This window comes from Chaetodon trifascialis, chromosome 3, assembly GCF_039877785.1.
Source record: "Chaetodon trifascialis isolate fChaTrf1 chromosome 3, fChaTrf1.hap1, whole genome shotgun sequence".
In the NCBI taxonomy this organism is placed as follows: Eukaryota; Metazoa; Chordata; class Actinopteri; order Chaetodontiformes; family Chaetodontidae; genus Chaetodon; species Chaetodon trifascialis.
Window position 1 is genome coordinate 23,134,282 of NC_092058.1, and position 72,089 is coordinate 23,206,370.

Below are 72,089 nucleotides of genomic sequence, written 5' to 3' on the forward strand. Positions count from 1 at the left end.
CACTCATCAGATGTCATTATCCAGATAATGTGTACAGATACAGGTCCCATGTTCAGATCAGGTGTAAATGGAGCCTGAATGTGGCATTCATGAAAACCAGAGCCCACCTGAGAGCTAATCTGAGATTGCAGACAGTAGAAAAACAAGGACACAATGTCCACAAGATCATCTACAGCTTCCCTAAGAGATGTCGCCGACATTTGGATTTCATGCTCATCACTTGTGTGGAACCAGAAAATCAAAATGTGGGCAATCACATTTGAGTGTACAAGGCAGAGAAAGCTGTCAATCTAGGAAACGGCCTCAAATGTAATAAATCTTGATCAATCAAAATCAGTAATACTAACTCAAACAAAAAACAACAACAAAAAAAAAAGCCACAGATTAGTTAATTATTGTCAAAAATGTATTTTAGCAGCTTATGTGAAACTTGTACAGTGCTAGAATTCAAAAGTTGATCCCTCAGGTATCAAGCCTCTATTTAGTTTCTTTTTTATCTTTTTAAAGATTCATCATCAGAGGATAAAACCAGGAAGGAAAAGGGGGTGAGAGTTGTACCCAATGTTCGTGCTAAGATAACAGGCATTTGAGGCCACGATTGTCTCCATGGAAGGAACTGGCTGACCTGTGTCTGCACTCCTGCTCCGGTTTTTGCTGCTGGGTCACACAGTGTCTGGTCTGCATCCTTAAATACTCTCCCGACATCTCTCTGCAGCTCCGGAAAACTTAGCCCCCTCTGACAATGGACATGCTGTTCTTGTGTTAGTGCGTGCCTCAGAGACTCTATTAGGGGTTAGTGAGTTAGTGAGGTTTCTTAAAACTGAAAACGTGTGTCTTCACTGGAGTCAAAGCTGACTAGCCTGATGTTAGGTCGTTTCTGTCAAAAGTCCGACTGGAGAAAAGCCTTGAAGCTTCTTGGAAAAAGATGTGGGACATGGAAAACCATTTCTATGAGGCTTATACAGTATAATGAAGAAAAACATGTTTGGAGTTTCAAGGTTGCAGTGGCCCTGCGTTGTTGTAACGTTCCTTATGTGTCTTCCCAAGCAGAGTTACAGCATGTGGAAACCATACAATGCCATATCTACTGTATATGCTCACTAGTAACAGAATGCGGTCATGGAACCCCTGGGCACAATTAGTCTTCATTAGAAATGTATGGGTCAGCTTTGACATCATCCACATCTTCCATATAAAGCTCAGCCACCCATATGTGCTCAACATAATTAAGTTCAGAAACCTGCATGTGCATAATGAAAACTGATTAATAATGCACCAGAAACGGTAAGGGTATGATATTAACTTCATTAATACAGTGTTGCAGCTGTGCATAGACAGTAGTATATAATGACCACCTCATAAATATGAGTTGCTCAGATCATGCCAGTGTTAAGTGATATAATAACTGTTAGTAGTATGTGATTGATAAGCAAAGCCAATTCATTAAGAGAACATGGTATCTATACATATTTCTTTTATATTTGCTCATTAAATAAATATTTATTGTCCTTCCTCCAACCTATGACTTGTTTTTGGTAGAGGTTGAGATCAGCGGAGGCCCTCCACGCCTTCATGTAAAGATTAGCTTTTTCCTTTATCTTCATGTATCTGTTCCTTAACTGACTTCACAAGCATTACGTGTACTCCTTCAGCATCTCTTCAGAAATACATAAGGGTGCTGAATAAACATTACTTAATCATAATTAACCCTTTATTAATGTTCTTTGTAGCCCCTGTTGGAAAGTTGAAAACATGCATTCCTTAAGTAACACTTCATAAATGCATAAGAATGGTGAATAAACATTACCTAAAGGTCCCATGTGCAGCATTTAGGGGCATCTATTGGTAGAAATGGAATACTGTATAACATTTAGAACTGTGTTTTCGTTAGTATATAATTAGCTGAAAATGAGAATCGTTGTGTTTTGTTATGTTACAAAGAGCTCTTTATATCTACAGAAGAAACCCAGATGCATGGTTAATGATGACTAAGTAATGCTAATTCAACATCCTTATGTCCATCCATCCATTTTCTATGCCGCTTATCCCTTTCGGGGTCGCAGGGCATCCTTATGTCTTTTTGAAGAATTACTTTAGGAATACATAGTTTCAGCTCCACAATAAGGTTCACAAGGAGAATTCAACAGAGGACAAATATGGTTAAGTAATGCTTGTACAGCATGACATGTCATGACAGTTATGTCGACATGAAAATAAAGGAAGAAGCAAACCTCGACATGAAGATCATGGAGCGTGTCCACGGATCTAAACCTTTACCAAAAATGAGTCGTAAATAGGATGATTGACAAGAAAGTGGACAAACATTTATGAACACTAACAGTTTTTTTTCCTTGATGAAATGGCTCAGCGGTGAACTTCATGATATACAAGTTATATGAGGGTAAATACAGTATAATTATTCAGAAATCAAATACAATTATGTGTGTAACTCGCATTTTATTTTCATGTTTGAAAAAGGGATTGAAGCTGCTAATGACTGTATCCCACACCTCCTCCTTCGGAAGCCCTGTTCGCAGTGTCTGCTAGAGAGACAGCTTGCTTGCTAGCAGATTAGTTTGCTAGTATTAGAGCTGGCTTGTCTAACCTCAATGGTCACTTGATCCTCACAATGCACACTGTGCAGTCCATCAAGAGTCTCAAGAGGTTATCTTTTTAACATAACACATGCTCTCTGGCCTTCCACGTCTTCTCATTCCTGTTCTGAGGAAGGCCAGAGCATGAATCAGCAATATGACGCTCTGTAGACAATGATTGCTTTTCTGGTGTGCCACCTTTTTCTGCTTTTAACCTGATTTATATTTTTCTTTATTCAATCCTTTACCAATTTGAATCTTTAAAATTATTTTATGCTTGTGTGGCACCCCTTTACTGAACTGTGTGTAATGCAGCATTTGTCATTTACACAAACAGCCCAGGGACATTAAAATGTGTGGTTACATAGTCACCCCCTTTATCAATCCTCCCACATGTAGCAGCTCTGTAGGATCCTTTACAAATCAGGTCATGACCCAGCCATGTTTTCACCAACTGTAATGATAGTAGGGTTTATGAATCCTGGAACGTAGTCAGGACCGATCTGCCATGACAGTTCACTTGCTCAGGCCCTCAAATGACCTCACCCATGTGATGACGTGTCAGGCCCTGGAGCTGTCCAAGCTTCCCATGCCATTCTGCATCAGCATCATGCTGCAGCGCAAAGAAACACAACATGTATCCACCGGTCTCGGTAGCATCCTGTGTGTGTGCCATGTCCATGCTGGGTTTACTGATACAAAGGACTTGACCCCACTCACTTGCTCTGTGTGAGCGGGTGAGTGGTAGGATACAGCTGGTTCTCCATCCTCTTGAACATGCACAGGAAGTCATAGATTGATGCCAAAGTGAAACAACAAAAACAAGAATGTGAAAGTTGGAAGTTTTTTGAAGTTGTGTCTGTTAAAACTACAGCTTTTTTGAGCTTGGCCCTTTGGTCCCATCGCACAACATATAATGAGAGGATTGGCACCAAAATCACCTCTGTGTCTCCACTGGCTGGCAAGACTTTAAAACCCAGCATGTCAAGTAGCGGTTGTGAGATAATGAGTATCTGCTGCATGTATCTGTACCTTTAACAGGCTGTCTTCTTTAACTTAATGAGACATCTAAAGCTGCCAGCCAGGCTTGTTTACTTGTTTATATCACTAATGATGTCTTCATCGTTAGTGAGCAACATTATGTACAATCTCCTGGCTATAGAATAAAATCCAACACAAGCACAAAGTGTTTACATACAACAGATTTCTTACAAATTTACTTAGATGACCAAACTCCCTAAAGTTGGTCATAGTTCCTTAACAGTAAATAGCTACATCAAACTAGCACAAAGGTGGGTTTCATTTTGCATTTTCTGTCTTTTGCTAAAGGGCCAAATCAACTGACTCGCCCTGACATCTACAAACCTCACTGGAATGTGGCAGCGCCATCCACTCCACATTCCCTCTGCAAAAAAGAAAAACCTTAATCAGACGGACAGAGGATAATTGCAGACCCTACTCACATTGAATGTTGAACAGCAGATGCTTTATGCACAAGGAATAACTGCAAGTCCTTCTCTGTACTCTCTACAGCATCGCTCCTCTCTATTATATGTAGACACTAAAACATGTCAATAAACAAGGTAGATGAATGAGAATAGATTTAAATTTAACATGTCTGCCAATTCAAATGTGTACATTGTCTCTATTGATTTATGGCCATATCATACACAAGCCTTATACACAAGGAAATCAAAGGACCAGTGTATAGGATTTAGTGCTATCTCATGGTGAGGTTCAACCAACTGAATGCACCTCAAGTCACCCTTCCCTACCAAGCATGTAGAGGATCCTACAGTGGCCTATAAATATGTGAAATATGAGATAGGTCCTGTCTAAAGCCAGTGTTTTGTTTCGGTTCTGGTTTACTTTAGGAACATGGTGGTGAATCATAGCGGACTCCATGGAAGAGGAACTGCTCTCTCAGTAGATAAGGTAATTAGAATGTAATATTTCTTATTTCCAACTGATTATACACTAATGAAAACATAATTATGAATATTATGTTCAATTTCAGCCAATAGATCCTCTTAAATCCTAAATACTGGACCTTGAAGATTCAATATCCTTAAAATATCATACATATGGCACTATATTACATCATATTTATATACAGATTACATCCACAGCACACATAACACGTCACTGTACAACATGTATGATACATCACACATACACACACATTTACCATGGTGACGGAAGTGCAGATGCAGTGACCAGTGGCACCCTCAAAATTTGTTATATTTTTGTTTTAAATAATTTTTTCTCTTTTATTACTGAAACAGACTTTACATGTGACACTCATCAACATCGGGATTGGATTAGGTCTAGCAGACCTTGAGACGATCACTGCCCACCACATCTTCCAACCACCCAGCCAGACCAGCTGTACCAAATGCCACCGCAAGTGGAGCGATGACCCCGAGCAGAGAGGGAGGAGAGCTGCGATAAGCTTGGACCTAAGGCTGTTCCACCACCAGCCCACTCCTGACAATTGTCCAGTCACAGGAAAATAAAACAAGTGAAATAAGACTCAACAATGAGAAATGAAACATCTTCACAGAGACCTTGCTCCACCACAACATCCCGTATCAAGCTACTGGGATTTTCATTTCCCAGATGTTGATTTTTTAATGTCGACCATGCTCAGAGAATTCTCCAGTGTTGTCGTTGCTGCTGTTTATCTTCCCACAAATGCAAATTCAAAAAATGCACCAAAGGAACTATATGAGGTCATCAGCAGTCACATGACAAAACATCTGGATGGTATATTTATTGCAGCTGGTGATTTTCATCAAACAGAACCATTTTATCTAAATTCCACCGGCATGTTCATCATCCCCACCGAGAGAAACAATTACCTGAAGCATGTTGACACCGACATTCAGCCACAAAGCTCTCCGACCCCATTCTGGTCCCTGCGTCTCCTGCCTGCTTACTTCAAGCTGATCAAAGGGTCAAACCATCAGAAAAAAACTCTTTAAGTGGCTGCAACAAGTGAACCACATCGATCTTGAAGAACATCATTCTCCATTTAGAAAGCCTGGATGAATGTAGAGGTGAGGGCTCTATGCAGAGCCAAAGAAAGCTGACTTTCAGTCAAATGACAAGGAAGCATACAACAACACCAGAGTGGGGACATCAGGAGAAACTGGAGAGAGACCTCAAAACCAACAACGCCAAAGATACGTGCAGGCAATCCAGACCATCACAGACTACAAAAGCAGGAGCTCCTCCATCATGTGTGAGGTCACATTGCCAGATGAGCTTAACACTGTTTATGCTCACTTTGATCTCCTCAACAAAGAGTCAGCCGTCAAGTCTACTCTGCCTCCAGAGGACCTGCCACCATCAGTATCCACAGTGGATGTGAGAAGAATATGAAGATGAAGAATAAAGATGCTGGGAGTGATGACCTACCTGACTGTGTACCAAGAACTTCAGCTAATCATAACATCACTGTCAGCTAGTTGGTGGTACTTCTGACATTTTAATCATATCACTGTCTGGAGAGCATTCCCACGTGCTCGTATGTAGTCTAAACGACTACACCCAGTGGCACTCACCCCCATTCTGATGAAGTGCTTTGAGAAACTGGTCCTCCAGCACTCATCAAAAACAAGATTTCAGCCAGTCTGAACCTTCAGTTTGCATCCAGAACTAACAGATCCACAGAGGATGCTGTCTCCACTGCCCTCCACTCAGTCTTCACACACCTGGAACAGTAACACAATAACCTCACAATATACAGAAGTCTTTGCAATGATAGCAAAGAATCATTTTCTTGTCAAGGTATGATGGAATTTGTAGATGATGCAAAAGTGTGGGCTGACATAAAGAATGAAAATTACTTTTAGACTGTCACAGAGGAATGAGGCAGCAGTAGATGATGGCCATGAGAGGAAGCCTTTGTGCAAGGAAGGCACGAAAGCAAAGCAAGGACAACCCCAAGAATGGATCAGCTATGACCTTGTAGGGTGATGGCAGATGGCATGACTTTTTTTTCAAAAATGATGGAAGCAAATGACAACAAGTGTTGTATTTATATGCTTTTCTTATTCTTCTTATTATCATGTAATACTTGGACTGTATTTACTTATTTATTCCTTTTTATGGATGGCATGAATACACCTCAAGACTGAAATTGTGCAGAAATGCTTTCTCTATAATGTGGTGACGCTCCTCTACGTGTGACAATGACCCTTATGCAAAATAACTGAAAATAACCGGAGCGGACTGGAGACAAACACTTGAACAGCGAATGCGAAAAATTTCTTACAACATGAGTGAGTAGATCAAAATTATTTTCCCAGATCCATTATCTGTAGCTGTTTTTGTGTCCTTTGGTTTTAGCACATCCAGTCCTCAGCTGTTATTTCAACAGCCAAGGACAAAATTCATGCTCTGCCAGGATGCGACTGTATGAAAGACTAATAACAGTGAAGCAAAGCGAGGTTAGCGGCCTCTGAGCTGCTTGTTGTTAATTTTCTACATAGTCAAACGACATGATGGTGGTACTTCTCAAAGAAAGGAAATTTCTAATGATTGTGGCTTACATTTGAAGCCTTTGGGGTGTGTCTTTCTTTCCTTTTTTTTTGCATCACATCCTTCATAACAGTAAGGTTTTATGTACTAAAAAAAAAGAGGCTTGGACAACATGCTCGCCCATACTCCCTAATCTCTTCTCTGGGATTGTTCCAGCAGATGGGGGCCCAGCACTCCCAGACCCAGCCAACGTGAAACCTTGTACAAGAGGGTCATGTAATACAGAGAGGGAAAAAAACACCAGCAGATTATGCTGTGTGTGGGGGATGCTGGCATGTCCTGTGGCACAAAGTAAGGAAGGGGGCCCACTGGGAGCATGACGTGGCAACAGCAGCGGCATTATGTCATCCATTGGTCTGTTGCTCTGTTGACATGCCCTGGCAGAAAGAATCTGATGGCCGCCACAGTACCATAATCTAGAGGCATGTGTCCTTCTCACATGTTTATGGATGTGGAGCAAACGAGACTGCAGAGAAGAATAGGATCAGTGGATGAGTGAATGACAGCCGCTCTGGCTCTGCTGTGGTGTGTGAAATCCAACATGTCTCTGTATTTCTAGTGGGACATGGCTCATCCTCCTGCACTCTGCTGGGTCAGCCGCCCAGGGAAATGGCTTTTGTCATGTTATGCCTCTCTTCCTTTGTCAGATCATAACCATTAGTGTAAAAACACACGCTGCCAAAACAGGGTTCCTGGGAGCCAGTGATGTCTGTTGACGCACTGGTGAGCCCAGGATGTCAAGCCTGTCTGTCAGGTTGCCTGACATCAACCACCTCCATCAACCCCACCCTCCCTAAAGATTACAAAACACCGCTAAGGGTTGTCAACCACTCCTCCTCTCTCAGTACTTATGCTGCAACTTGGCAATATCAATCTAGGAATGACTGAAGATCTGCAAAAGACAAGGCAGAATTACATACACTAAATTCTTTCAGGAGACTACATACAAGTGGCATCGTCCGATGATTCACAAACTTGATTTTACTGCTTCATGGGACGGATCTATTTTGTTCAAACAGTCTCTCTATTTTAAAGCCCTTAGCTCCTATTGTGTGTTTGCTCTGCTCTTTGATTTAAAGCTGCGGTACACACTTTGAACACACAATGCAAAACCCTCTGCTCTATCTCTGCTGCCTCGTATCATTCCGCTAAGCCCCTCCCAACAAACCAACAAGTTCAAACAGCAGCAAAAAGAGACGGTTGGCCTGGGAAACCTCATGCCTCGAACAGCCCGTTCTCCTTGCCGCTAGCCTCACCAAGACCCCGGTCCTCGTCGCTGCAGCCTGTCCTCTCAAAGACTCCTGTCCACGGGCACCAGTGAAGATCACCCCAGGGCTCATAGGCCGCTGCAGCAGCATGGAACAGCAGGATGAGAGAATAGTTCAGACATCAGTGTTGACTGCCTCAGCAACACTCTGCTTCGGTGGTGAGGGACAAGAAACGGCAGACCTGATTTGTCTGGAAAGGGGGCGCCATATTATTGGACTATTACACTAACGTCTAATAACAAGTAAAAGGACAATGGACATACAGACCACACACACACACACACACACACACACACACACACACACACACACACACACACATACCACTGTTGTACCCCTCAAAAGCTATTCCCCACTGTTGGTCATCATGCCTCTTTGTCATTAATCAATATGAGCACCACAGCATCGCACCTAATGAGCCCGACGCTCAGCGTGGAGCCGGGACGTGTTCACACAGAGGTTTTGTTCTAGGCGCTGTTGTAGGCAAGTATTGGACTTGTATCACAAGTTGCAGGATTTTCCTGATGGAACATGCATGCACATCTGCATTTGTAGAACAGCTAATAGGAATGTCCTCTCTCTGAAACGACCTGTGATTGGCCAAAGTCTCCTATCACGGGCTACCTTTTCTATACCTTACAAGGCAGGCATTGGCATTGGTCCTATGGGGAGCGACTGGCAGCTACAGGCATGGTTTAGATGTGACGAAAGCAAGAGAAGCACCAGTCATTTGAAAACAGCACTACTGATGCCTGAGGAGGTTAGCTGCTACTGTATAGCATCAGTTATATCAGAACTGAAAGAAGAGCAAAGAACTACACTGAAGGCCTTTCTCAAGGAAAAGATGTTTGGAATATTCTTTGCCGAGAGTCTTAATGTATCATGTAGTTCATTGATCTGATTAATTAAAGTTAGCCCGTGATAGACAGTAATAAGTCGACGGTTTATCCAATCACCTACCAAGTATTTTCTGGAAGTACCTGCCCTTTTCCAAACCTTTTCCAGGGACGACTTCCCATATGGTTCTGTGTAACGAACATCTGGCGCTCAGGTTAAGACTTTCTAAAGCCTAAAAACAAAGCGGGGGTGCAGAAGTCTAGCTTTCTCTCAGACCACTTGAATTGCAATATGCTGGAAGGTTATTTTAGATGTCTTTGCCCAATGGCGCAAAAAAACAAAACAACAACAACAACAACAAAAAAACAAAAAACTGCTTACTGCAGCTTTAACCATGTCCATGTTCTTCACCTGAACATGTAGAAGAAGTAAATGGTGACACTGACAGTCTGTCCTTACATAGCTAGAACCTTTTCATCAGCTGTTGATCACACTGGATTTTCTCATATGTTTGTTTCTTTTCAGTGTTCCTCTGTCCAGGGCCGGTCAAGGCAAGCTGTCCAGTTATTTAGTGTCCTGTCTATTCAGGGATGTAAAATGTGCCGTGATCAGCAATGCATAATAATGAGAGTTGCACCAGTTAGATTATGCATGCCAAGTCATTAAAGATTTTGGCACAGCGGCAGCAATGGTGGTGTACCAGATACAGCTCACTAAAATACTCATAATTGTTATATCACCTTAGTAATAAGTAATATAGTATGTATGTGCAGTTTTGCTTTTACTGCCAGCGCAGAGGCAGCAGAGATTTAAGGATATGCAGTTATTGTACTTGGATATTATTTATTTCGATCCTCACTGAAAACAACTCATGTCAGGTTTTCTTCTGTAGCCACTTATCATCTTTTATCATCTGACAGGAGAAAAACATACAAACATGCTTGTTTGAAATCTCTGCAATTCTACACATGATAGCTATTAAACTGCTGCTAAAGTCAGATACTGTTATGGAGGGCTGCAAAGAGTTTCAATTACAGTGACACGAAACGGTGAAAATAAGCAAATTATCACATTTGAGAAGTTTCCTAGTAAAATGAGCTTACTAAAACTGTTGATTTATAAGTTTCTGTCGGTCGATTAGTCTGCTTTAGGATCGGGACACTGGAAAGATCACCACACTCATCCTTAGACTTATACTTGGACAAGCATGCAGGCTCAGTATGAGTTGAAATGACGTGGAATAAACATTGTACTCTGCAACGGGCTGATATGGTTAATCTGTAATGAGGCTCATCTTCTCCATGCACAGTGTTGGACTACATTACTCTTGTAAATGACCATTGTTGTAACTCATATCGCTCACAAATCAGTTTGAGTCTTTGAATCAGTCGCCTGCACCACTTTCATGCTACTTATTTTCAGGAATACAGTAACCTTGATTCATCAGCTGTGAGTGGGGGAGTGGGATTGAAAAGATGTATTCAAAAGTACGGCCTTGGAGTCTGAAAAGATTGGGGGGGGGCGACGGCGCTGATATAACAGGATGCTTTAGCATATCTTAGTGTAAAATAACTTTGTTTTTGGTATGAAAGCATGAATTCATTTACATTGGAAAAGAGAACTGTCTGAATGATGAAAGGCAGGGGCATTGTCATGTTAAAGTTTACCTTGGTCTTTTTTTTTTTTTTTGTAGCCTCTGCGAGGTGATGCTGGTGTGAGTGAGTCAGAGTTTTTGAATGGCGGGCTGGGTTTATAAACCTCCGCCAGCCCTCAACACATGAATCTAGAGGCCACTTGTCTCTGCGGTCTGTCACAGATGCACATGCAGCAAGGACTGACAGCCTCAGCATCCTTACTTTTCACCCTGGAGGGCGCAGGAGCGCAAAGACAGCTCTTCATCATGAGGTCCATCTGCCTGCTGCTCTTCTCCCTGTTGTTGGTGTCCCATGGATCTTCAGCAGTCATCACAGGGGTATTTAATTTTCAAATTGCTAATTTCTTAAATGGAAATGTTGCCTAATGTGCATTGCTAGTATTCGCCTCCTCTTAATGGCTAAAATAAGCTAGCATTAGCTATACCATCAAGAATGCAGGTTTTTTTTGTTTTTGTTTTTTGGACCCTTGAATGGATGATATTTTGATATGAAATTGATCTCAAAAGAAAATTTCCTAACTATATTATAGTAAAGACAAATATATCAAATAAGTATATAAAGTGACACTGCAGCATAAAGACTTTCGTGTGTGTCATATTTGTACTGAGACCAAAGCGTCACTGTCACATTTGTGCTTTAGCTGTCATTTTTTCCCCCCTCATAGTTAAAATTTATGGCAAATGATGACACATAAAATGAACAAGATATTTGAATTTTAATGTACTTTAAAGGAAGAATGTAAAAACATGCTGGACTCAAAATTAGTCATTAGATAGATAGATAGATAGATAGATAGATAGATAGATAGATAGATAGATAGATAGATAGATAGATAGATAGATAGATAGATAGATAGATAGATAGATAGATAGATAGATAGATAGATAGAAATACTTCACTAGTGGGTTGAATCATTGAATCATTTCCCTATCCACAGTCAGGATTTACATAATTCCATGAGCATAAATCATGGCCATAACCTGCTAATAAAACACTCATCCCTGTCACAACCACGCTCCCACACTGTGCTGCTGATGTGAATTGAGAGAGGAGCATGCAGCCATAAAACAGAAAGTGATTTTCATCCACGTCTGTCACATGAAATCACTTCTGTTCCTCCTCATTGTGTTCCCTTCATCTTATCCAAAGTGAGAGCTGTCACTCAGCTTCTCATCCAGACACTCATAAAAATAAATCACCAGCAATCCTGAAGTGTTTTGTTGAGGTCTGATGTGACTAATGCTGTAATAACACTGAGCATCATATACATGCATAATAACAGCAGGCACAATATACTGTTAAAGTAGCAGCAGTCTGCAGTGTGTATTGCAATGCATTTCAACACATTGCAATTTTATAATAACAATAAACTTTAATCATATCAATAAGGAATTGATTACATGAACTAGAGTACAGCATTTGTTTACAAGAAATTGCTATTGCATTAAGATTTAAATGTTGTTACTACAGGTCCATAAAACTAATAAGTCTTTTATTGGTCTGTGTAAGTCATTAATATGCATGTGTGTGTGTGTGTGTGTGTGTGTGTGTGTGTGTGTGTGTGTGTGTGTGTGTGTGTGTGTGTGTGTGTGTGTGTGTGTGTGTGTGTAGGCCTGTGAGAAGGACTCTCAGTGTGGAGGGGGGATGTGCTGTGCGGTGAGTTTGTGGATCCGCAGCCTGCGTATGTGCACGCCTATGGGACAAGAAGGAGACGACTGTCACCCTATGAGCCACACGGTGAGGTCATCTCCAGAGGTGCTCTCACCTCTGCTGTGACATGTCACATGTCATTGATTTGTCTCCACACAGCAGCAGTGAACAAAGGTTATACTTGACCTGTGGCCTATTGCCACATTAAACTTTTGGTAGCCAATATTGTGCAATTACTTTCACAGCATTGAGCTCCTCCCTTTCAAAATTCACACAAGTGACCAGAAAAACAGCCTTCCACTGCCTGCATTATGCCTGAGGAAAATGAACTGAATCTCATACCAAAGACATCTCTCTTTCTGCCTCCAGGTTCCTTTCTTTGGGAAAAGACTGCACCACACTTGCCCCTGTCTGCCCAACCTGTCGTGCATCACCGTAGAGGAGGGGAGATCCAAATGTCTCTCACCGTACAAGTATCCAGACTACTACCTCTGAGGACACTGAACACTTGCAGTTACACTATTTGCTACCTGTACCGCAACTGTCTTTAAAAGCCTGTTTCCACTTTGTTTTTTTTATTATTATTTTGAATAAAGATATATATTTAATAATGCATCATCATTTTTGGTTCAGTTTTAATTAAACTCTATAATTAAAGGGAAAATTCCACTTCCTCATTTTTGCACCCAATAGAACATTAAGTGTGATCCCAGCTGGGGGAAGATGGCTGCTCCCTGCTGTCACTGATCAGTGTTGTGTTGCAGATGTTACAAGAATGCAGCATATACTGTAGTTTCAACCTAAACATGCACAGCTTTTCCACCGTACATACTGGAATGTTCTTTACTTCTGCACATCAAAGGTTTGTTTGAAAATAGATATTTTGCACTGTGTGAAATACAGACACCTCACAGTGAAGGATAAACCAAAGGAAGATGAAGATGAGATTTTTATGCGGCTCACCGAGAGTCATTTCTCTGACTGATTTGATTTCATTCAGTTTTGTTATTGAAAATTTATGCTATTAAAATCTTTGAATTCATCAATCAAAACGCACGTGGAAATGTGCCTTGTTCTCTTTTTGACAGTAAGATCGATCTTGATTTCCAAAGATGCTCTATGTCACACAGGGTTATACTGTGCTGGCTGGTTATTCCAATGACATGATGAGTGAGATGTGCAAGCTGGGTTACACTTTCATTATCCCACTCATAACCAAAATGCATGTGACAGTATCTTTTGCTGCTTAATTGCTTTCTTAATCACAAAGTACAAAAAGAAAAACTCTGGGAACATTTTAATTGAGGTTAAAAGACGAGAGGAGACTGGCCTTTTCTCGCACTCACCTTGGCAGAACATCTTTATGACACCAGGAAACAGTGCGACAGCTCTGAAATTAATCACTGTCAGGCTATGATTCACAGCATTTATTCAAGGCTCAAAGCTATAATTAGATTTGTCCAATGTGTAAAGAAATGACTCACATCAATCTTGTTCTTTAGAAATGGATATTGGCCTTCTGTGGCTCAAGACATGAGAGCATTCAAACAGCCTAAAATCCTCAGCGGAGTGATCTGTGATGAGGCAATGCCCCAGATAATGGAAGTTGACATGGACGTTAACGAGAGTGCATGAAAGAATAAAAAGCCTCCAGGAACAGACATCTCAGTAACAGAATTTGTTCAAATCTACAATGTAACAACATGCAAAATCTGAAATATGACGAGTAAAATGAGCCATAAATCATTATTTCACAATTATTGAGCATTTAATAGAGAAAAATCATTTAATTAAAAAATAATCTTGAATCAATAATTAAACAGTCATTAGTTGCAGCTTTAAATGGGAACTCCATCAATTTTATACATCAAAGTGTGTTTACTGCACTTTGGTGCACCAGAGAGCTGTGTGAAGTCTGATAAATTGCCTCAAGTGATGTCACTTGAGTCAGCATCAGCTGGGGCTTAAAACTACAAGTTTGAATGTGACAAAAATCGTATGGTGTGAAATTAGAAAAGTTTGTGTTTACCAGATGTCCATATCCCACTCCTCATCTCTGCTGGAGGCTAGAGGCTACACTGCTACTCGCATAGCACACCTGAATCTTCAACTTAACTGTTTTCAGTTAGACTAGCATTGTGGGTAATGTAGGTGCCGAGGAAGACGAATGTTTGGAATAAAGTCATGGAGTACTCTCAGAGTACAGCTCAGAATCCAATCTTATCATATGATATCACAAAAAAAGTTCCTTTTCCAGCTCCCCTAGTTGTATTTTAGGAAAGGAGGACAGAGGTCATCATGGTTGCTCAGTGGTCAGAAAGACCCAAAAAGTCAGTAAAAGAACCAGCATTAAAAGCCAGTGAAGAGAGTCATATTTCCCTAGCATCACAACGGAGCCTGCGTGCCCTGAAGACAACACGGCGTACCAAAAATACCTGACCTGCATTTGCATCGCACAAGAGCACGTGCAGGTGAGGGGCTTCCTGCAGCAGAGGAGCCACAGCAATTACACCGTGAGACCTCAGCATGCTGGTAGCAGAGCACGGCCAGATGTCAGGAACAAGCAGGCATGTTGTGATGCTAATGGTTATGGATGTACTGAGGTCAGATAGTGTGTTGAGGAGTTCAGTGTTGTGTAGCACATGAAAGTGATGGAGGGCCAGGAGCTCAGAAACACCTCACTAAATCACAGTGATTATAGTGTGTACAAGAGAAAACTGCCCATCCTTTCTTTAAAATCTGCGTTTGGTCTAATTGAGGCGAGTGTCAATGAATGCAATGGCAGTTAGCGCAATCAATAGCCTGCTACTGGCCTAAGGAGGGAGGGGGAGATCGGTGGTTTGAGGGATTTTGATTAAAAAGCAGGAGGCACGCAAACAGCCTATTGAAACAAATCGAATTACCTGCTTTAGTAAGCGCTCTCTTTTAAACCGTGAATATAACACTTGTAAAGTTTCCATTGTATTTCTGGTCACAGTTTGCTAGTTGGTGCTGTGCAATGTGACATGACAGTGACACGCTGCATTTCCAACAGCTATAATTAGTTTGACAGCAGAAGATTTTCCAGTCGTACGAAACACTGGTGGTGTCAGAAGCAAACAGCAAGGTGTGCAGGGAACAGGGGAAAGGGTTCACACCCTTGGAATTCAGAAATACTGAGCTAATTATTCCTCCTAAGCCCCCTAAATGCCCCACATCTCTAGCTATTTTAAAATATCTGCATTTTTCATATGATGCCATTAACTGTTCTTTTCTATCTTATTTCTCAGGATGAAAATGCTGTTATAAAGCCTTCTCTTTATAAGCTTTATAAGCCTTCTCTTATAAAGCCTTCTCCACACAGACAAGAATTTAAATATACTGAATCTAAAAATACTTGAATCAGCCTAAAATATAGGGTCCCGACTACGTGCACATGTTTAATCAACGCAAGTCCCCTCGGGTTATTAAAGGGAATCGTCAATTTTACGCATGAAGTTACCTGGTCACAAGGAGTTTTATTTGGTCTTTGAAAGGGAGGAGCTTTCTAAAGTCTGAAAAAACAAATAACAAACAAAAAAAAACTGATGATGTCACCAGGGTCATTTTAGCTTGGACTCTACAAAGTGAACACTACAAATAGGAGGCACAGGCACAGAGTGCTACAACATCTGGAGTGCCTCTTTCAGCCCTCTGAAGTCCCAGAATAAACACCAAGACCATGACGTCAGTGTCTGTGAAGGTGGAGAAATCCACAATAGGAACATGAAGACAGCCGACTGTTGTCTGTATTGATTTAGGATCCAGTTTGTTGAAATACTTGGTGCAACTCTGATGTTTTCAACTGCAAAATCTTTAAACATGTCTATCACTCTCTCCATTTAAATCCCACAGCTGTTCTCAGGGGGCTGTGTGAGAAAACACTGACCAGAGTACACAAGACAGGGAGGGGGCAAGTGAGCATGCTGACAAAAGTAGATGACACAAGAAATACATAAGATGAGATGCGTTCAAGAGCAGAACCAGATCAAGTAGAGACATCTAACAGAGTACAGAGTCCAAACAACTCATCATTTGTTTCTCATTTATTTGCTAAGAAATACAAACAATGCAAACATCCTTTCCAAAGCACCATATTGTTAACATTTTCAGAGTCCCAACGTAGAAAAAGAATACCTGTATATTCTGCAGGGAAAGCAAATCAACCCATTTCTCAACACAACTGATCCATGAAAAACAATAAGAATATGCAAAATACCTTAAAAGCGAGTTTGAACACCTTTTCAACACGGAGAATCTTAAGAGATTATGAAATATACAACATATCTGGTTAAAAAAGCAGAAGGAAACAGGAAAGGGCTTTACAGTATTTACAAATGTGACATTGTCCTCATTAAAAATATACTGAGATCTGTATCTCTGTGGTATCCAAATGATTAGAAACCAAGCGTGTCACAGATGCCAGAGAAACTGACGCCCGTCAGCTCATAAAATAGTCCTGCTGTGTTTCGGTCATCAGTTTCAGCAAAAGGCAAACGACCTCAAATGGGAGTGCTGGGAGATAATTTCAAAATATACAAACAAATAGCCAAAGTGACATTCATGTACAATATTGTAATCAGCAAAAAAGGTTGATATACTCAACGGGCCATAAAAACTGTCTCCAAAGGTAGGACATAACATGAGACACGGCTGTCATGGAGACTCTATGTAGAGTGAATGTCACCTACAGCAGGCCTACATGCAGAGGTGGAAATAAAAAGGTGGCCTAATCATGATATCCAGTTGGTGAACCGCATAACACTTTTTTTAAATAAAGCATCAGATTATGTTTCTATAATAAGTCTCATATAGTTTTAATTAGTCTGACTCTGATATGTAAAATATAGTAGAATTTATATCATATTCAAGTTTTTGTCAAATGAAAATAGAGGGTAACATCTTTGCCACAAATGAACTTTAAGTGAAGTGCTGTCACTCTCCATCACCCCCCACATTCTGAGGACCAGTCTGTGTACATTCTGAAACGAGACGTGGTGAGTCTTTGGCAGTATTTTGGGCCAGTGAGGCTCAGATGACACAGTACGGCTCCATGGGTGTCTGCGTCCCCAGGCAGCAGGGGACGCAGGCTCGGAGGCGCATCCGCAGCTCCTTGTTGAACATGAAGCTGATGATGGGGTTCGCTCCCGCCTGGGCGAAGCTCATCCACACCGCAGCCGTCAGGTAGAGCTGCGGGACCGGAGCCCCCCGCACAAATATTCTCAGGTAGCAGGCGCTTATATAAGGAGCCCACAGAATGAGGAAGGTCAGTGTGATCATGTAGTACATCTTCCCGATCCGTTTCTCCATCTTAAATTCGTCCAGCACCAGCAGCCTCCTGTTGCCGAGGTGGGAGGCTTGCCTGATGCCCACCAGCGTGGGCGGGGTGGGTCCGCGGCCGAAGCCGGCGATCCAGTTAGCGGCGGCCTGCCCGGTGGCTCCAGGGCCGTGGAAGGTCCAGTTCTGGCTGATGGCGGGGACCAGCTGAGCCGGCTTCATCTTGCGGTGATCGTAGACGAAGCACAGCATCTTGATGTAAACCACATGGGTCGTCCCCACGATGACGGCCAGCATCAACATGAAGCCCAGGGTGTCGTTCGCCTTCACGTAGCGGTGCTCGAAGATGCACTGCTCCTCCTCACGGATGAACTTGTAGGTGCCCACGTCGAACACCGGAGGGAAAGCCATGGCCACGGAGAGAGTCCACACCATGCAGATCACCGCCACGCACGTACACAGATTCATCCGTTTGTAGTAAAACCTGTGGTGGGCGATCGCCATGTACCGGGTGACGCTGACGCAGAAGAGCAGGAAGACGACGTGGAAGCAGAAGAGCACCGACATGAAGGCGACGATCTTGCAGCTGAGCGCGCTGTACGGCCAGGCGGAGCCGCCGCCGATCGATGCCATCACGAAGGGGAAGCAGACGGCGGAGCGCACCACGTCCGCCAGACACAGGTCCAGGAGGAAGTAGTAGGGAGCCTTGTGCAGCGAGCTGTCCTTCAGCAGCAGCAGCGACAGCGACGCGTTGCCCAGCAGGCTGATGCCCATGATCAGTCCCAGGGAGGCCAGCTTGACCGCAGAGGCCGCGGACGCATAGTTCTGTAAGGACGGGCTGCTCCCCCCAAACTCACTTGTGTTCGCCATCTATGCAGCCGAGGTCGTGTGTATCCCCACATCAATTCATCGACGAGCGGTAGTATCCTGCCAAGGCTGAAATGAAAACAAAATCTACACGATCCGCCGCCCCTTTAACAGAAAAAACCCACACTCAGGAATAAAATCCACTCAGAAGCATCCGTTCAACGTCGCTTCACATCCATCCCAATGTGCCGTGATCCCCACCAAAAACAAACAAAAAGGCGTTCAGCATTTCTTCTTTTTCTTCTTGTCCTTCATCTCACAAGTGTCCGGCACGGGAGACATCCCTGTCCGCTGCTGTGTTCTCTGCTGAATGGAGGCAGCCCGGGTTGGGTCCAAACACCATCTCGAAAGGCATCCGCTCAGCAGCCGAGCGGCTCAGAAAACACATCTCAGTTTCCACCGATGGCGGAGGTCTCCCGGTCGTCTTCAGGAATAAAGAAGCAGACGGTGTTGAGCGGAAGCGTGGCGCAATTACGCATCCACAGTCTCATCAGCGGCGGCTACAACATCGAATTAAGGCCAACATGTCCTGGAAAAGCTGAGAGCAGGATTGGAGGCTCGCAGAGGTGAGAGCGCCAGTGTGGGTCTATCGGTGGATCCCTCGCAGCAGCCTATGCGACGCACGTCCGCTTGCATGTAGAGAGCAGGCCTGGGATCAGCCAGGAGACTCATCCGCCGGGTCCTTGTCTCATGCGATCTATAGGAAGTCTGTCTCCACGCACTGATGAGATGCACATGTGGACAGAGATGTCCTCTGACATTACATAATATTTGAAAAATAGACATAAAATACCATGCAAACAAAAGCATTTATATAATATATGATAATTAATATTAGAAGAGTCAAAAACACATAATTTTCTCACACACAGATGGAAACAGCCCATAATAATTCTGTGAGAACATCTTTTTAAGAACATTATTTTACTGAAAGATGAAAATAAAGAATAGTGGCAAATGATGAAAATACAGCACTTAACCTCTTAATAACCTCAGCTCACTGTCATGCACTATAAGGTTCAACATATATTAAAACATACTTGAACTGGAGGGTTTCTGTTTTTATCAGATTGTTGTTTTTTTTGTTTTTTATTTCCAGGTTTTCAACACACATCTGTGTTATTTTAAGCCTCTTCAAAGATATAGTTTTTTTTTTTCTGATGTTACAGAAGGAAATAACTTACTTAAATAAACCTAGCAAAACAGAACACTGACCTATTACACAAAAAGATTATCACCAATATCCAGACTACTACCCCAGAGCTCGTATAACCCTGCTCTCTGTCCTTATTGTCTGGAATGATGCACATGTAAGTCAGGCTACACTGACCAACTGTCAGTCAACACACAAAGCTTTAACTTGGAATGACAGGCATCACACAGCTGGTAGCTGATGAGAGAGGCTGCAGGATGACACAGTCAGAGCTAACAGTGTGAGTTCAAATGAGGTAAATAGTTGCATAATACAGCAGTGGTGTGCAGAGTGGTACCTCAGAAGCTAATTCTGCAGAGGAAAGGCGGATCTGACAAAGGCTGTATTCGATGCCTTTAAGAGACGTGGCAGAGGGTTTGACAAGTGGCTTGAAAACAGCTGAGGAGACCTTTTGCAGTCTGAACTCAGACTGAAATTAATGTTTTCTTCATTAAATAGCACTGCTTGACTGCAAGCAGACTTTTCAGGAAAATGTGATAAATCGTCTTGAATATGTCATGTCAATATGTTAAAGGTCCCTCAATAATAAAATCTTGTTCTCAGTAGAACTACAGTTGCCATCATATGGACGGACTGCACCTGCTACTGCAGTGATTCACCAGCACCCCCTGCAGCCAGCTCCATGGAGCATCATGAACATTTAATATGTCAGGCATATTAGCAGCCACTGCTGTCTTAAAGATTATCCTTGCCGGGAAAATTAACACACCTAAAAATGAAACGACAACTGACCAAAACCCACAACGATCATGCCTGAGGTCAGCTCCATGCTCAGATAACACATCCCAGAAACACCACCTGACCAATCAAATGGTTGCAGCTATCAAATGGGCAGGTGTAGTTCCAGATTGGCTAGGTTTAGCATATGCTGGCAGTGTAATACTGTAATGGTGTTGATGGTTGAAAGTGGCAATAGTACATTTATTTCTTATTTATGAAACCATAATTCCATACAACAATAGTAAGCTTGGGTATTAGATTACAAGTGGTGAGTTCAACAATGGTTTTGGTACAGTTACACTTACAGATTTATGATGGTTAACAGCTGAAATTTGCTGGTATTTAGAGCGCTGGATCTTTGAAATCTCACTTCTTGCTTGCTTGAGTGCTTAAATGTCCAAAGAACAAATACTATAACAGGACAACACAAATTAAAATATCTACACCCTAATCGGACAGCGTATGATCCAAATATGCACATTTGTCTTTCCTTATGTGAGAATTGCTCTGCAGCTAAAGCTTGACAAGTTCACATAGACACATCTCTGTGGGGATGGAAACTCATTAACAATTGTCTTGTTGGAGCTTACAGAGTACTTTCGCCAAAGTGCCCTCAAACAGGCAACAGTGGGCTTGAAACTGAAGATAGTGTGATGAGATGATGCGTCACTTGCCCATTTCCTGGTCTGCACAAATGGGCGTCACTCTCTCCGGGGTCTCAGAGAAGACATTCTTGCTTAGTTCTCCGTGCCCCTCTTGACTATATTGAGGTAGGGGAAGTAAAAAGTTATTTTCAACAAGAATAGTGAAGTTCAACAACTGTTTATCAGCACAAAATAGAAGTTCTGGCCCTCAACACGCTGAGTTGTTCTCTCCTAGTGGGGCTGTAAGAAAGAAAAAACAATCAGATACAAGAAATTTCAGCTACATATAGTCCAAAGCTGAGAGTCTTGTCTTTGTCTCTCCTCTCCTTGTAGGCTTCACATCATTGAGTAGTGTCATGTCGCCTGAGATCGTATTCCTGCAGGACAGAACTCTCTGTTTGTCATCAGGACAGGAGGCAGTCACATGAAACTCTGCAAAAAAATGAGTGGGCTGTCCACCTCTCTGGACACTGAGCTTCAGGTCAGCTTCTCTTCCACGGGGAGAAAGAGACATTCTGGTTGCAGATGTGCTGTGAGTGTTGCAGCCTTACTAGAACATTAAATGAGCGCTGTAAATAATCTCTGGCTGGCCTTGAGACAGTAGATCCCAGGCCAAGACACACTTGAGTGTAAAGAAAAAAAAAATCCTGCTCATTATTGAAATAATATCAAGAATAATGGCAACAAAATGATGCTCTGACTCAGAATCAGAGTGAACATGGCAAACAGCATCTCTACGGCATAGCCTGGCCGATAATGGATTTTTTAGGCATATGCTAATTTTGGTATTAGGAAGACACTTTAATGGGTGAAAAATAAACTTGACTGTGCTCTCTGGGTGACACATTATATGACTCCCCTGTTACTTATTGGCTGATATCTATGCCCGTGTATCTGTGATAAGCAAATATCAGCGATTTCATGGCCTGGCCTACTTATCAGTCAGGCTATAATGTAAGCCTATAGATAAGTAGACTAAGTAGACAGTAGACTGCTACTGTTTCTGTGCATACAGAGCTGTGGTCTGGTTGGTGATGTAGTACAGAAGTGCACAGCAGTGCAAAGAACCTGTGGTAACCTACATTTCTAAAAGTAACCTACTTCCTAAAGCCAGATTCTTCCAGTTATACAGCTGCAAATGTCAGTAACAGATGTAGTTTACCTCCTGCATGATCACGGTCTCGTGCTGGTCTTTCTAATATATTTTTTCTGTCAGACCAGTTATCCTGGTTTGAAATGTTCTTCAGGTCAGTTTCTGCTCCCACAAAAACAGTCAGAGTGAGGCCTCTTCCTCCTTTTCCCGCTCTCTGGAATGGACCAACTACGACGTTTCTGCTCGGTGACGCAGTGACGTCACCAGTCGGTAGGCGGAAAAGCGGCAGTGTGCGTCTGTGTCTCGAGATAAAGCCAAACCGGGTGTTTTTGTTAAGGCTTCTCATACAGCAGATATTCAAAGATTAGCTGTCGGGCTGCTGAAATGGCGGTCCCTGCGGGTCACACGGATGTACAGAGGGACAGAGGCGCCATGAGCGGACAGACAGTTTCCCCCGAAAACAACATTGACATCGACGAGGAAGAGTTGGAAAATATCACAAAGAAACACCGAGAAGACGAAACGACAGCGCTGCCTTTACACTCACCGTGGACGTTTTGGCTGGACAGGTAATGTTCGTCCCGTCCTCCGCGTTGTCCGCGAGTGGACACTTTAAGGACGGACAGGAATGATGGAGGAAAAATATGACCGAAGGCCACGGCTCCCCGCAGGCCTCCAGGAGCCAGTGTAGCGGGAGAGAGTCTGCCTTTGACACGAGCGTCCTCAGTTCACTGCCCTGTCCCCCCAGAAAAGTTTCCATTTTCACGCGCCTGTTGTTATCTAAGACAGTGACTCGACATGTTTTGAGGTATTCAAACATGCAGGTCAGGTGACTGTGGCTCTGTGTCCCTGCAGGGAGCCGGGAGGGGGGCTTTGGACTGGAATTCAAACTTTTCCATTTCCTAAAAAGAAGCACAGTTAAAGAACACAGACTGCACCTCCTTCACGAGTTAAACGCAGGCTGTTAGACTACAGGGAGGCTGTGATGCCTCGTCCTCCAGCCTGGGACGCTCTCCAGTCAAAATAAGAGACATAGTTGCAAAGTGTGTCCATACTTGCCATTGAACTGCGTGCTGAACGTGACAGTGTGTCTCTGCCGCTCTTTCTCTTTCTGCTTTGCTGTGTTTATTGTTTTATGTTTTGGAGCAAAGGTTTGATCGTGTTGTCTGCTCAGCCAGGTGACTGGAAAGAGGTCAAATGTCCATAAAGAGACCACAGACCCCATGAAGAGTATAATAATGATCACACAGTTAATAGAGCGCTGTTGTTGACTGAAATAGGAATTATGACCCTGTAAAAGTGCATGTTTTTAGCATTTTGGAAGAGAAAAATAAGGAATGTGATCCACCGACCCTAAAAGGCTGCTGTTTATGAGCCATTTTACTGTAGAATGAGCAGCACCATCGGCTTGTTTCTGCCCTTCTTTCTGCCATCGCATCATCCCGGTGGACTGAAAGAGTTTCCACTTGTCCTTGCAGGTCGTTACCGGGCACGACGGCTGCAGAATGTGAATCCAACCTGAAGAAGATCTACACCGTGCAAAGCGTTCAGGTGAGGTTCGGTGTCGGCTTAAGGAGCTTCATCACCTGGAAGAGCAAAGAGATCAAATGCATGAGTTGGCAGAGGGTCCGCTTGGCTTGAGAAGAGCTCGCTTGATGAAAGGGAACAAGCAGTTCAGTGGCATTTAAAGCCACAGCTGGCACGTTTGGTGGGAAAAAAATCCAAACAGTTTTGTTTGTTGTTCTTGAGAAACATTGTGCATATTTTACTGCCTTTCAGTATGACGCACTGATGGCTTTACATACAAAGAAGCCAAATATGAGTCAGTGATATTCTGCAGTGGTTTTGAAGTTTTATTTACATGTAAAAATAGACAGGAAACAGGCTTGTGCATTCAGTTTGAATAAGCTGAAACACAAAGCACAGAAAATCAGACTCATAGATTACACGTGAAGGTGTTTGTTGATCAGCTAAAATGCAAAGCTTTTCACAGCCTGTCTCTACAACAGTGGGAGGTTTAGAGCAGTGATTGTGGAGCACATGGTTCAAGGGGAGCCATAACACACATCACACATCACACATCACCCTCAGCCATAACAAACCTGGAAATACACGAACAAGCAAAGTGTGATCTGACTGGGCTTATGTTTGATGTGTGAAAATAGAGAACACTTATTGAAATGCTTTGCTTCTTTTAACACAGAGGCACTTTTTGAATTTGGCTTTATTGCCGTTGTCAGTATACTACAGTGTTGTAAATACACCAGATGCAAACTGGATAAAGGAGGGAGATTTCTGCTCCCGTATCACAGTAACTTTCTCTTGGAGCTCTATGAAAGCAGGGCAGCTCTTTCCAGCATGCTGCAGGTGTTACCTGTCTGCTCTCCTGTCTGCAGATGTTCTGGAGCGTATACAACAACATCCCTCCAGTCACAGCCCTGCCTTTGAGATGTAGCTATCACCTAATGCGTGGAGAGCGGAGGCCACTGTGGTGAGTCTGTTACGATTGCCAATATTATGCAGTCATCCTTTAACACATTATGACTCGAGTTCATGCAGGAGCTGACACGTAATGTCAGAACGATTTCAATGCAAACCTTCCTCCTGTCGTCTCGGATGTAACTCCCACTTGACATGGAAGGGATGTAAAATTTAAAATTAAAAATGTTGTGTGAAACTGATCGCTTGGTCAGGTTTGCATTATAATAAGTTTCCCTTAATCTTGTACACCGACAGGGAAGAAGAAAGTAATGCAAAAGGAGGAGTATGGAAGATGAAAATACCAAAAGAAAGCGCTGTAGGTGTGCTCTGCTCTCTCTCTCTCTGCAATATCACATAATCATAGAAAAAGCTGATTTATTAATGAGCTCTCATGTGCTCTTCTCGTTTCAGTCTACAGTTTGGAAAGAATTGTTACTTGCTACTATTGGGGAGCAGTTTGCAGATTACTGTGCCTCAGGTGAGCTGCTATAAGTCCAGTTTCATATGTTTCCATTCCTCTGCACAGAGATCTGCTTCTACCCAGCGTAGCGATTCCGCTGATGGCTGTTTGTTCACTGTTTGTCGTGTCTGCTGTCTGCTTTCCAGAGGACGAGGTCGTTGGCGTCAGTGTTAGCGTTCGAGATCGGGAGGACGTCGTACAAATCTGGAATAGAGATGCATCTCTGGCTAACGAAGCCAATATCTTGGGGAAAGTCTATGAGCTCCTCCCGTACATATCTTTTAAAGCTGTTTTTTATAAGTGTAAGTATGCCCATTTTCCCACTTAGATGCATTGTACCTTTTGAAAAAAAGCATGCATCTGTACAGTGGATCTAGCTGCACATTTGAAGGCCAGAGCAGAGCATGCAGGCATGCCAGAGGATAATTTAAGGAGCGAACATGGCTTTAGGCTAGGCTGTACTGACAGTGCAGAAAGGAGCTCAAGACAAATGGCCTGTTTGCCCTCATACCAGCCCCACTTACAGTCGCACATTCACATAGCCCAGTCTTGTTACCACATGCTGAATTTTTGTTCCTAAAATTATGATAATGAGCTACAGTGTGAAGCGATTAGGTTAAACTGGTGAAACTGTATTGTTTGAACAGCTCAACCTGCAGGCAGAGGAGCTGCTGGTGGACTCATTAGACCAGTTTCTAAACAGTTTTCTCTTTGAAACCTGGACATGGGTGTGCACTTTGTTCATATTTAACAACACAAAAGTCAAACCGTGTCCTGCATGTAAAATGACCATTTTAATGGCGAACTGAAGGGTTTGTACTCACCATGAATTGCTTTGACTTTTGCAGCTCACATGGAGCATCATGCCTTTGAAGGAGGACGCTCAAGACATTAGATTGTGACGCACTTTTTTTAAACTTCAACCTGAACTCTGTACCTGCCTCGCCGTGAAGGCGCTGTCCACAACCTAATCAAGGATTATTATTTTGCATTCAACAAATGTTGTCAATATATTTTTATAACTTGTAATGACTGATGCCTTGTTTCTTTTCACCGTGGGTCCTAAAGCTCTGAACTCTTCAGAGAGTGTATATCCAGCATAGATCCAGAGTTCATGTGGGTTTACTTCCTCTTATACTGCACTGCACTGTCATGGTCCTGTTCTCTGCATGGCCTATGAACCTCACAGTTTATCCCGGTATAGAGGCAGCCCCTACATGCTGTGTTTTAACTGTTCGATATGTACCACTTCTCACTTCATATCTTGTTTTAATTAGTGCCATAGCACTTTTCTGCCGTCTTGTAGTTTGTATCCTGATGGTGTTTTATTCAGCTGGAGGATGGACTGAATGTCCTGCTTGGTTTCTTGAAACTTGACCGACCGTACATCAAACGTAAGTCAGGGTAACACTTGGAAATATTGCACACGACTACCTATTCCAATCACAGTGTCCCTCAGTTCTAAAGCCATCATAGGGAATCAGAAGACATCCCGACACAGATGTGGCCCTAAGAAATGCAAGATCTGCTTTCTGACGGTCATTTTAAAGAGCAAACCCGTTCTGAAAGCTGTCTCCTTGAATGTCCTCAGCCACTCTGCTCTCTCTTCACACCCGTGTTGAAAGTCGACCCTCCGCTCTAAATGGAGTAACAGACTGCTCAGTGTATTACTCTGAAGACGTACAGCTCATTTTTGTGCTCAGCTCGTGGTGCTCCTCGATACTTGTCTGTGCTTGTTTCCCCTGCCAGTGGACTTACTGGACCATGTCCTAACCAGCACACAGAGGGAAATACAGCATTATTTGCTTCAGAGGAAGCAGCATGAGGTCGTGCTGTTCCCATATTTCACATGATTTGTCGATACAATGTGTCAGATTTGCCCATAGAGAAAAAGTCAAGTAAGACGTGTGGTGACTCTCAGTAGTCACTGAGTCGATGTCGACTGCTGCTCCAAGGAAAAGGACACTTTAAACCGTGAGTGACTGACCTCACCTGTGTGACTGTGTCCATAATGATAAACACCACCACTGTTCATAGAGGAAATAGAAAGAGCTATTTTTTTATTGGAACCCTTTACAAACGCTCTGAGACTTCATCACTCATGCTGAGATATCTCCACTAACACAGCTAACCTGCTCTTTTATTACAGCGTAGGCTACAGTAAACTGACTGCTTCTGGTATTATTATCACACCACTTTTCTACCACGTCACCTTTGGACTGGTTGATAAATGACTTCTACGAGGACGATATTTCCTTTGTAAACATGATTTTTGCAGTGACATGGGCAAATTAAATAAAATGGAAATGAAAATACAATTCTTATCCGCGTTCCTTCTTGCACAGCACAATCATCAGTGACTAATATCTGAAAGGACAATGTCACCATTCTGTCATGCAGGATGTGTGTCAATACCTCATTTTCACTTATGCCAATCATTTACTGCTGATTCGTCACATTTTAATGTCGCAGTCGCACTTTATGCTCTTACTGGCATGTCCTCTAAGGTAAGATGGGAAACGCCTCTCAAAGAGCTCTCGTAAAGGTCAGGAAAGCAGCGAGTAGCGATAGCTCTGCAATTATGACTGTTTGTGAATTTCCAGTCAATACAGGACTGATGATGTGCTGATGCTTTGATCAGCGCGTTCACTCGACCTTTTCGCAGCAGACATCTTGACCTGTCACAGTCAGAAAAGCACAGCTGTTACTAATAACAGTAACACGACTGAGGTGTCCCACTAAGCTGTGACGACGTGACGGACCCTGAAACTGAAGCAGCAAGCTACGTGGAGTTCAGCCATCATTCATTTTAATAATGACGCCTTCGCTTTTCCCTTCGTGACATGTCAAAATGTATTCAGTTTTGGTGCTGGCCAGTGGGTTTGTGAGAGTTTTGTGCTAAAAATAGTCACTGGTGTGATGACAGCAGTGAGAGTGAACCAGATCAGTAAAGTTGTGGGTGTAAAAGCGGTACAGTTAGCTGACAAATGGTTTGTAGTGCAGACAACTGCTGAATTAGTTTGTTCGTGGTTTCGTCACCAACAATGTCTTTCATGTGACACACAGTAATTTGAGCTTTTGTTGCAGCTTTAAAGACAAAGTTCATTTTGAGGCGTTCAGGGACTGAAAAAGATGCACTGACAATTAAAACTAAGCTTCACAGAGACGTTATAAAATGAAATGTCTTAAAAAGTGTGTGAAAGATCTGACGCCACCTCATGTGAAGTCCCATCTCTTCATGATAACACATTTAAATATGAATAGTTTTTTTATGGTCTCATCTGACTCCACTGCAGAACTCAGACTACAACCACATGATTTGCACAGATGTTTAAAACCTGTGTGTTGCCTTAAGACTTCAGTGAATGTATCTAACTATGAGATAACAGAATTAAACGGTACCTTCTGCTCTTCTTGCTCTCGCTCTTCTCTTGGACGAGTCTATGCTCTGTCTTAGGCTGGCCTGATTTTGACAGGCCTTGCATATTATTATATTCTTTTACAAATGTCTCTTGACCAAATGAAGGATTTCAAGCAAACTGTAATTAAAAGCTACTAAAATGATTTACTGAAGGTTGTTTCAGATGTGTGGAAGGTGGTGTTAGATGCAATGCCCACAGACAAACACAGTTCATTGAATTAGACATTTTGATTCTTATATTTTGATATGACTTTGCATGAAGATATATTGTAAAAGTATCCATATAGATGTCTTGGTGAATTGTTTTTTATTTGATCTTAAAAAGGATTAAATCGGATTACAAAAAGTGTGCAGCCTGAATGAAATGTTTCGACAGGAAACCTGACGACATTTCTGTTGTTGTCCACGGCGAACTCTGTAACACAGAGCAAACCACATCAAACGACTTGTTTTGATCTCTTAACATGTCTGACGACCAAATATACAAGATCTTATATGAATGTGTGCTGCGCAGGAACCGAGGGTGAGCAATTACATGGACAGCTTGCTTAGGTTTCAGAGTGTGTCTGCATCATGTACCCTGTGGTTATTTGACAATGCAGTGAGATGGCACGCCAGTAATTTGGAAAAGCAGTGCATCTACCTCCACTCTGTGCTGATCGTGCGCACGCTGAGCTGCACTTTCACAGCCAATTGAAAGACTTACAAAAATTGCTATGGACCAGCACACTCACCATCTCCCAAACCTGATTGTATCCCCAGTCAAACAATACAAGGACTCAGCAGCCAGTGGCTTGTGCTGTTCAGAGACCTTGCTCTAATGATCATAGGCAAAGAGAAAAGCTGGCCCTGCTCGCAGCAATGGCAAAAAAAAAAAAAAAGCCTCTTGATCTTGAGGGAAGTGCTCCTGTTCCTCTGCGATGTGCACTGACATGCACATTGTTAGAGTCTTGGTGCCATGTTTCAAAAGAAACCTCTCAGTTAAACAAACCCTTGCACAACAACTTGTTGAATGTTCTAAATATGTTTTTTAATGACCATAAAAACCTGGTTTTCAGTGATGCTGTCGAAACCATACAGGTTCATCATCACCTGCATGGCTTTAAAATGAGGTAAGTGTCATGCTTTTACACTTCACTCCTCAAATGCTAAAAAGAGGATGTGGGTCAAACCTGGGTGGGGTGTTATTAGCAATTACCATGGTAACAGTGACATCAGACGTATTTATTCTAAACAGTGGGATGAAAAAAAAAAGCTGACTTTTCAAGGCTCTTGTTTCCATGTGTTCGGTGAAGAACCTGCAATAAGAGGGCTGGTCTGTTAGAATCGACTGTATTTATCAAACAGCTCTCCAGTCAGTAATAATGTTGAAAATTATAACAGAACGTACGAGTTGTGCTTCATGTCAGTTTAGGCCTGGTGGTGAGCTGGCACTCTGTTGCATTCATGATAAAACACGCAGCTTTCGCTTGAACTCTTCAAAATGTCTGGCATGACAAAGCAAGCGAAAGGTGCTGATTGTGGAATACTGCTGAGTCATAAAGGAAAATATGGAGTATGTTTCAAATATAAAGAAGCCATGTTTGAGATATATTATAGCAACATGTGGCAAATTCCCTTGAGTCTTTCTACATTTAGATTATATTAAATTAAATGTCTTTACATCCATACAGAGACAAACCCAACACATCGGGAATATTCCAAGCAATGCAAATAGATAAAATAGAAATAAAAGGTAAATGTTAATGCGATGTGATGACACTGAACATTAAAGAGACTGGACCTGTGTTCCCATTCACCCTGAGTAATGATGCTAATTTGCTTTGCATTACATGTACTATTGTTGAGGCGCATGGAGTCCACTGCAATGGACAAATGTGTACAATTGTTAAAAATTATACCTAGAAGAGCGAATGAGCATGTATAGATGATTTGTAATAAGATGAAAAATTTACTCCTTTGCGATTACATGATATATTCCTTAAAGAATTAAATTATACAAACACCATGAAAGCGTTTTCATGCTTGGCTGATGCCTTTTGAAAAGAAATGGTGCAATTCAATTTTGAGTGTCCTGATAAAGCTTTACCATATAAAAAAAACTTGATTTATTTTACTTATTTTTTTATTTTGGAAAGGAAACCACCTGTAAATATATGCACAACTGCAGAATGGTGCACACGGTGTGACGTTCCTTAGTTTCTCCCTGTCTCATTCATTTGATAGTTCACTGCTCATTATCTGTACATCTCCAGAAGTCCTCTCCCTTTCATTGCGCGCTGAATGCTACAGGCCAGGGAAAAACACCGTATGAAAGCCATCCGCCCCCCTTTGAGAATCAAGAGGAGCCCCTATTCATTTGCTTAATTACCTAATTAACAGAAAGCTAATTACTTTGTTGTGTGCATGTGTATGTGTGGAGAGGCTGTTACGTAACTGATAGTGATCCTCAATTAATTTGTAACTACACTCCATCAAGTCAGGGCCTGAATCCACACAACACATCACCAGCGTGACACCAACAAAACATGATAATAAATTCAGACCCAGACACGCGGCTGCTGGGCTCCGCTGAGCTCATAGATCCAGTATTGACATGCAGATCCAGCCACGGAAGAATTGCAAAGCTTAGATCGTGTGTTAGATTGTCTTCATAACACTGTACATACATTTGATACTTTCTCATTAATTACAGCAGACAATCATGTTTACAACCTTGTGAAAAAAAAAAAAACTGCATCAATCTCATAAACCACTGTAAAATTGGCTCAATGTACAGATTATCAAATCACTCACAGACACATTCAAAAGCCAGATAAGATTATCGTCATCATTGTTTTCTCTCAGGGATGTCAAAAGGTCAAGTCTTGCATTTCTATTTTTTTTTGGTTTTGCCTTTGTAATTATTTTTGAAATCATACATTTTAATTATGAAGTTAGGGTATGTCCTTGCCATGGCTGTCTATGAATGTGTGTGTCTGCAGCTTTGTACTGTATCAGTTGAATGACTCAGAGGACATCTGTGTGGGGCTGTGGCTTCATGGGCCTGGAGGTCATTAAACACAACATTGTGGCTGCTGGCCATGCAGAGACTGATAGGTGTCTGTACACCTTCAGGGTACTTGCTAGAGCATAAGTACTGCATCTTTAAAGTGGGAATATGGCCTTTTTTCCCCTTGCTTGCCAAGTTTGAGCTGTAAGATTTAAAAAAATAAGAAATATATTTTGAAATACATTTCATGTGAAGCCAATCCAAATGTATTTCTCTGAAAAGTTTTAAGGCCATTAAAGATCGAAGCTGTGTAAAAGTGTTTTTTGTTACACTTTATATTGAGGTACACATGTTCACCATTAGCTGGTTGCTTGTTAGCATGCATGTTAGTAGCTTATTGCCTCCTTATGGGTCATTACAAAGCAGTTTCTGATGTCTTATTCTGGGGTTACTAAAATCGTAATTTATACAAGAACTTTCTTGCTGCCAATAAGCAGCAATTGGGAGGTCAGTGGGGGGAAAACTCTCAGTTAATGGTAGCTGTACAATATGGGCATACAGAATAAAGCATTAGCAAGTGCTTTATTATTATTCTCATTAATAAAGAGCCAATATGCTACTAATCTGCATGCTAATAATAATAAGCAACTAGTTAATGGTGAATATGTGCGCCTTTATTTTTTTTTAACTCAGCATGCAGATAACAGGAAGTAGTAGATAATGTCTTTTCCTGTTTCCTCATTTTGTGTCGCTGTTGCTATGAATTAATTCACTGTTTGTCGCAGTTTACTGTCACAGTTGGTACAGCGTTGGTGTTGGTGCGTCCGGCTCACAGCAGAGCAGAAGTTTGCCTCTGAACGTTGAATATGAATTTGTGCCTGAAGCCTGATGAAGAAGCAAAACAGCCCACCGCTGCGTGCAGTGCAGACATGTTGTAATGACCACAAGACGGTGGCTTTGATTTGTGACTACTGTATTATTTTTTTTGGTGCCAGTCAATGAGCGGTAACAGCAGCTCATGAATAACACAGTACATGAATATAATGAGGCTGCAAGATATCAATAAAATTGATGAAAATGACAATGACAAATAATGACAATAAATAAAAAATAAAATTAAGGGCAAATTTGTTTTAATGGGTTTATTATTGTTAGTATCATGCTCTGAAAAGTTTCCAAGCATCTTAACTTGAAGCTCAACCTGTAACACACAAGTCATGAGTCTGACCTGAGGTGTGTTAGAGCGCTTGGAAAAACACACATGCACTGAAGGCTTAATGGGATTCCAGAGGAAACACAGGTAAGAAACATTTTAGTGACACAACGAAGGTTATTCAGTGGAAATATTCCAGTATTTTTCCTGTGACCGCGCATGGTCAGAGGGTGGCGCTCTCTACCAAGAAACAGACTTCCTGAGCGGCCCCATCGGCAGCATTCCCCTCAGATGCAGCCATGATAAATGCAATGTCGTTCACTGCTAAATGAGCTGTACTTCTCAGACCTTGATCAAGGGCAAAAAACCGACTTGAAATAGTTTCTCTTGAGGTTAAATTAATGTTGCTTTACAATGAGCGTTAACTGGACTGTTGAACTGGCCCGTGATCATTCTCATCTCCAGGAGCAAGCGACAGACTTTAATTACTGCCATAATGTTTTTGCACTTCTTGTGACAGCCATGCTGAGGGAAAAGTGTTTAGGAGTGAGCAAATCTTTTGAGCCACGCAAAAGCACAAGTTCTGAATAACTTTGCTCAGATGTAGTCATGTCCCCTTGAAAATATTGTGAAGAAATGGCCAACATGTCAGAAAATATAACCGCACCAAACTGAAAGAACCTGCACTCTGCTTGCCTACACTGTCATTTTCTAAGCCACAATAACCCCCTAATAGTTAAAACTCCTCACAGTTAAGATTCAGACATATTTGATGACATATTTCATTTCATTTTGATTTTTGCTGTAAGGCTTTGGAATAGTTATGATGAACCTCAGATCCAAAAAAGAAAGAAAGAAAGAAAAAAAGAGAAAGAAAAGGACAGGATAATTTTCTGAAATATCTGCCTCAGTTGTAATTAGTCAGCTTAGACATTTTAGTTTTTCTGACAGCCCCCTCTCTCCTGTCACACTTACAGCTAAAACTAATGCATATCATTACATTTCCCCATAGAAAGGACCTTCTAAGTGCTCCTGAATTGTACTTGTGACTATGATGTTTCTATGAAGGACCCGCGATGCAATGAACGTTGTTTACAGCAGGTGGATATGACGTCATCAAAACAACAACATCCAAATCCGCGATTCTTCCTTTTTTTCTCCTTCTTTTCTCGGCGTGTTAAAATCTAATAACAACATTAAGAAAGGAGCTCGTGCCTTTCCTCACGAGGCGGACTGGGAAGCAGCGAGTGTGAAACTCCACGTTCTGCCTTGTTTCGACGCCCTCGGTAAGATTATCTCTTTCTCCCCGTAGTTAAGTTAGTTAGTTAGTCCCCCCACCTTCACCACCTCGCAACCCACACCAGTGCGGGCGGAGTAATATTGGTGTTTATGGTGTGATTTGTTGCACGCGTTCTCGGTACACGGGCTCGCGTGCACGGGTTCGTTATCTCATACTAGCGAATCGGTACCCTCCGCGTGCGCCTTAGCTGCTGTAAAGCGTTTTCCATTCGGGTAAGTTTCACTATTATCATGATGTTAACATTAGCTTTGTTGTATCGTGTCTAGATACCTGCTGCTGCTGCACTCAAACACACACACTCACTCTCTCTCTCTCTCTCTCTCACACACACACACACACACACACGGAGTTTGTCTTCGGTGTTTGGTGCTGTTCTCTAGAATTGTTACAATTAGCGAAATAAACAAATAAACAAACACCTGCATTATTATTGTGTATCGGTAGCGCTGTTTAACGCCTCTGTAACGAATGGCTGTCACCAGAGGGTTTTTTGTTACTATGCTACGAGTGTTGTGTCCTCTACTTTTTGGGAAAGTTGGGTTCCTAACTTAGTTGAGGCTACTCATGAGACCCCGGAGGGAAATGCATCTTTGTACCGTCGCTGGTTATTAAGTGCTGGTTAGCGATAGCCATTAACAGTCCGCAATTGGCAGCATACGTGCTAAGAAGAGAGCCGTGAAGTTTTTAACTTGACTCGGTGGAAGGGAAGTTTGAGTGCCGTGATTTCTTTGGAGGAAGACCAGGGAAGGAGCTCTTCCCCACGTGTTAGCTGTCCTCCAAACTCCGAGAGGACGGAGGAAGGCATCGCAGCAGCCCTGAACTCAGCTTCGAGCTGTAACACGCCGCCAACGAACGGGCAGGTCAGCTTTTATTCGGCTGTCCGTCATTTGCGTTATTGAACGCTGTTTGTGTGGCTCGTCTCGTCCAGAGGAGGCTGTAGACAGTCAGTTTGAAACCTTCAGCTCATGTCAGTCCACCTGGACGGCACACAAAGGATTTGGTGAAAACCTTTTTTAATTATAGAGGTGACAGTCAAAGTCTTATTTAGCTCGAGCTAAGTTATGGAGTCAGATGTGTTCATGAGCTCCACTTTGACGTTTTCTGAACTGTAAATAGGCTGAAGTTGCTGAGCAGTTTATTGTCACTTTTGAAAAGAAATTGCTTGAATTTTGTTAAATTAACAATGAACAATTACCTGTTGTTACTCTAAAGTGGATGTGGAGTAAATTGTCCATTTATTTTTTTTTTACTCATGTCATCCTTAAGCTCTGTCCAAAGGAATGTGCTGGAGCAAAACTATTTGCCCTGTAAAAATACATTGAAAGCAAAGCCATCAAGCAAACCTGCACTCAAAATATTTTAAACGTATTTTCTTCTTTCATGAACATTTTATAACAGGTGTATCACATAGTAATGGACACCAGCCACCCACATGACACTGAATATGCAGCTTTTTAATGTATATGTACGTACTATAAACAAATGTCTCTTGGACTTAATCCCTGTTGATTTATTAGTAATTTGTCAAGTCAGACAGAAGTAGTATATTTCCAAAAAAAACCCATAATTTTGTATAAAAAGATACAGATTATTTATATCTATTGAGAGTGAACTGCATACACATATGAATGAAATATTAGCCCAATATTTTCTACAGTAAGTCTGCAGCTGGCAGCAGCAAGACTGAAACCATCTGAAAATTTACAAAAGGGAAACTGCAGCTTTAACAACTATTGCTGGCAGTGCTCCCTCCTCTTGGTCTTTGGATTAGTCATTGTCTGAGGGGAAAAAAACACTTTTTTGTAGGAGAAGTAAAGTAAACAGCCTCCAACAAGCGAACCTTGACAACCCAGATTAAGGAAAACATTGGAGATCAAACAGTGCTGCTGCTGGGCTGTTGTCATGAGCTGCCTGAGAGAGAGCTGCAGACTATTTGAACAGGCACTGGGGTTTGTGTGCTCACTTATGCAGAAATGGACCTTCGCAAATGCTGACCCAGGTTTCAAAACACAGGATGAACTTTCTTTGCAACTTTTCCAGGCCTGCCGTTTGACACGGCTGTTACATACAGACAGTCAGCCGTCTGCTGTTTCTAATGGGAACAAGCTAACGCTGTCCCCCGCGTCTGCTTTGAGAAACAAGAGTGGCTGTACTTTCTCTGCCCCACACTGCAACGGAATAAATTGAGTTGGCAGGAGGGGAAAGTGAAAAAGCTTGAAATTTGAGGAAGAGCAGCTGTATGCATTGTAATGACGCAAGATCCTTAACACACCAATCTGTGATTTTGTATTATTTGGAAAGCCCTTGTTTCTAGTTTGGCCTCTTCAGGCTGGGGCTAAGGCTCTTCTTTGTAGAGAGTTGAGGTTCAATTGGTAAGAAAGTAATCAGTCACTCATGCATTCAATGTGGGGACTCCCATCCCTGAGTGGAGCGGCGCTCTCTTTCATCTGACGGCTCAGTATTTGTGAACACACATTGAAATACCCTGTGCTGGGTACGGAGGGGCTGTAAACTGACTGTGCACCCTTGCTTGCAGCTGAATGATAAGGAGAGTTATTTTCGGTCCAGTGTGGGAATAAGGTTCTGCGTTTGCTGAGTTGTTTCTTTCAGATTTATTTGCCGGCTTCACCCCTCATTTGATTTCAGATACAAGGCGCCCTCAAACCAGTTGCTTGAAACAGTTTTGCACAAAGCAAGACAAGTGACAGATGAATAAAGGGAGTTTTCTGGCAAATGAATTTGTCATGTAATTTTTGCATGTTTGATTCACACCGCACAAAGGGGAAGAGTAGTGGCAATGTGAATGCGAGTGCGGCGCGCTCATTAGTGCTGTATTACATGAATGGAAGTGATAACAAAGGAAAGCAGAACAATATTTCCAGGGTAAAGGTTAGTGTGTCCCGGCCCCCGTGGTGTGCCCAGGCAGACGGCTCTCCGTGCCAGGGAAGGCGATTGGTCAGAGAGTGGACAGCTTCAGGTGTGCTCTGCGCTGCTCCTCGGTCTCTATGGAGACAGCAAAATACTCAGGATGACCATTAACTCGTGTAGCCATTAATTACTGTCTTCTGCTGTCATCTGTCCTTAATAAAGGCAGGGATGCTGACAAAAAACATCATCTGTCTGCACTGAAGGAAAGGGGAGAATGTGACTACGATCAATTAAGCTCCAAAAATCTAGTGCTAATGTTGTTGTTTCAGGAATTCTGCACAGCATTGGGATGCAGATCGTCTTTTGTTGGAAAATATCAAAGTATCCTGTGTATTTTTTTCTATCTGTCAAGTTGGTGTGTTACATTAGTTGAGGGTGTGCTGGCTTTAGATAAATGTATTGTTGCTATTTAATAAATAATTGGCCTGTTGTACATGCAGTGAAGTTTGAATTAGGCTTGATGGGCTGCGTAGCGTCCAGCTACGGCCTCTGCTATATTAAGCAGCTTTATTGCAATGGTACCAGTAAACAACATTTTGCTCAGTCCCTTTCCCTGTGTGGTGGCTTAAAACAATTACTGTACTGTACTGAAGTGTTTTCCCAGTGGAATATCAACATATCTTACCTTGGATTTTAATGGAGGTGAAACATGTTTTTCTAAGTGCTCATCTGCTTCTTGAGAACACTGCAGAAATCAGCTGATTTGACGGAGCATGTTGCTGATTGCGTCTTCTCAAAACAGGATGAAGATGTGTGAGAACAACAGATAAAAACAAATTAAATTGCAGCATGTTGGGTTTGCAATTAGTTTGACAAATAATGCGATTGCGATATGAGTCACGATCTTCGCGGGAATGATTTTTTGCGCGTGAACAAGAGTGTTCCCTTACATCTGGAGCGTACAGTTTGTAGGCTGGGACATCTCTGCAGCAGCGCAGCACTTCATTTTTACGGTATGTTGTGACACATTTTACCTTCAGCAAACTGCAGCTGCTGTGATTTGGATATCGAGCTCGGCCATGTTGCGATTTTGATAATATTTCCATTAATGATTCAGCTCAAGTCATTTTATATCCAGATAAAGATGCGTATCACGATATTGCACATTTTCTGTAAATTCAATGAATGAATAGTTTTTAAAAAATGACCACATGGAAAGGCCTATATCTCATTACATTTAGCATTATTTACTCAACAAATAAAAGGAACGTGCTCAAATTTGATTATTTTTCTTCTTTTAATTAGAACCTTTTTGCAGATTTTTACTTAACTACATTAGTGGCATTATCCATAGACTCTCTCCATACTGTTGGACATAATTCTTGTGTAGGTGGTAAAAGTGGTTAGTGGTGTTCGGCCTGTTGTGGGGGCCGGTCTGCACCGTCATTTTCTAAGTACAGTTTACTGGTCTGTGTCAGACCTTTCACAGCTAAATCACGTCACGCGACAGTAGTCCCTCTTTTAGCTACGATGTCTTTGTTTTGTCTTGGCTGGTCAGAGTCCTCCTGTTCAGAATTACCTCATTCTGTGTCACGTTCGCTTTCCTCAGTGTTTGTTTGTGTTGCGTTCATATAAATTTCCTTCCTGCATCCATGCAGAAGAACGGACGGCGCCGTCCAAATTATGAAAAATTTGAAATTTGACACAAAACGAAATAAATGTGAGCATAATGTGAAACGATCAATGTTTTTCTATCATCAAACGATGTGTACCCTCATATCACACAGACTGAGCACTGCTGTGGTTTACCTTGAGATTTGACCCCTTTATTCGGGTAATAATAGAAAGTGTAGTGAAACTGTGAAACCTGTTCATGATGCATACGTGTACTTTTTTCCATCTTCATATTCAGACGTTCGACAAGTGTTCATGCATTATTTAAATAACAAAATACATAAAATAATGCCAATTTAGAAAATTCTTAGATAATTCATGAGATGAATTGCGTCAACGGTAGACGAAATGCAAGTTTTCTTTCTTCCTTTCTGTCTTCTTGCTGTACTTCCTGTACTTTATATACTATACTGGTTGTGTTTTTTGAGGCACATAATTCCCCTTTCTCAGTGTGTGCAAGAGCCTCAGCACGCAGTAACTTAAAATCAGTGTAAGTTTCTTAAATAGCGCAGCTATCGTCTGTTTCGGGAATGATGCAGGTAAGCTACAAACATTTTCTTGCAGACATGAGGGGCTCAGCCATATGCTGCAAGCTGTGCTCAGCTGCCAGGCGAAACCTCTGCACCTGTTTCTATCAGCTGTCCAGTCTGTATGTCAGTCTGCATGTGTTTATGATGCGGCTCCGGTGGCCCGATGGATGACGCAGCTTTCATTTTTTGGGAATCGTCAATCAAATATGCATCGATTAGTGTTTAGTCATTGCTCTGACATAACGTGACATGCTCGCACGTTGCTTTGCTCTAAGTGATTCTTCTCTCTGTTTGAACGTCAACAGTATTTTCAAAAGTTTATCTTCCGACAGTAACGTATGATTTGCAGCCCGGCTCTCCGGAAAGATATTTCTCACTTTCATTTGTTGTCTAGTCTAAAACTTTGCACAGCATGAAGTGATGTAGATCCTAATAATGTTCTATCATCAGTTTTAACATAGTAATTTTGTTTTCTGGCGATGTTGGACGAGTCAGGAGAAGAGAAAAATAATGTGTTGACCACTGAGTTCCTGGAGCAGCTAATGTTGGACTGTTGTTGTTCTTGAGTTGTCATGGTGGTATTCATGATGAGAAGGTGGCCTTACTGATGTGGGATGTCATAATTACCTGAAATAGACAATATGACTTTAGATAGTAAGAGGAAGCATCACTTCAAAGTTGGCGTTTGTAAAGGTTAAACACATTTTTGGATATTTTTATAACAAGTTGTGTGGTTTGCTATTTTTGTGCTGCCCTCGCCAGAAATCACCGTTCACTCAAGCAGTGTGGTTGGATATATTGTTTTTGTCTCTTTGTGAAATTTTGGTTTCTAGTGGTGGAACTAGAAGATGCAGTGGCTGCTCATGCTATCTCACAGCTTCTGTCTTTCAGTTTTAGATCTTGTCCACAGCTGAATGCTTAGAGCTGTAAACCTTTTCTTAATCTGAGTGTAGGTTGAATCATTATTATGCTACATGAATATGAGAATGAAAGTAACAAAACTGACATTTACTAATGTGAAAATGTCACTGACTGTTACTTAAACCCTGTTAACAGTAGGCGGTGTAATGTAAAACGAGGTTGCAGGAGCACATCTTTAAGGGCCTCATCCTTGACTTCTTGGCTGTGTTTTCAGTTGGCAGTCCCAGCCTAATAAGAAACATAACATGGCAGGGCCTGCTCTTCCATCATCATTGCTTGGTGGAAAGTTGGTGTGCTTTGATCATGTCTTTTGGGCGCATCACTCCGGCTTAGCCTGCTGCTCGCTATGTGATAAGCCATCAGAGTACTCAGATCTAAGCCGGCAGCTCTGTGGGCTTGAGGAGAGACAGGAGAGAGTAATGGAGATGAGGAGAGTGCAGCAATGCAAATTTTGTTGACAGACTGTTACTGCAGCTGTTCTCTTTGCCTTTGAATTCAACAATGTTACTGTCCATCGTCACCCGTCCGTCGAGAAAAGGCCTTTCTTTGTGTAGCAGCGCCATTCCCATGTTGTGTATTTTGCCCTCTTGGCAATTATAACACCTGTAATTAGATGCGCATATTAATTGGCTCAAAAAACACATGCGATTTCATTATTTTACAAACCGTTGCGTTCAGATGTACTCTTAACCGCGGTTAACTGATACAAGTTCACTTTGAAGTTCAGTGCTCCGTTTTCGCTCTGCTTTCTTCTGTCTGTACATAAAACATCATTTTGCACCCCCCATTATGAAAGCGTGCTCCTAATTGACGGGTTGTTGCTTGTTTATTTGATATATATTTACCAGCTGGGTGGTAATTGGGAAGCAGTAATTACCCAAGATGCAGTGCAGCGCTTCAGCAGAGGTGCTACCATGCTGATGAGTCTGGAGCACAGATGAAAGTATGCAGGTTACTATTATCATCCTCGCAGGCTGTTTAAATACTTGAGAGCGGAGAGCAGAGATGGCTAATTGGGCCCGTGTCCCGTATATAGTCTCATTGTTTACTGTGATGATGTGCAGCGTGAGATCACACGCAGGATACTTTTATCTTTGTGCTTTTTTTTTTTTTTTGGTCCAGTTGTTACCAGTGTACCTGAGCAGTTAATAGCAACAATAAAAGGCCAGTGGATGTGAGGGCCTTGTGGATTTGAGTCCCTCCTGATGATGTAGTTCCTTCACTGATAATGGCCTTGTTAACTGAGATTCATTACTTCTTCATTCAGAGTCCCCTGGATATTGAGGGAGAATGTTCTCAAAGTACTGGGTTTGCCAGGGTGAAGTCATACTGATGTGGTTTTGTGAGCTATTCATGGAGGGTGGTGACGGTATCTTCCCTGACTCCTGATGATTCAGTTGACCTGAGACTGGGTGGTGGGGGTGGTATTTGACTTTGTTTGCTACTCAATTCCACTTTCACACCGACTCTCGCTTTCTCTCTCTGCCTCCCTCTTTCTCACACACACTTCCTCTCGTTCTCCAGTTCACTCCCTCAAACATGCAGAGATGCACACCTTGTTTGTGCGCAGGCTGCTGTTGTTTGATAGCCCGCTCTCCCAGTAGGTCTTCAGACGTTGTTGTTGTTTGCCTGCATTGGTTGGAGTGTGTGACTTGCATTTGCCCGGGCTCCTTGGAGGGAGTTTGTTTTTGTTCTCAGTGTTGTAAACAGGGTGGGGCTCCATTCCCAAACCGCTCAGTTGGAGAAGGTTATTTTCACAGGAGTTATTTTTTTTCTTTATCATTTCGGTCAATAGATTAGCCTGGGTTGGAATTATGTGTTGAAGCAGACACTGTGGCTAACCATGTGCTGCCCGTGCTGACTACATAAACACTTTGTCACTGTTGTTTTTGTGGACGGCCTAAATTATAATTTTACTTCTGAGTTCTCAATTTTAAACAAATATGTAATATTTTGCCAAAATGTGTCACAGTGAAATCTTGTGAAAATACATTTTTTAATGAATTTTGTTAGGTAATCTCATTGACATTATGTAAACTTTTTTTTTGCCAGGTTATTTTGAATATTTCTTTGACATTCTGTAACAGATCAATAACAAGATAGTGATGATTACAATATACATTTTTCCACCCTCTGGCTGGCCATATATTTTGGCTTTGTCACCAGTTAAAATGTAAAGATTTTACATGTTGTGAGATAATAGTGCCCCTGCTCTAAGCACAGCGGATAATATTTGGTACTTTCAGTTAAGTCTTTCCTCAGGTCATGGCATCATTTTCTGACTAACTTCGCGTCTTTGCCAGAGGAAAAGAACAAGGTTGTCCTCAGATGCCGTTTTATCAGAGCTAATTTCAATATTAAGATTTCAGTTAAATGCCAAAAATTCATATGAATTCAAGTCCCAGCCCAGTTTTCAAAACAACGCCTTTGTTTATTATAGTCAATTGGCCAAATCACACCCATGGCTCGGAATGCTACGGCCTCTGACGCAGGCTGACGCCTCTGATGATGAGACTGCTGCAACTTCTGATTTTCTAAGTAATATTAGGACTATATTTGGATTCGCACAGACTTGCAGCATTTACAGTACTTGAGGCAACTGTTGATCGTGTGTGAAAAGGTGTCATCCACACGAAGATCCTTGTCAGCTATGATGCATCTCTGGCTTTCACTGAGTGGCTCGGCATCAGAGGCTGCGGATGTGTGTAAAGTCCCTTTTAGACGGGAGGCAACAGCCGCAGAGGCTGCATGTGATCCTGCAAAGGTCTCACCAGAACCATAGAGCAGCGAGCACAGGCGTCAGCTGCGAGACGCGCAGCAAGCCGCGAGTTTGAAATGGTCAGCGGTGGAAAGTGGGAAGGTCTGGGTCCAAGTTTTTGAGTGGGAATTGCATCCTCCAGCTGTGCCGCTGCAGCAGAGTTACCGTTGCAGTGAAAACATGGGTGGGAAGCAGCTGCGTAGGCTACGTTCATACAGCCAGTTAAATACAGTTGCCACTCCTCACTTGAGTGCTAAATATTATTATGGTACAAGAGCATTCTATATTATCATTAAAGTTGTGGTGGTATGAGATTTTCAGTGTAGGATCACTGTCTCACAGATCATTTCACAGTATAACAGGACGTGCTTTTACACAATTCTCATTATTATGATTATTATTATTATTATTATTATTATTATTATTATTATTATGATTATTATTATTATTATTATTATTAGCAGCTAAAATACCCAATGAAAGAAAAAAAAATTTTTGTTGTTGAATAAATGCTAATTCATAATTTCACAAAACATTATGTGCTGTATTTTTTTCAGTCACACTGACATGGTACAGTTCAGTACTGTACGTGATAACCATCAAGTCTTATACCACGGTATACCGCTGCAACCCTAACCGTCATATATGGTTAAGTGTCACAAAATGAATGTGTTAACCTGATGCAGGGCTCTTTCATTTCTCTTTCATTCACTAGTTCATGCAGTTGTCAATCCCAGACACTAGCTGTGAAGCAATTTACTCGACCATACTGCATGTTATATAAGAAAAAGACACACTTAATCAAAACTTCAGCACAGTAAAATCAGTGATTGTGAATCCATCATAACTGCAGCACTTATCAAATCAAAAATAACATTGTTAACTCATCTCAGATTCAGTTTGAGTGATCAGAGGAGATGCTTTAGTAGCATTTTGTTTGATAACCTAGTGCTGGTAGTATTCCCCTGCTTCCAGTGAGATCCAGTGTGCTTCGCCTCTTGACAGTAAGAGTGCAACATGCTCACTGGTAGTCAGGTGACATAACAGCAGGCTGTAAAAACAGCTCATGTATAAAGCGTGATCTGTCAGAAACAAAACGAGGATTGACAGTGGCGAGGGAAAAAGTTGCCTTTACGGAGCTCAGAGGTGAGATTTTGTACTGGAGCGCAAACATACTCATAAGCTTTTGAATGTCTCTTTATTAACCAGCGTTTGCAGCTGATCTGAATGAGTTCATTAACTTCATGACCCTGACAGCGCTCATGAATAGGTGAAAACACGTTTATGTTAGAGATGGACATTTTTGTTAAACGTTATTGTCACTTACCAGACTCTTAGTGAATACCCGACTAGCCTAAAAAAAGACAAAGAAGAAGAGTGTATGAGTGGGAGAGCGAGAGAGAGAAACTGAACTGGAACTGAAACTTTATTTGGTACTTATTTTGTTCCAGGTGCTGTAGTAAAAAGCATGAGAAAAAACTATGATGTGATGTGAATTGAATGTCGGTTGCAGATCTGAGTGTCTGTGAACGGTGATGACGACCAGTCGCACCAGAGGTTAGCCCGCGACAGCGGTGGATTATATATTGGTCAAACGAGTAGAAAGTGTGTGTTACACCACATCACACATGGAGGTCGTATATGAAAGGGACCAAAATTTGTTTCACATCATCTATTTATTCTTTTTTATGGTTAGTATTTCAGTTTTCAGTTAGCTTTCAGGTGTTTAATCGTGAATGTATATAGACAATATCTGAAAATATTTTAACTGCAGTGTTTTGTTAAAACTGTCCTTCTAACTTCATCATGAGAACCTTTTCATTCTATTCTGTATTTTTCACTCCACATGAACAATCACATTGCCTTGAAATGATTGACATTATTCCAGTGTTTTCTTGCAACGTGAATGTGGTGTAGAAGTACAGAATTTGTGAACTCTAGGAGTAAAAGAGTGACACTGACAAGTGACATCAAAGTGCCTTCTGCTCCAGGCACATGTTCCACACGTTCCTCCCAGCCTTCTACTGTTAACCATTTACTATTTACTGTTTACAGCCTTTGTTGGAAATTTACAGCACCTGTTGTAAATGCTGCAAATATGGTGCGGTTGAAGCAATCAGCTGTCCTGAGTTATTGGATATTTTTCTAAAAGCCTTTTCATGTTGTCTATATGGAGTGCATGATGCACAAGCTTTTAATGTGTTGACCAATCAATTCCATGCACCGAAAACAACTCGCGGTTAGAAATGAGTAAATCAATCTTTTCATATCCTGCTACAGAGAGGAGTTGGGCCAGGATTTTGAGTGCATTTCTGTGTAATTTACACACAGTTGTATGCAGTGATTGAAGGGCTAATTCAAAGAATTTTAATCACTCCGACCAACCCTCTTGCAGTGTCATCTTTTTTTTGCAAATTCCCCATAAAATGAATAGATGAGCAGTCTCTTTTTAGAGCATAATGGCTACATTAGAATATGAGATGGATAGTAGATGAAAATCCTGTATCCTTCATGCACTCTTTCTCTTTCACTCAGTCACTCTGATCTCTTTCATCAATAGTGGTCCTGTGTAAAAGACCTTGCAGGCCACAGTGAAGTGTTCAGTTGAACCTCAAATAGACAGAGGAATGGAAAAAGCAGAGGTGAGAACAATTTGAGCAGTAAATTGTAGAGTGGCTGGCGTAGGATCGACTGTTTGAGAACCAGCTTAGCTAATGTATGATTTCATGCCGTGGAACCAATAATAGATTTGTTTTGTTTGTTTTTAAGTCTCTCCAGCTTCATTGATTGCAATGCCACACCCTCCGACCAGATTCACGGTGACAGCTCTTTTTCCACTGAGTGAGATCATACCATTGAAGGCTGTGTGTTGTTCTCATCAGGGCCAACCACATAGTACCAGTCAATATGTAAACAATAGCGGAGACAGTTTCTCATTGCCTAACTGACATTTCTCATTGCTTGGCTGATGATTCATCTGAGAGATGTCATCTCACAGAGTGTTTTCAGGGTGCATGGCGGTTTCAATAATTCACTCAGTGATCTTTGTCCACCACAGTCACTGCCATATACAGGTACTGTATGCTAATGTTGTATGCTATTCAAGGCCACTCACTTGTTGTTTGGACTCTGATCCATAAATAAGCGACCATGTTCCGGACCACGTGACCACACTCGGGAAAAGAAGTTCTCTAAACAGAAAATACTGTTGTCAACTGCATTGTCATCAGCACACGAGTCTGAAGGTTCAGACTCTCTGTGGAGATGATCACAGTCAACTCCAGTAGATAGCTGTGTGTGATATATATTGATTTACTATCAATTCCTTGCCTTGTCGAAAGATGCAAGGAAACCCATGAACACATCATGTCTGTCTGCTGAGCGTAGGAAGTTGCTCTGTTCATGTCCAAAATACCCTCGAATTGCAGAAGATAGATAAATAGATAAAACACTGTGCAGCTTGTTTTTTCTGTCTGTTCTCATAGAATGTCCCATTTCTATAATTGATGGTAAAACCTGCTCTAAATGGATCCAACTGGTGATAAAAATGTGAATAAACTGAGAATCTGCAGTCAAAAAATGCCTCCTAATACTCCTATGAAAGTAGAATTGGTTGATACAAAATAACTTCAGTGTTTTTAAATGTGTATTCCACGAAAAAGCATTTTAGTATGTAATTACAATAGTTAGAATAATCTAGTAACAATAGATTCCAATGGCGACTCAAAGCAAAGCAAAGAAAGCATAAAAATGCTTCCACAGAAGCAGTTTCACAGCACACCAGCAGTGTAGCCCAGTGTTTATCCATGTACGCAGCAGGGTTGGGCGATAGAGTCATATGTACTCTGAGATCATATTTCTGTATCTCCAAGATTAAAATTTGTGACCAATCAGAGTTTTTTTCTGTTTTATTGTTCTGATTTTACTGCCAGTTGAATTTTTTTAGAGTGTTATAGGCCATCATTATCCATACATCACAATGTATAGCAATATAGCATTGCACATAGAGCGATAGAGGATTTCATCTTCATCTATGGCTTAATAATGTGAGTAATTTCTATAAGTATCCAGAGATAATTCATAATACAATGCAAGGTAACATAAATAACAGAAAACTTGCTGCTTAGAAATTGAACCTAAACGGTCTAATGAGAGTCAGCAGGGTGAAAATACACTATATTCATATCAAACAGTGACACTGGGTCAGCTGTTTATGTAGACAACCAACTATGGGGCATTGTGCTGGTTTAAACATTCTGCAGCAAGTCTACTGTTTACTGGCAGTGTAATAGGATTAAAGCGTGTCATCCGAGCTTCTGCTATAGAAAATAAAGGAGAATTGCTATAAGATACAAACTGACTAAGTCAAGTGTAATGTGCCCCATCTCTAACTCCAGCTAAGAGTTCTCGGTGCTTTTTTCCTCCCGTGCCTCTTCAGATAGCGTAAGATTCGGTCAGTGGCAGCTGAACCAAACTCTCTTCTGTATGAAGACATCTGGCAGTGAGGTTACAGGAGGCAAAGATTTTGCTTGCTTTCATGTTCTGGAAATGAAACCTTAGATATTTCTCTCCACTTGTGCAAATGTAAATGATTTGCATGGAGTTTGTCCCTGCTGATTAAGGCTGTTTGGACTGTTCTTCTTTGGAACCATGCCAATTGAATTTTCTGCCTTCTAACACGCTTGGAGAGTGGGGAATATGGTTCTCATTGGGCCCGAGGCTTGATCTCCTTCTTGCCTCCCCCAATCCTTTCACATCACTCTGACAATTAGTGAGCCCGACCATCCCCAAATGACACACGTAATTAAAGAGTTGGCATTATAATTACAATGTGTTTATTGTCTGTTTATGGGTTTTGTGCAGTGCATAACGCACTGGGAGATTTCTTTGGTGTAAATGGATTCAGGGCTGTTAATATACTTGGTGGTAAATGTGATTTCATGTGGTTAACATCTCGATATCTCCTTTATCAGCCCTTTGACAGTTGCTCTGTTAGTTGCACATGCAACGCAGTCTGGCTGACAGCGGAACCTGGCACCCGAAAAAACCAAATTATTTAGTCATGGGCTTTTAACAGGCACAACGGTAAATGCATGTTAAGTAAATGATGCAATTTATTCCCCTCTCCTCATTGCCAGGCTGGCTGCCACGGGACTTCTGCCAGCTTTAAATAAGTGGTACCCAGATGGTATTCACATGATGCCCACTTGGTTACAAAACGGTCCTGGGAAATAAAGCTGACTGCCACTACAACCAATGGGTCAGCTGGTGAGCCTGTTGCTTTCGCACTCTGTGTGTGCAAAAGGGTTAATGTGGTGTGTCACTTTGCTGAATTCTTTGGGAAGGTTGTTTCTCAGGGGTCCTAAATTGGAAAAGAGCCCCGTTAATGAGGAGGGCGGGATAGACAGATAGGGGAGAGAGATTCTCTGCAGGAGTTCGTTTTTTTTGCTCTGCTAATGTAGTGCGTCTTGATTCCTCAGGAAAGAGCTAAGAGGCAAGTGATGAGCTTTGCCTCGAGAGTGATATAAGTCTGTCAGCAAAGTGATTTCTTTACCGTCTTATCTTAAAAAAGGCAAAGTCTCCCTCAGACTCCTCTGTTCTCTCCATGCGTTCTGCCGTCTGCCTCCTGCTCTGCAGCTGTGCTGCTCTCTGGGCTGCCTTTCTCCTGGAAAAGTGGTGAACTGTGTCATCTCCAGCCACTAACAACCGACAGCTGCAGCACCAGCCACCGCTGCAGATCGAGGGACAATGTGAAACTGATTTTCTAACGCGGGGAAATAAATAAACAAAGCCCCTGGAAAAAAAGAAACAATGCCACAAACAACGCACAGCTTATGCAAATGCTGGGGAAATGTGTTGGCGAATCGATAAGCCCTATTTGTGTACGAAGAGACTAAAGGACAAGAGTGACCATTTTACACAGAGATGCACATTACTAAGTTTGCTATTTTATCTGCAGTAGCTACCCCCGAACATCTGTTCACTTTTTTCCTCCTGCAGTACATGTAAAACCCACACATTATGATGAAACACATAAACTATTTGTTGTTGACTTGAGTTGGGTGTGCATTGACCAGATGTTCATGGCAAAGTTTTAGTCATTGTGGTTGGAAAGGGGTCAAACTGTCAGTAGGTCAAAGGTTGAAGAGCATAAAAAACTGCAGCGCCCACACAGCTAATTAGAGATGAGAGATTTATTGGGGAATGGTATATTTATGTCACCGTGTTCACTTCCTTTGGCTTTGCTGCAGTTGTTTTGAGCCTCGTTGTAAAATATGAATGTTCTGTCAAAGTCTGTGGCGAGACACAACAATTTCTTTTGTGAGATGTCTGCTTTTTCCATGAATGAAAAATGAATTCTTAACAGCTCGTCCCATTGTTTAGCTTTTTCTCCCAGTCACCTTGTAATTGTTTCTGTGTCATAAGCAGCTATTAGTATTGCTAGAAAATGGTAATGCTTTGAGAGAGTCATCTCTCCCAGAGAATGGCTCTCTATCACACTCTCACATTCTTTTAAAAGGGAAAAGGAAGATGAATTTTGCCCATAAAGGCTGTATCACAAGGGCTTTTTATCCTAAATGGCTCTGGGGATTGTTATCTGTGGGAAGTGTGTCCTGCCTCCGTCGTGTTCAATCAAGTGTCCACTTAGCTGTGACTGGGAGTAATTGTTCCCAAGTGGGCCACACACTGACCTGTTAATGTCTGCGTTGACCCTCTAACCTTGTCAGCACGTCTTGGGGAGGAGTTTAAATCATGTGGATCTCCTCCGTTTCTTTACGCTACCGGGTCAAGTGGGCGTCGGCCCTGAAAGACCACTCTCTTGTAATTGTCCCCAGCAGCATGGGTCAGCCGTGGGTGTTCCCAGAGACCGGCTCTTATTAGATGAGGTACTGGGAGTGGTGTGACTTAATGGGTCCGGCCATTGATCCGATACAGCACCAACGCCCCCCAGTGCAGTCACAGTCTCTGCAATACCTGATCACCGGCTTGACTCTGATCGAGGTGCTGTCCGTTAGGCTGCTGGACTCTATGGATGCCGAGTCTGCAGTCTTTTATGACAAAGATTTAAGGCACCATACATGTTTCTTCATTGATTCCCATGCAATCAAGCGCCACACACCACTAGACGTGATGGAAGTTGTCACAAAGCACCAACACCAACCGACGGACAACAAACCAAGGTAATAAGTAAAAAGGTGCGTGAAGAAGAAGAAGTAGTAGAAGAAGAAGAAATCCCTTTATTAATCACATTTTACACACAACATGCGAAGTTAGGAGGGGAAACTACACATGCCATGCATATGTGAAATTTATTCTCCGCCTTTATCCCCTCCTTGGATCGTCCTTCCTCCGCGCCGGACCAGGAGCGGTGGGCTGCCAGCCGACCGGCGCCCGGGGACCAGTTCCTGTTGTCACCATTGGTCAGGTGGTGATCTTCAACCAAACAACCAAAGGGGGCCAACAAAAAACTTCAGTCATCACCTCAAGCAGATGCTTTTGTTAGTTCTAAACCAAGCAGACAAATTACATTCGCTCAGCATAGCATCACCGAATCTTCATCTTTAGCAAGTTGTATTCAGTAATTGGTCAAATGGTCAACAATATCACCGCAGTAATATTGTGTTTTAGTGCCATTTCGCCCACCCCTACTTCTGGACACACTCAGGTCCGAACATATGCAAATGAGACAAGCAACAATAGTTTTATAAGTAAGTAAGTGAAAGCCATTCTTTAAAACTTTGCATCTGAAATTACTAAAATCATTTTCAGTCACTGTCGAAGTGGTTCGCTTATAATTTATAGTAAGACTCCCAACAGCTGGGCTGATATGTGACTGTCTCACCGTCATGGAGTGTATGTCTGTCAATGATTGTATACAACAAATATGTTGTGTTTTCAAGCGTGCAGCAGGCGGCCCATCACGATTTATATAGCAAAAGCCATCATTTGCCACCTGACGGGTGCTAATTTCTGACCCTTCTCATACTCCTCAACAAGGATGGACAGCTTCAAATGCCTGTCTAGTTTGCCTGGAAACTCACAAATAAGTGGCAATTAACACATGCTGCAAAGTGGCTGGATGTGGAGTTACTTCAGAAACCGACATAGTTTGTAATTTGAGTGGGGGGGGGATTACAACCACATGTTTCCAGAGAAGGAGTGAGCTGAGTGTTGAGCAGCTGGCATGCAAAAGGCCACAAAGTGAGAATGCTTTACTGTCAGAGGTAAAAATCCTTAAGTTCACGCTGGCGTCTGCGCATGCAGTATATCTTGAAGTGTTTGGTTAGTTAGTCTTTTTTATAGACAGGGTACACAATAAAATGCAACCACTTTTTAAAATCCAGCGCTTGTTAATTTGCAATAAAGACTCTGAGCGACCTCCTTAAGTGTGCGCTCTCCTGTGCTATTTTAACATCTCTTTTGTGAGGCACCACATAAATGCTATCGTCTTTGAATCCTCTCATCGAGTGCTTGAGCAAGACGTATGTGGGAGACATGGCGGCGAGCTCAAGTCACTGAAAGCACCTCTGTCGTCGATCTGAAAGTGAGAGGACGTTTAGAAGCCAGTGCTTCTTTTGAGGGCATGGAGACACAATAGTGCAGCTATAAATCCAAGGGGGGGAGCTGTCTTTTGGGATCAACATATTTTTGGGAGTAATGACAGGGATGCAACAAAGTAATCAGAGGGGTCTTATCTGGGACCGATGGCAGGCCCAGGAATGTGGACGGGCTGTGGAAACAAGGGCTGCACTAATGGGGTTAGTTGAATTCCACGCTGGTGAATTATGAGGAGTTGGGACGTCGGGGCTGTGGTTTGTTGTGTCTGGTTGGAGAGCTACGCGGCTACACACAGAAACAGTTATAGATTTGGTTTTTGACACGCTCTCTCACAGAACAGGCCAATTAAGTGGGAGCTGAATTGCTTTGCTGTGTTGCTGGAGACGCAGCCACATTAAACAGCAAAGTGGTACACACATATATCATAGGGCAACAAGCCACACATGCAGCTATGACTTCTGTGACAGGGACAAAACCAGAAGCCATCCATTCCGCTGCCTCATTTGCATGATCTGAACCGTATCTGGAAGTCATTAGCATCTTTCCACTTGTTTATCTGGCTACAGATGAATGCTTTTGAGCTTAACACCAGGTTTTTGAATAAACAAAATGTCCAGCTTGTTTCGGATGTTGTCGTAAGTCATGCATCATTTATGTAAAAAACCATGTAATATTACAATTTATTTATTTATTTTGCCGAGGCAGAGACTACTGAAGGGTTTGTAGGTCACTGTATTAATGTGAATGCAATCACACTCGTTGGATGAATTGCCTTTTTGTAGCAACTATCTCATCATGTTTATGTTGTTAGCTTGTTGTAATTGAATTTGGTTATGTGGTATCACTAATATATTTAAAGTGACAGTTATCGCTTTTTTATTTCCACATCATTTTTCTTATCGGGGAACTTTAAAGAGAAAGAAATATATATGTACACATATACAACTTGTGAATCTTGTAGTCAGCGGAAACAAATAGTCAGTTTAATTAACATTTGTGGCTGTTTTTGAAATGTGACTGAGAACACATACAACTGTATGAAACGAATGTAGCTTATTTTATGTGGGTATTGCAGAAGTGCTCTAACACGTTTTTAAAGGGCAACTGTATAACACATTTACCTTTTCATGGTGAAAGATGAACCACAGAAACTCAGTGACTTTCATGCAAACACTGTTGCTAGTATTTTATCTTGCGTGTCCGTCATAGGTGCTTATCTGCATGTTCAGGTGTGAGAAGGCTTGATATGCATGTAGGCCAGGAGATACCAGCAGGAATCAGTGTGTCATGACATATCAAAGACTTGTGACTGTCGATGATCACTTTTACTTTTGTCCATTCTTATGTCATTTCTGTACATGTGGGCTCAATGGACTAGGATAGGGGCTTTCCCCACCTTTTCACTTCCTGTTTGTAATAGTTGTATCTTTCCCCTTCCTTCCTTCTCTCTCTCTCTCTCTCTCTCTCTCTCTCTCTCTCTCTCTCTCTCTCTCTCTCTCTCTCTCTCTCTCTCTCTCTCTCTCTCTCTGTTTGTCAGTGTCCTCTGTGAAACCCCTGTGGTCCTGCCCTCAAGACTGTGAGCTGAAATCTGATTGGAGGAATGGAGTGCCAGTCTGTCCTGCACCAGTGATCAGGGTATGTGGCAGTCCTCCCACTCGCCGTCTCTTATTTCATACAGTAATGTGTGTGCTGTTTGTCTGTGAAGTGACTCCAAAACACTGTTACGTCTGACTATTCGGCTTTTTTTTTGTTTCAGGTCATAATTAGCTTGCAGCAGATTCTGAGCTTTTCATCAGTTAAATTCTTCAGCTGTTCAGGCCAGTGAGCATGGATGTGAAAAGACACTAATAGTTCAGAATAGGGATGAACGTTTTGGGGAAAATATCAAATTGCAATTTTACTGACCAATATTGCAATTATTTTGTATAAATTACACTCCAGGACAGTATTTATGTAGACTGTTTCCAGGCCTCTGAATTGCTGCCCATATGTCTAATTGTGCCAGCAGTTTAAAAAGGTCTGGGACTGCTCAGTTGAATGGCTGTTTTCCCAGTTAAAAATCATCAGGGCCAATCAGAGCAACCTCACAAGCCCTCGTCCTGAAGGTCCTGAAGTTCTTTAATGTGTGATCGTGAAACAATAACATGATCTTCTTATAATTACCTTGAAAATCCTGATAGAGATTCACTATCTGTGCTCTCTTATCTCTCATTTTAACTACCTGGCTAGCTGCTAGCTGTAGGAAACTGATGAAGGCATATTTAGAGAAATACTCTTTTGTCCACTGTCTCTTCAAATATCAAAGTAAGAAGTACAGAAGTAACAGTAGCTACACTTACATTTGTAGGTAAAGTTGCAATTTCAGCTGTTGAACTGGAGGATTTCTGGCTAAAACCTTCACCTCTGTATTTTAAGATGATCATGTCAATATTTTTTCACTGATGGAATATTAATCTGCAGCTCTTTTTACATGTTTTAAGTCGAATTTGCAAAAAATCACTGGTTCCAGTTTCTCAAATGTGAGTATTTGGAGTTTTTTCCGTCTTCTGTGAGAGTGAACTGAATACGTTTGACGTGGGGCCTCTTGAACATGACATTTACTGACATTCGATAGACCCGATCAAGTTGATTAATTTAGAAAATAATTGTTAGATTACTCAATAATGAAAATAACTTCTAATTGCAGCCCTACTAAGCTATAATGATGAGCCTAGGTTTTTTTTTCATGAATATAAAATACATGACCTTTTTTTGGGGTGTGAAAGTAGTAGTATAAAGTTTTTCTCGTTTGAAGCTATTAATGCAGTATGGCAAGTCTTATTTTCACATTAACCTGATTTTTATGAGCTCGTCATTATAGTATGATTTCATAAATATATGAATATGAAATAATTTGCACCTGTATTTGCCACCGTTTCAACTTAAACTGTATAGTGATGAGACTATAATAATAATAGTAAAAACAATAATAATACACATATAGAGTTAATTGGACACCTGAAATCAATTAAACATTTGACATCTGTTGGTGTGCAGCATATTGCCCTCTCCCTGAATGTTGCACCGTCAGCAGCTTTGTGTTCGTGACTCTCCTTTGTTTTTTAATATCTTTGGCGTACTGTAGTCTTTCTGTCCCTCTCCTCACCTCTGTCTGCCCCGCGAGCCCTGATTGGCTGAACACTTTCTGCACTATCGTCTGGCGGCTTGCCAGCCATGCTGCCAGTGGCTGCCGTGCCCCCTGATCAGAAGAGAATGTGACATTTGTGCAGAGGTAATGGAATCTGCGTGCAATTAAATCTCTGACTGTGAAGAGGAGTCTGTCTCCTCCGTGCTACCCCCATCTCCTGCCATTGCCAGCAGCAGGGGGGGTCAGGCGCGATGATGAAACCTTCCCAGCAGGCCCCTCGTCGCACTCTCTTTCCCAATCTCCATGTCAGGTTGTGTTTTTTTTTAGCTTTGTCGCACTAGCCCTGCCTCTATCTGGCAATTAATTACAGAAAACATCCATTATAGAATCTCTCTAAATATTGGATAAGAATTAATATTCAGTTATAAAAATTACATTAGAGGGCTGCTGCATGACCAGTGCTTTGAAGAATTCTGCTGCAGGTGATAGTTGTGATTTTGTGGTCACTGTTTTTGGATGGTTAAGGGTGTTTCGTTATTTTTTTTCTTTTTTGCGGGGGGGGGGGGGGGGTCGTGGAGTCAGAGAGGACAAAAATGGAGGCAGAGGGCAGATTCATGCATGGTTGAGGAGAGGGTCATATCTCTCTACTCCTCTTTCTCTGCTGCCCTGCCACGACACTTAACGCCTCATTTGTGGGCTTTGTGGCCAATGGCTTGAGTCTATGATCTGTTGCCATAAAAGGCAGCCTTATCCTCTCTGCTGATGGGGCACTTGCTTGTGGGTTAATACTAGAGCCCCTCTGTAGGTGGACTCATATCTAATGGATATGTGTATCCCCATCAGGATAGCTCATAAACATAAAAATCTCTGCTGCCATTGTACTTGGTGGAGCTGGTTTGGGAAGGACAGAGCCACGCCATGCAAGCATTTCCCTTGAACTTGTGTAGGAGTGGTTCCTATCGGTGTTCCTTGTCCACACTGGGTGGACGGACATGCAGGATATCCAGGTCAAGGCTTGGCTAAATCCTCCCTGTGTCGTTCACACCCTTCGTGGGTCTGTCCAAATGGCACAATCTTATTTCACACTCGTCCTCAGACCAGACACTGGACACACAGCTCAGTATCAATATTGAATTGGGAATGCATGTTCCAGTTCATTTAAACAATGGCAGATTACTTTTTATTTTTCACATGCTGCTGCTGAATGTCTGAACCCAGCTTTAATGTGACTGCTTTTCTCTCATGTTCAGCCCTTTTTTTCACATTCAGCCTCACTGGTAATGTATTTTGTCACGATGAATTATTAATGTCGGCGTTGGTTGAAGGCACTGTTGTCTCAGAAAATAAGAGGGTCACTCTGTTTCTTCTTCTTTCTTCACCCAAGGGTTAATTTGAACCAACAATCAAATGAACCTCCCTATTTCCTCACTGCTCTATGGGTCATAATGAAAACTGCTGGGTCTTAACTTTATTCACTTACATCCTGCTGAACAAATACAACACCATTCCTCTTGGCTCTCTCTGTTTTCCTCCGTTGCAGATGGCTTCGCTGCATTGTGTGATACAGAGGAAAAGGAAAAGGAGAGCGAAAGAGGCTTACTCCATTAGTGTCATTCGAATGGTGAATTAGATCAGTCTGACAGATAGATGCGGAAAATTGTTTTAATTGTATAATTATCTGTGGCTAGCCACTTGTGCGGAAAAGTGCTGTGATGTGGGTGAAGGCCGAGGAAGAGCACATTTTGGCCCCCGTGCGCTTATTTTGCCTTTGTACAGGAAATGAACAACAATCGGGGGTCCTGAGGATAAAACATAAACACACCCAAACTCGCAGACACTCCCCCTAGGCAGGTTGTGACATGCTCAGTGAGATGCCGCTCTTTAAAGTAATGTGTCTGGCCAGTGAGCCTTCTCCTCAGGCAGAGAGGAGGGCGCCTGCAGCTGTCTGATCACGATGGCACAACTTAACACAAATGTAACAGCCATGCAGAATGGCTCGCTTAACACTGCTGGCGCTTTGAAGAGAGAGAGACACACACACACACACACAAAGAGAGAGAGTGAGAGAGAGGCTTTAATACATGAGGAACTCGCTTAATCACATTCAGCTGATTTCTGATAAGATGTAAAATGCAAGACTACGGACAGATGGCACTAAATCTTTGGCTTTATATCTGTCACTTTCTGCTTTTGTATTTCTCTGCAAAACATTCCCATGAATGAGTTTGCATGAAGTGCCGATCTTAACTGCTAATTTGCTTGGAAAATAATAACAGTTATCTTCTCTTCCTGTTTCAAACAGTGAGGAACTGCTTTACTGAAGCAGCTTATGTTTTGTTGTATACAGAATGGATAACTGTGAGACTAATTTAGCTTAGTCTTACTCCCTTCATCCTCTATCCTCAGATCATTGTGTCTATGGTTGTGAATAGAAGTGGCCGTGCATTGCATCCTTTGCACGTAGAGTGTCATCACTGTTAAAGCAGTAGTGCTTAGAATTAAATATTACTGCTGTTATAACAAAGGTTTTGTGTACGGATTAAACAGTGTAAGGCTAGCGTTGTCTCCCTCTTAATCCCAGTTGAGTAATGCAGTTTTTTCAGTGGAAAAAATGTGCATTTAACTGACAATTTTATAAAATGTCATTTCACCCCGTTTGGTGTCCTGTAAATACAAATTATTCAAATTTACATGTGACCAATTTGATGTCAGTGACCATTCAGTTTCCATACAACTCACAAGCGCCCGTACAGAAAGCGTAGATGTGGCTCAGTCTTGACAGATCAGTTACTGAATGATTTTTCAAGCCTGGTGGGCAAAGCTAAGCCCAGGCCATACACTGATGCGCTGCAGTCAGCAGCTGCATGCAATTTTCAGCTCAACTCATTCAAGTGTAATAAAACAATGCAAAAAGTGCTGGAGGACTGTGGGCCCGGCTCCTCTCGCTGTTGAAGGAAAAGTTGAAATTGGAAATAAGACAACGGCACAAACGTTATGCGAAGCTGCTTCCATGTAAAGTCCCTTCACTGAGTGGTTGTTTCTCTTCCTGGTTTGGTCTTTAATGAAAAACATTTTGTCATGTAATATGCAGGTCGGTTCATCATCACAACAAGCAGGCCTTTAATACTTAATCAAATCATAGATATTCACACTAATATTCACACACTGAAGCCTGTCTGATGAGAGTCTTGCAACAAAGCAATTCATGGACTCGCAGCTTGTCATGTCTCAGTTGTTGCCTTCGTCATGCTCTGTTGTTCAGTTGCATCTCCTGCGATAATGCTCAGGGGATTAGCAGGTAACAAGGCAGCAGCGCTCCTTTGAGGATGTTGCGCGTGGCTTTGAATGTCTCGCACAATACTACATAAACGGAGGGGGACTACCACCAAATGGTGATTTCCCGGCTACGCAGGGAGCCTCCTCCTGGATAATGTGGTAATGAAAGGTGACAGGAAGGACTCAGGGTCTGGAACGAAGCCGGGGCAGCTGGTCGGAGCAGGAGAATAGGAAGCGGTGTGCACCCGGGCTAAAGTGCAGCGAGAAGCAAATTAAAGCTCATATCTGCCATCTCCCTCGCCTCCCTGCACTTTCCTGTTTGGACTTGAAGGTGATTGGGAGCCAAGGCGGTGACAGTTGACGGAAGCTGCGCGGAGGAGAGAGTATTTATTTACAGTGAGATGCAGCGATGCTTGTTCAGGATGCGGTTTCACGCAGGATGTGCCGTTCCCTCCCCCCCCCCCAGCCTCCCCTCCACACACACACCTCCTCCCATCTTTCTCATCTCCACCCTCACACTACAATCCCCAGGTTTGATCAAGAATGGGAAGTGGGTTATTGGGGAGGGGGGGTTGGCCTGCTGCAGGGCCAGGCAGGCTGCATTGTGTAAGAGGCTGGGTCTGGATACAGCCAGCAGAGAGCTCACTCAGCATGCCTTCCTGCCTGGCCCAGGAGGAGGTATCAAAGTCAACACAGGTCACTGAGAAAAAGGAGTGTGACGCTTTAAGACTGCAGTGTGTCTCAGAAATTCTCTTTAGGTGTTATAGAAAAAGGAAAATGGTGTGTGTGTGTGTGTGTGTGTGTGTGTGTGTGTGTGTGTGTGTGTGTGTGTGTGTGTGTGTGTGTGTGTGTGTGTGTGTGTGTGTGTGTGTGTGTGTGTGTGTGTGTGTGTGTGTGTGTGTGTGTGTGTGTGTGTGTGCGCCCTGCCAGGAATTCCACCTTGTAAAGCAGGGGTTGGGGGGAGTTGAAGGTTTGTAAATCCCAGTAATTACACTGTACAGTGTGGTTGCAGTACAATTACCTTTGTCGTCACCCTACAATACAGTATTCACATTACGGTAAACTGCGCATTTTAAGGTTGCAAGTGTGTGCAACATTATTTCGTACCACCCAAGAATAGATGTACAGGAAATCTGAATTTATTAGTCGGATGAGATTGAACATGTAGCAGGCACAACTTTTCTTGCCATCCCTGCTTTCATCTGAGGGGATCCTGGGTAGCAAACACGTGGGTGTACTGAAAAGGTGAGCCGTTCAGATCTCTGCTCGCTGGCTGTCATGCCGGCATTAATCCGCCCAAAGTTTCAAAGGCAGGTTTTATGACCTGCCTTACGGCCTCATCTGTGTGGACAGCGGCATCTAAACTCTGGAGAACCTGCCACATAAAACGCACATCTGTTAAAGCCTAAATTGTAAAACAGCCCCCGCGTGTCCAGGCAGCGTTGAGTTAATAATACACTCAGAGCACAACTTATAACACTCCCCGCAAGCAGCAGCAGCAGCAGTGATTGTCTTACATTCACTTCTTTTGATCAGCTTTTATATCTTTTTTGCCCATTGTAATTTTATGTCTTTTTCAGAGTTTTTGACCTTCAAAGAGTGTATGTTATTATCTTTCTGGCATGCACGGTTTCTGCTGCAGCTGCACATTAGAAGGTGTCTATATAGCCAAAAAGAATGTGAAAAGCCAGGATTGTTAAGGTACTGTCAGGGGATTGAGTCCTTATTCGTATCCTATTTCATTTTACCGTTCTGTTGATTGAGGCAGCGACATCCCATCTGAAATGCACATTTGCTAATTAAAGAGTAAACACAGCTCCTTGTAAACACCTGCTTAAAATCTTTTTTGTCTTTGCAGTGTTTCACACTGAACACTTGTCAGAAAGAGCTTTTTTTTTTACAGAAAAGGCAGACCACTTCCTTTCCATTAAACAGCCTTATTTTGCGAGATAGAATGACTGACAAGTAGCGATAAATCCAACAATAATAGAGAATTGCTGCGCCGCTAAACAGCCTAGTAGCATTACCAAATAATGGCAACTATTATGCTCAGTCTCCAGTGTATGAGGTACTATTAACAGATTGGTGAGTGATGCAACTTGAGCAGCAGTTGTCATTACAGGGATACAGTTATTACGCACTTTTGGCAGCTCAGGCTCTTAAAGAGGAAGTGTGGTTTCTCCTGTTAAGGTATTCAATCATTGCTCCTATCTGTAATGTCCTGTATGTTGATCTGTGCCCTGCCTGCTCCCGTCTGGGCCCTGAAAGCAGGGACAGATGCTTAGCTTTGGTCCTGGGGGAGGGAGGGACACACACACAAAACAACATAAATCTCAGGGCTGATTTGAGGTTTGTTCAAAGGCAAATAACCTGAGGGAGAGCTGTTATGTGGTTCTGTCGTGTACACAGTGTAGGTGCTTGCTTGGAATCGCCGTGACATGCAGACATTGTTGGTTCGTGGAGGGTAGTAACAGAACTAAATGTCAGTTTGTTTGTTTTATTAAAAAGTGTTGCAGCTACAGTATATTTTGTCAATGTTTTACATGGATATGATTCCTCTGGCTGAACTTTCATTGGGTGTTTGGTGGTGCTGTCGTGTCGTGTCGTGTATAAGGTTTTGTGGATGTTGAGGATTATCACTTTATATACAAAATCCAGCATCTATAGATCAAAAAGATGATGTTGCAAACTGTGCAAGTCATCAGAGGCAAGGTATTTTAGTTCCTGATTATTGGTTACTGGTTTAGCTGCATATGAAGGTGCAGTTGCAGGCTGGAATGTCTGTGAATGATGACAAGTAGGGATTACCTGTGACGGCCGTAATTAATTGGTCAGTATGGGTTAACTCTGTTCAGGAGAACATGTCATACATGCTTCTCCTTTATATAAAAGCAAATGTAAGAGCTTTAAAGTATAGCACCACCTGATGTAATGCTCTTGCTTTATTGTGGACTTTATGTACTTTATGCAGAGATTGATTTTAAGTGAATTTGATCTGATAGATTTGAGTGAATTTATAATATTTCTACATATTGTAGTGAAGAAACATGCCTTCAGTTCTAATGAGTTGAATGTACCTTAAAGCTTATTCCATTAATAAGCAGAAGTAACCATATTCAAAAGCAGGTGAATTAAGCCAGAGAAGGTCAAATAAATTCCAGGTTGTAACACCTGTGAGTGCTGAAGGCACAGCGGGAACCATCAAAGAATCTCAACTGATTTTATTCATCTCTCTGTTGTGACAGTGTCTGTGATTGATAATGACGACATGGTCACATCGCGCATGAATCGCAGAAGATTTCTTATTTATTGTCATAGCAAAGGCTCTATTTGAGTGGAAGCTGGGTCTTAGCCTAATTGATGTTTTGGAAGATGAGCTCAATTGGATGAGTCATTAGGCCTATTACCAGAGTTTTATTAAATGCCCCCACCCAAAAGGAGGAAAAAAAATCCGTTGTGGAATATTTCCTCCCTAGAATAACAGAAGGTTGGATTGGTAAAAGGCAAATAATATATGTGTGAGATTGATCAGTGAGTAGCGACCCCATTATCTCCTGAGATGTTAATTACACTGTGCTCAGCTTGCATGTCAAAAGGCAGATAATTGAAGAAGGTAAAAGATGTGCCACACTTTATTTATGCTTTCACTTGGAGCTGGTAGAAGAGCTTCTTTCTTCTCTCCTTTTTTGTCTACGATGTATTTATTGTTGGGTAATATTACATTGTCTGGGTTGATCATTTCGCAATGATATTATTCATAATCATTACTGTGGCCTGTGTGTGCGCGTGTGTGTGCGTGTGTGGGTTACACACAGGAATCTGCGCTGTCTCTATATTCACTGTTGCAGCTTCCTAAAATGATTTACATGAAATTGTCTCAACCTCTTTAAGTTCTTACACTTTTTGGATGCAGCTCATTTCTAGCTCAATTTTACTTTACATTCAACAACTTTTTTGAATATATAGGAGATGTACGCCTGCAGTCACACTGATATTCTGCCTGTTGCTAAAAAGTGCAGGTCCCTATAGGCCACAAGCTGACAGGAGCTGTGGCTCCTCAAATTTCATCTGATGTAAACAAAGAATTGAACTGTCATTCACTCCTATTTTCAAATGAAATGCCTGCTTGCTGCAACCATTAATGTGCTACAGTGACTACAGTATGGCAGCTAGATGATGACAGCAGGAGTGGTGAGGCGTAACACAAATATAAAAAGAGAGGGCATGGAAACTTTTTTGGGAGAGTCTCAGTGCTGCTTTCCAGGGCTGAAGGTTCAGTGTCTGCCAGAGTGCTTCTCTGAAATACACAGTGAGGTGAGAGGGCGCAAAAAGCACAGAAACCCTTGAAAAGCTTTCTCTTTTTTTAACATTGTTTATGTTTTGAGTGTAGTTCCCCCATCCGAGCAGCTCGGTGTCTGCGAACTTCCTATTGACAGCATGTAAGCCATAGGGGACACGCTGTACTTAAAAAAAAAAATCTTGTTTGTCGCATGCTTATAGAGATAGCGTCAAAACTCTGTTTCCTGTGGTTTCCTGTGGAGAACTGTGGTGTCTCTGTGTGCTGCAATTTACAAGTGCACGTGAACGCTGTCTGCACTCCCAAAAGCGAATGTGCACATATGCATACACACACACACACACACACACACACTCCAGAGTCTTCTCTTTTCTGTGGTGTCATCATGACGTGGGGCGGAGCCTCAGGGGAGTGGCCAGATTGTGGTCATCACGCCTCAGGCCTGATGGACAGTTGCCGCTCAGATGATTTAGTGCATCACCTGGTGGACACTGCGAAGAATGAGCACAGCATGATGGGAAAACCTCCAAAACACTGGGAAATACAGCCTGGTGAGCATATCACTGCACGATGCTTTAGACAGTGGTATTTCTCTCTGGTTTTGTGTATGCTTTTTCTTGTTATATATAGTATTAGCTGTTTTTTTTCCGTGTCCTAAGATGTCTCAGAATCAGCATGACATCATCCCACCAGCTTATGATGATGATAAGGGCCACTGATTAAAAATGAATGGACAATGTCAGGAGCTGAGGGCCGCTTCACCTTTACTCCATCAACATCAGAAGTGGATAGCCCCACCCTGACTCACACACACACACACACACACACACACACACACACACACACACACACACACACGACCACCACCACCACACACACACACACACACACACACACACACACACACACACACACACACACACACACACACACACACACACACACCTTTACTTTGCTTTGTCAGACCAATATCTAAAATCCATTAGCATTTTTCCACTTGTTTATCTGCCTTGCCGGCAGACCCGAAGGCTCCATAAGGCAGACAATGAACTTCATTGGATTTAAAGTTTTTATGGTATTAAGTTTGAAGTGTTTTTCTCATTTTGGCCACTTTTTGTTTGCCAGAGAAAGACCTCTGCTCTCTCAGATGCCAGCGAGCAGTATTTTGCTGTGGCAGTGCAGTCTTATCTGCGCTTGAGGTCTGTACTTTAATGGGCTTTATTGATCTAAACAACATCAGGGGTTGCGGTGATGTTATTAAGGCAGAGATAACTTCTGTGTAATTCCACTCCAACAATATATTAGCCTTTTATTGGTCTAAATAACTTTGCCTTTTAGACAGTAATGCACCAGTAAGTCACAGCAGCTCTTCATGTCGGCAGGATCTTAATAAAGCATTTCCTCTGGACATCCTGCTGCGGAGAGAGTGAAAAACGACAGGTTAAAAGGCATGCTGGGAAGTTTCCATGCCATCACTGTAAATGATCTCTTTTGAATACATAAATAAAGCTAGAAGAGAGCTGTGAACGGGAAGGGGGTGGCCAATTGGTGCAAGTTTGCACAGACATGTGTTCCAGTGCCTTCTCTGTTTCACACATGGAAGTCCTGTGAGGAGGATCTCTGCACGCTCCAAAAGGAGATGGACTGGAATATGTGCAGCATCGTGTAGGCAGGAGCAGACTGCTGTTGCGCCGTTAGCATGTGGTTGTATTTATTGCTGAAATAAAAAAATCAGCTTAATTAATCATTTGAATTGCCGGTCAGAAGATACAGCTATCAGAAACACAATACAACACAATAAAAGCATAAAAAAAAACAAATGAGGAAGAAAGCAAAGTGGAAGCAGACATGGCTTTATATTTAGCATGTGTGTGTGTGTGTGTGTGCGGGAGCATGCGTACTGTAGGAACCACCGTCAGGCTTGTAAATGATAGATAATGATAGTGATAGTTATTAAATGAAGCCAATCATTTAACACAGAAACAAATTGTCGAGTAAATCATTATTGTGAATAATAATAATGACAACAGTAGATATAAGAATAGATGGAAAATAACAATGATGGTGCAGACGCCGTCCTGTAACTTATAACCAGAGTAAGGGTTGTGACGAATGATATGGAATCACATTAATCATAGCTTTTGTTTTTGATGTTTGTTGTTTATTGGTAGATTTTTCTGTATTGATTTAATGTACACGGTGCGTTGTGTGCCTGCAAACGTCTTAATGGACAGTTGCAATATTTCTTTCCTTTCAAGGGCAGCATATATCTAATATTTATATGAAATAACGAACCCATTTATCTGGAAGTGTGTTTTCAAGCGGTGGGGGGTAGGGCTTTATAATTTGCAGCTATTTAAAGCCTTGGTTTTGGTAATGAATTATTTTGTCATCTCGACTATGATGAGATTCATCTTTAATAACTGTAACAATTATTTTATTAAAAAGAGAAGCCATGCATTATGGCTATCTCGCCAAGGTCTCAAGCTGGAAGGAATTCTCATTAAGAGCATTATATTACCCCGGTGTGCTTCCAGTTGGATGTCCCGCTGAAATTACATTAGGTGTCAACAATGTTTGTGTTAGAAGTAAGCAGTCATATTTACAGAGGCTAGCTTTTTCATTTGCTGCCTGACACTGGGAGATGGATTAAAAAAGATACTAATGCTCTGTATCTGATTAAGTCACTTGGAGAGAAACTCCTCTAAAGTGTTGACTTTTAATATAAAGCAAGCACTGTTCTGTCATCAGCGTAGACATAAATCTTTATGCGGAGATGAGGAACTTTTGATTGTCTGAGATTAGTTTGTGATTTATTTAGTTGGCACACAGGACTGTTATCGCCCCTCATTCCCAACATTTAGATCCTTCCTAAAGTCTAAGCATCAGGTTGTTTGTGTCATGATTGATTTGTCAGTGTCTTTTCATCTACATCCTGTGTTTCTTCTGATGGTTAGCGTGGTGTGCAACGTTGTGTTATGTTAATGGTTTCAGGCCCAGGGTTGCTGCTAATGACATGGTTGTAATTGTTTGTCAGTGTGATAATGTGTGATTTCCTATTTCCATGTGAAGTTGGACATTTGATGAAGGAGGGATCTTGTCAGGAAGACAAAGTGCTGTCATTTGTCACCAGCTAAATGAGCTTCTCTCCAGACATCCCCTTGGTTTTCAGTGGCAATATTACATTCACAGATCTTTTTTTTTTTGGGGGGGGGGGGGGGTTATTGCCAGGATTTCCACATGATTCAGTACTTTGTGCGAGAGAGCCTAGATTAAGATCGAACCAACAATGAGCTCAAAGTTTCATAGAGTCACTCAGGTTGTGTTCTGTGCTGACATATAGAAATCTGTTAACTGTATTTCACAGAAAGACAGAAGTGAAATTACAGAGTGTGGTAATCTTTTATTCTTAGTGTGTGCTAGGAGTCATCACTTCCTTAAACTTAACATTTTTAAACTGGGAAACTATTTCATCATCTTCAGAGGAGAGACTGTCAGTTCACGTACACGTTGAGTTAAGAGTTTGAGATTTTATCTTATAGTAAAATCGCTGTCTTTGTCTAAGAATGGATGATACATTTTGTCCATTTTGTCTCTCCAGTAATATCATAAACTTATGAGGCACATAATTGCAGCAATTGAAGGACACGATTGTGTGACTGCTTTCATACTTTCCAATGTCTTTGATGTAGTCGCCCCCTGAACAGGCTGCTTCTGTTTCTGATTAGACTGGTTCCATATTGTGGGGTTGGGGGCAGATCCTTCCTAGTCAACAATCTAATGAGCTAAACAAGCCAAACAAAGGACAAGTGTAGTGAATAGGTCTCCTGGGGGAGCTACTTATTGTCACAATTTCCCCTCTGTCTTCTCTTTCCACTCCATATCGATTCATGTCTTCATCGGTTATGCTCCGTCCTCTGTAGCACACATGGCTGGTGTAATCAGCTAAATGTAGCCTCTGCTTTCTTATTATTACCTGGGTGCTTAACACTGAGATTTTTTTTCCTTCAAGGACAAATGTTGTAGGAGAAGGCAGATCCTGTGTGAAGTCCCCCAGCTCTCGCCGAGCGGCAGATCCCTTTTCTGTGCCAGCTGTTCTCTCAGATACACCAGGCCGTGCTGAAATTCTCTTAATATAATTCTGGGGGCTCAAGAGAATTGTGCAAAACAAGCGTGCCAGCCAGGAGAACGTTGAATTTTTCATCAGTGGGCCTCAACTCGCTGAGTTAGTGGGCAGCGCTCTCATTCATGAGCAGATGTTCAGCGCAGTTACACTCTGCAGTTAATGTGAACTTGCTGGCCTCTCTGCCATTGGCTGCAAGGACGTTGGCAGCGACCTGGCATCTGAGAATTACTCCCAGTAAAAGGCGCAGGCCTGGAAAGTGTAGCCCGGGCCTTTTTTAGCCACTTCCCAGCCCAGGAGCTGGATCCTGAACAGGGGAAGGCACTGACAGGCCATCCGTCTTCAGTCAGACAGTGATGAAACACTAGCCACTGTCGTTCAGGGAATAGCAGTGAAATTCCTGGAGATAACTTACACAAGTTTACGTTCATTTCTAATGAGTGGCTAACACCACGGAGCAGGTGAAATATACTAGATGTTCATGAGATATCAGTAAAGGTAGGTACAAGTCCCAGAGGTCTGTCTGAAACAATCTGACATGCAGAGGAATTATTCTGGTACCCTTGAAAGAGGAAATTCATAGAAACAAGGCACCTGCGAGGGGTAATATTTTGGCCCTGGTAGGTCTATAGCTGAAACCAGCTGGTGCTGTGGTCAGCCTGGTGGGCTGTATCCTCTCCCCAGCCTGGTGCTTCAGACATCTGCATGCCCAAGCTGCTCAGCCTGGGTTTGATGTGGCCATACAGATCTGTAATAGTTTCCTTCTAACTAAGCAAAATGCCATTTGATTTAAAGTGCCATTAACTGGTCAGAGTGTGTATGTGACACCAGATTTAGTAGGCGGCATGCCAATCATCTCGAGCCTGTGTGTGTGTGTGTGTGTGCGTGAAAGTCATCACAGTAAAGTTGTGCATATGGGACTTAAGCGGTGGAAATGACAAGCTCTTGTTTCCTCTGCACGTCTCATTTTCACTTTCTAATTGGTCGTTTTCAGGTTGGCTTTACGAGAGCAAAACTAATTAGTGTTTCTAAATTCAGCTGAAAAAAAAAAGTCACCCAGCTTGATTGTTCTGGTTTCCTCTCTTGTGTCAGGCGCTCAACAATAAAATAAGACTCTAATCATTTTCAAATTGCTCATATTTTTAAACCCCAGAGCTGAATGTCACTCCCGGTCTCTTGGCATTTTGTTTGGCTAGATCAGGGAACAGTGGTTGCCCTCTCGCCTGTGCGCTCTCTTTGTGAGTCGTGGGAAGTTGGGACTCGGGGCCGGTGGAAAAGAAAAAAAGAACTGTTGTGTTTTAGGTGGGGTTGTTTCTGCTTTGATTGGGAACGTCCTGCTGACAGGAGCAGCCTAGCAAGTTTACAGTAGCTGTGACATTGCTGTTACCTTTATTGAAAGTGCTCCAGCTGCAGCGAGCCCTCAGGAAGCCCAGCGCGGGCCCACATGGGCGGCTGGCGGCCCACAGAGAGGAGAATGAGCCCTGTTTGAGTTGGCAGACACTCCCCTCTCGGGGAACTTTTGCTGCCTCTGCAGAAAGGCCAGTGGCGGCGGCTCTGGTGGGGCGGCGGTGATTCTCGGGGCAGGATGGGCTTTTTCCACCTCTCCTCCCTTTCAGGAAACACATTTTGCTGTTTCTTCCCTCTGTGTTTGCAAACGGAGGGAAGGAGTTAAGGCTAAGGGGCATGGGGCAGTGGGACTGAATGACAGAGCTCAGCTGTGAGAGGCTGAGTGCTAACGTGTGATGATTTGCAAGGGCAGTTTAATACCCTGAAGAAGCTATTTCAGAGCGTTCACTCTGGTGGCGCTCCATTTATGTACGAAATGATTAAAATATATATGAATAGAAGACTATTTTTATTTTCCCATCAACACTGTAGGGATTCAGTCTTCAGAAGCCAGTAATTAAAAAGTGTTTGATCTAAGGTTAGGAAGGAGCAGTGTTTAAATGCAATTAGTCCAATGCTCAAATTAATTTGGACTCAGTCACAGTTTGTGGAATGTGTCATTATTTGTTTAATCAGGGGACTTCTGGTTTGAGATGCTAAATATGTAGCCATAGATTTTTTTTTTGGGGGGGGGGGGGGGGGGGGGGCGCTGTGAAACCTATTTAATTCTGCCGTGATGAATCTTCATCTGAAAGCGACCTGTTTTGTGTCCGTACACTGTTGCTCTCACACTCGGAGGTGCGTGTGTGTGTACACTCACACACTTAGCAGCCGTCAGCCAAACAGCGTTTGAGGTGACTGCACTGTTACTGTTGAATAAGGTGTTTGTGTTTGCTTTTCTGTCTGTCACATTTCCACTGTTGCTCTGTTGTTTCTTTCCTCTCTACCACCCCCACCCCCTGACTTTCCTTCCTAACCTCGTCTCCTCTTCTCCTCTCCTCCCCTTCTATCTGCCGCTTGCTGGTCCAGCCAGGAGACTCCAGTGGTGACATCCTGTGGAGCCACAGATCAAAGTAAGTACTTCTCGTGCACGGCAGTAAACAGCACAGGCCAGATTGCACAATACTTGTTTATCATTTTTGCATTCACTCATTAATATTTCCTAACTTGTGGACAAACTGTGTTTTAATGTCTTCTCAGAGAAGGCCATTATGTGGAAATTGTTGTGAGTTCGATATGATAAGGAAGGTTTTGCATAGTAACCGATTTCCTCGCTTCCTGATGCAGCTGCGTATTTACATCGCTTTGAATGATGCTGGACATGACGACAATGGCTGGGCCCATGTTGAAATGCGTCTGTGAACCTGAAAAGTAAAGAAACTTGCAGATCGTGTGCTGGATTGCGTCCGCATCCCCTGACTATCCTAGAAGTCATTACTCCTTGTGTGGTGTATAAACACGTCAAAAACAAACAATGACCCCGGGCAGACTCCACACTGCAAAACAATTTCAAAGCCTGCAGTGTAGTGTAAACACAAAACATGGCTGACCTTCACGCAGGGAAGACTTCACCTTAAACCCGCTGTTTGTTTTATAGTCCCTGTCGACCTTGGTCAGATACAGTTTACATCTCTTCGGTTCTATTCAAGCCGATGTATCTCAGGTTCTGTGCTGACAATCAGGTTGAGGCTTTCAGTGGACGTCTGTGAAAGGATGTAATGTTGTGTTTGGATTGAGGTTGGAGATGTTTATTATATGTTACGTACATATAACGTATTAAAAACATCAAGGCCTTTGCAGAGTTCAGATAGAAAAGGTTCTGAATTGGCATTGAAACCATCATGAAACATTAAAACTCTGATTGGAAGTCATACTAACGCTTTTTCTTCGGATGACACCAAAAGAAGAAGAAGAAGAAAATAAACACACCTCCTTCATATGGAGAGGTGGATGACACGGGTGATATGAAATGAAAACCAATATCGCCAAGATGTTCCAGCAGCCCCAGATGTTGTTCTAAACTGGGTGTAGATAGTGTTTTGATGGGGTGTAGATTTCCCGTACAGGGATCCTATGTATCAGTAATGAATATTCATATTCTTGTTTCATGCACTCTTCTGCCTCTGTGAGCTCTTTCACATTGAGCCGGGGGTGACTGTAGGCCGACGTGATCCCATATTTTTAATAAAGCCCAGCTGCTGAATGATCAAATAGTGTCTCTAATTAAGGCCTGAGTGTACACCCATGTAAAATTCTCTCTGGAATGCTAACAACCTGTGATATTTCCAGAGGAATTTGCTGTGCAGGTCTCAGAGAGGGGAGGGGAGTTGAGTGTTTGGGGTTTTGCAAGGAGGAGGGGCAGTGTTCATGTGGCAAGCCAACATGTTGTTCACATCCGTGTCAGATTGAGGCTAATGAAGGCCAGACTGATCCTTGGATGCAAGCCTTAAGTAAATGATCCCTCTTTGAATATATTAGGGCCCCATAGCAGCGCTGTGCCTCCCTGCCGTGCCAGCGCTGCTCCGTGTTATCCTGTGGTCTGACGAGGCCGGTCAAAATGGCAGTCACGGTGTTCGATCATGTCGTACAGCATCCAGCGCGATTTCAGTTTGTGTTGCAGCGCTATTGTTACATTGGCTCGGTGGCGAGGAGCGACACACACTGATCGTTTCCACGTTAGCTCGCCTGCAAAACAGTCTGATAGTAAATGGAAAGTATGAGTGTTGTGTCATTTGACAATGTAAATGAGCCATCTCAAATTTTTCCCCACCCTCTTAAGAGGGATTGCATTTACATAACAGGCTGGGGCTTGGTACTCATGCAAATTGTTCATGAAGATGAACCTGAGTTTTCTCATTTTGCTGTTTTATTTTTTATCTTTTGAAAATTAAATAATTCTGTTTTTCAAAAATATTTAAAATAACAATAAGGGGGGAAAATAGTAGAAATAGCAAAGAGTTAAAAAAAAGAAGCAAAATCAATAAAAAAATAAAAAAAATCGCACTGACAGAACTTTTCCACTGCATTTTATGGCCATACTGGCACTTTGCATGTAAATGAATCCTAAACGTGTAATTACGAGGCACTTTTGAATATTGATTGGAAAGACAAGGACATAGAAATGAAGCACTTGTGAATGCACCCCTGCTAAGCTACTGTAACAACCCATTAATAAATACCTCTCTGGCTCTTTGGCGCTGGGCTTGCCTTACACTGAGTGAAACAATGTCGTTTGATTTTCGCTGATATAGCATGTGTACTTCATAGATGGATGGATGGGATGGGATGGATCCAATTAGCCATGGTCATTGCTCATGTATTTCAGCTGACAGTGGGAGTCTTCCGGAGAATATCCTTGATTTTGGTAGTTTTGCGAAAGGCTCTTGCAAAGCTCTTTAAAAGCCCATAAAGACCACATTGTTAAGAATGCATCCTAGATGGAGATTTGATTTACAGCTGGAGCAAATTTTCTCAATTAGACATGGCAGGGAAATCATTTATTTTCAGTAGACAGTGTACAATGATGGAGGATACTTAAAAGATGTAAAAGCAACCAAGATCCATACCTTTTTTCTTTTCCTATTATATACAATCAACACCGCAATTACCTCTGACTTCTACTCAAGATTTCATCCAAGCTTTATTAGCAGATAATGCATCTTTTAACACAGAGAGCACTCACATTCTGCAGCCTACACACCACATGCTTGCGGCGGGATTGATGGCTTGTGACACCAGCCGCACAGGTGCATGTAGTGTCTCATAAGGCCTCCTGACCTTCTGCGCGATGCGTACCATGCTGGCCTGTTTGTAAGCGCGAGCCCTGTTTGTAAACACGGACAGAAGGATGAGAGGCGCATTTGCCCCGGTCGCGCTCAGCTCGCAGACAGGCGCAACGCAACGTGACAAGCAACAGATGTGTCACACAGGCTGAAATCAAAACAGCCGTCCAGCGTGGAGTTGTGCACACCATCAGACATGGTTGCTGTGATGAGGCAGCGAGCGCTGCTGGCAGATGAGACAAGGCAGCGCCTCTGCTGCTCCCAGCTTCCTGTCTGGGAGAGGACAGGCCTGTTTGTAGGCTGCTTTGACACCCCTAGTCACTTTGTCATCTGTGCTTGCTGCAGCTCTGATCACATGTACACGCTGCATTCAAAGAGCGTCATATCAGCCGTGTGACAGGTAGGCTCCCAATGAGACAACAGCCAAAGGCGATGTCCTTTTCAATACACTGTGTGAGTACAAATGCGCAGTGTGCTAAGACAAAATAACATCATATGACATCATTGTGAAAGCTCTTGTGTTGTCTTTTTTCAGCTTGGAGAGAAGTTGGTAATGCAGTGTGGTTTCTCTGCATCAGAGCTGACAGGGACTAAAGTTCC

General features: G+C 42.3%; 3 protein-coding genes across 4 annotated transcripts; 2 read left to right on the forward strand and 1 right to left on the reverse strand.

Moving 5' to 3' along the window:
- Positions 1-10,980: 10,980 nt before the first annotated feature.
- Positions 10,981-13,044, forward strand: prok2 (prokineticin 2). The gene is given in 4 exon segments (XM_070959701.1): positions 10,981-11,008; positions 11,011-11,216; positions 12,511-12,636; positions 12,919-13,044. Coding segments are annotated over 4 exon segments (486 nt in total).
- Positions 13,045-16,600: 3,556 nt separating this feature from the next.
- On the reverse strand, positions 16,601-18,906 carry gpr27 (G protein-coupled receptor 27). Its single transcript, XM_070993784.1, has one exon. The coding sequence runs from the start codon at positions 18,712-18,714 to the stop codon at positions 17,599-17,601; it is 1,116 nt and encodes a 371-aa protein (XP_070849885.1). The 5' UTR covers positions 18,715-18,906; the 3' UTR covers positions 16,601-17,598.
- On the forward strand, positions 17,754-27,631 carry LOC139351788 (eukaryotic translation initiation factor 4E type 3-like). 2 transcript variants are annotated; one of them, XM_070993802.1, is made up of 7 exons: positions 17,754-19,277; positions 23,860-23,932; positions 24,778-24,872; positions 25,118-25,178; positions 25,274-25,340; positions 25,469-25,624; positions 26,171-27,631. In XM_070993802.1, the coding sequence occupies exons 1-7, from the start codon at positions 18,895-18,897 to the stop codon at positions 26,215-26,217; spliced, it is 882 nt and encodes a 293-aa protein (XP_070849903.1). In that variant the 5' UTR covers positions 17,754-18,894; the 3' UTR covers positions 26,218-27,631. The 2 variants fall into 2 exon arrangements, with proteins under 2 accessions (XP_070849903.1, XP_070849896.1); XM_070993795.1 differs by lacking the exon at positions 17,754-19,277 and adding an exon at positions 22,647-22,950.
- The last annotated feature ends 44,458 nt before the right edge of the window (positions 27,632-72,089 follow it).

Excerpts from the sequence above, each read along its gene's own strand:
- gpr27 (XM_070993784.1), bottom strand. The coding sequence starts at position 18,714 with ATGGCGAACACAAGTGAGTTTGGGGGGAGCAGCCCGTCCTTACAGAAC.
- LOC139351788 (XM_070993802.1), top strand. The coding sequence starts at position 18,895 with ATGTGCCGTGATCCCCACCAAAAACAAACAAAAAGGCGTTCAGCATTT. Across the intron at positions 19,278-23,859 it reads AGGATTGGAGGCTCGCAGAG|GTCGTTACCGGGCACGACGG; the intron begins GTGAGAGCGCCA and ends TTGTCCTTGCAG. Across the intron at positions 25,179-25,273 it reads AAATACCAAAAGAAAGCGCT|TCTACAGTTTGGAAAGAATT; the intron begins GTAGGTGTGCTC and ends TTCTCGTTTCAG.